Source organism: Notechis scutatus, chromosome 2, assembly GCF_049901735.1.
Source record: "Notechis scutatus isolate UNSWTSFEM ecotype Mainland chromosome 2, rNotScu1.2, whole genome shotgun sequence".
Taxonomy (NCBI): Eukaryota; Metazoa; Chordata; class Lepidosauria; order Squamata; family Elapidae; genus Notechis; species Notechis scutatus.
The window spans coordinates 126,870,169-126,941,369 of NC_142010.1; the positions used below are offsets into that span (position 1 = coordinate 126,870,169).

The following is a 71,201-nucleotide window of genomic DNA, read 5'->3' on the forward strand; positions in this document are numbered from 1 at the left end:
TGTTATCTTTAAGCTAAACAACTTTGTTCCTAAATCCTTATATTTCCAGCTTCTTATTATAGGATAATATTTCAGCCTTGGCTTTACTTTACAGTTTATGTTAAGATATTTTTGGCACTCAATGCAACTGCCACAAATAATTATGGAATTATAATTAAACTATTCCAGAATATATTGAAATACACATACATGTAAAGAGACCAAGACCACTTGATATTTAACAGACAAACCCATTTATCTGCTAGACAAAAAACTCTCTTTGTGTCCTGGGGGAAAGTTGATGAAGAAGGAATAACTTTGAATTCTCCCAGCAGAGGATCCAAAAGCTTGTGATCTTATCTTTATTCCTGTTTTTATCATTCATAGAGTCCGTTGCTTGCATTATATATTCCGAAACCCATAGGCTTAACATGCTGGTTGCATTCACACAACATGTTTGTTAAGCCATCTTGGAATTTGTTCATTTTGAGTTCATGGAAGATGTGTCCTAGGTTTCTACCTCAGGATTATATAATTTGATAAGTTCTGCTAACTCAGCCAAACCAACAGATCACAGATAGGAAACCATGGCCTGGTCAAACCAGTTCTTTACTTGTGTGAGTAATTCCTCAAGATACCCATGGTTTCAACTGTTCCTGAAATTTCTCTGTCGCTGATTATGAATTGTCATGTGGACATTTGTTCTCTTCTGCCTGCTCTGAGTTGACTGCTATTCCTCACAAACAAGATGTTCCAGTACTAAAGGCTTTGGGTTGTGTAGTTTTTGACTGCACAACAAAAACAATTGTTCCTTTGTTTTCTAGTTGCATGTTCCAGAAGAGGCAACTTTTGGGTGAACTGGGCTAAGACCTCCATAGGCAGGTAGTGACACACAGTAGGCATGACTATGCTACATGTGTTAGCAAAGTCAGGAGTGCGTGTGTTATTTCCCTGAATGACAGATAGTTCTCAACATACGACCACAATTGAGCCAAAAATTTCTGTTGCTAAGCAAGACAGTTGTTAAGCGAGTTTTGCCCCATTTTTACAACCTTTCTTGTCACTGTTGTTAAGTGAATCATTGCAGTTATTATATTAGTAACACAATTGTTAGGTGAATCTGGCTTCCCCATTGACTTTGCTTGTTAGAAGGTCACAAAAGGTGATCATGTGACACTGCAACCATCATAAATATAAGCCAGCTGTCAAGCATATGAATTGCAAAGCTGGCTGGGGAATTCTGGGAGTTGAAGTCCACCAGGCTTAAAGTGGCCAAGGTTGGAGTCCCCTCCTATAGAGAATCAAACCACACTTTCCTCTCTACTGGACTGGGACTGCTTCTCGGTAATCCCTAGAAAACAGGCTGAGTTCGTGCATTTTCTAGGGCCAATAGGAAGACTTCTCTATAAAAGTAACCACTTCAAGCAGTAATTTCCTGGAGACCTTCAATTGTTGTGACTATCTGTCTCCAATAAACTTCACCTTTGCTTCAAGCAACTGTTCTGTCGCCTCTGAAAAAACCGGCTTGGATCAGATCATGAATTTCTTCCAACAGGAGTTATAGGGATGGCAAACAGCTGGACAAAAAGCCAAATAGTTTATTTCCAGACCAACAATGACTTGCTTTATTTCTTTGGGACTACGCTTTCAAAGAGTAGTTGGTGTCATGGAACCACTGCCTCTTTATCTGAGGGCACCATATGCATATCTGAAGTCTTTACCAAATTAATCTTTCATTGTAACCTGATTGAAATTGTGATGTTCCCTCAATATGGTTCAGGGAATTTTTGTGTCAGTTGATCTGATTTTGCTTTTCTGGGCTTTCATAGTTGGGAAATTCCTTAGACATGAGACTCCATTCAGTTTATCTCAGAAGCCTGTAATAATCACACGGACAGACAGACAGACAGACAGACAGACAGACAGACAGACGCACACATACACACACACCACACATGCATACCTCCCCTGCTACATCTCTGCCTTCCTATGCAGCTACTATGGCACATAATCATTTATTTGGTCATTGATTAAGCTATGACTCAAGTTTCTAATTTCATAGCAAGATTTTGCATGATGGTGGACAAAGCTGGGCATGACTAAGCTAGGCCAACTACTTCCTGTTTCAAGGAAGAAGGCTAGTAGGAGTGGAAGCCACTGGGCAAGGAGGAAATAAGGGAAAAAATGTGCCACGAAATCATGGTGAAAACAGAGCAGATGGAGAATGGATGAATAGTTTTGTATGCTGAGTTTCAGATAGATCCTAGTTTGCAAGGTCCAGATTGATTCTTTGCTACTAGTTTGCTACTGTGATGAATAACACCATGTTTATCACCAGAGCAGCCATTTTTGAATGAACATCTTCCCATCTCTTGGAATAAGAATTACTTATGAGCTGTGGTGGCGCAGAGGATAGAATGCCATATTTCAGACTAACTCTGCATTCCACTGCCAGGAATTTGATCCTGATTGGCTTTTGAGGTAGTCTATCTCATTTATCGGTCTTCAGCAAAATACACAACACAGGAACACTTGCTTTTATTAATAACAAAAGCAATGGATTCTTGATTGATACAGGCTATAGATTTATATCCTGATCTCCTAGCCAATGACTTTGATTAGGTTAACATAAGGAGCTGCAGTGGTGCAGTGGTTAGAATGCAGCAACTGCAAGCTACTTCTGCTGCCTGCTGGCTGCCTGCAATTTGGCAGTTCAAATCTCACCAGGCTCAAGGTTGACTCAGCCTTCCATCCTTCTGAAGTGTGTAAAACGAGGACCCAAATTGTTGGGGGCAACAAGCTGATTCTGTAAACCGCTTAGAGAGAGCTGTAAAGCACTATGAAGTGCTATATAAGTCTTAAGTGCTATTGCTATTGCTATACTTTTGCAGAGTTCCAAATGCATCAGCAGGATCCAAAATTTGGGGAATTCCTGTTTGTGGGCATCATCTGCCAAATTTGTTCATGTTCCTCCTGGTAAACAGATTGTAGCTCTAGCCTCCCTTGGAACTGATATCACCTCTTTGTTTTCCTTCTCCTCTACTTGTCCCTGGAAAGTGTAAATAGTGTGAAAAAGGGGAGATTTCAACAGAACTGCTTTATCTCCCTCACAACAATTGTGAGGGATGAGTTCCTTTCTTCTTTACAGCTATTAAATACTGAAGTGTTTGCTCATGGATTGGAGGCTCTGTGATCAGGCGCATTTCGGTCTTTGGCATATCTATAGTTAGGGAGGAAGGTTTGGCTCCATAACTCTCTGCTATTCTGGCAAATGTACCAGTTAGATTGCCCACATCCTTCCTATTAAGTAAGGAAAGTATGACTGAATGAGAAATAAGATCTTAGCTGGGAATGTGAAGTTTCCCTTGATAACGTTATGCGATTTCCTCTCTAGCCTTGAGTGATTCACTCCCAGGATGTACATCTGTTTACGTTGGGAGAAATGAAATGAAAACAAAATATCTCTCTCTGCATGTGCTTCCATTCATCCCACATTTATGCATCAGAAGCATATTCACATATACATACACTAAGCTATAAATATGTCAGACATAATGTTTCCTAGAATGGTGTGTCTGTCATCTTTCCCTCTCTCAAATATATACCAGTGCTTTTAATTTATAGGTAGTCCTCGACTTACAACCATTCCCTTAGTGGCCACTCAGTTACAACGGCCCTGTGAAAAAGTGACTTATGACCATTTTCCCTACACTTCCAACCATTGCAGCATCTCCATGGTCACGTGATCAGAATTCAGCCATTTGGCAACTGCCATGTATTTTATGATGATTGCAATGCCCTGGGATCACATGATCACCTTTTGTGACCTTTTAATGAGCAAAGTCAATGGGGAAACCAGATTCGCTTAACAACCGTGTTACTAACTGAACAACTGCAGTGATTCACTTCAACTGTGTCAAGAAAGATCATAAAATAGGGTAAAACTCACCTAATGATTCTCTTGCTTAGTGTTAGAAATTTTGGGCTCAATTGTGCTTGTAAATTGAGGACTATCTGTTACTTACTTACTTACTTACTTACTTACTTACTTACTTACTACCTTTATCATTTTTACAAATAAGTCAAGCCGGGAATATATCCAACAGACCTTCCTCCTCCTATTTTCCCTTGCCTCATCTATCAAGCCAACTACTCATGCTAGAGAGGAAAAAGCCACTTTGGAAAGAGCCAGGAATATATCCAACAGACCTTCCTCCTCCTATTTTCCCTTGCCTCATCCATCAAGCCAACTACTCATGCTAGAGAGGAAAAAGCCACTTTGGAAAGAGACCTTAGTTTAATGAAGTCTTCCTCTTTGAAAACAGCTGGTGCTAGAATACAAACCTAGTGGAATGTTTTGAAGGAAAAGATGGTTGCCTGGCTTCACACGTTGAGGGATTGCCCACTGTGATGTATAGCATCTTCCAGCCACTGCTGTCATGACAAATTCCTAATGCAAGTTCCATTTTGCTGAGGGGATGGGTGGGCGGTATTATAAACTGAAGCTGAAATATAATATTGTGTGCTGAGTTGTAGTTTCCTGAGGTTTTGAAGCCAGCCATTGTTTTTTATGAACCATCTTTTATGATTTAGCATAATGTGGGAACTCAGCTCATTGTGGCACATTTGTTTAATAGTGGCTTAACAAGATGTGTCCGCCCAATTTAGCAAGGTCACATCCATCTTGAGAAGTTACACCACAATACCTTTTTTCTCAAATGGTTAGGACCTTCTTGGACTCTTAGCTCAATATTTGATCAATAGATCAACATTCCCTTTAAAGTCCTTATGGCACAGGACCAGGATACTTGAGGAACTGTCTTATCCCAATTACATCGATCTATCTCACCTGGTCAGGCAGGGAGGGCGTGCTGCATATCCTGTCAGTCAAGGAATTTTGACTGGCAAGATCTAGGAAGAAGGCCTTCTCAGCTGCTGCCCCTCCCCCGTGGAACATCTTACCCCCAAAGGTGGGGTGAACCCCATTCTTATGGTTTTCCGGGCGAATTTTAAGACCTGTGTTTGCCAATTATCATGAGGGAGGCTGAGGGTATGATGAAGACCGAGGAGGGGTGGCTGATGGCTTGAAGACATCCCGTTGCCTAGTTAACTTTTTAACTTTTTCATTTTTTTTAACTTCTACTTTTACTTTTAAGTTTTAACTTGTTCTTAATTCTGTTTTTAACCTATGATTTTATTAACCTGTTTATATTATAATGCTATAAAGAGCCTAGGGTCACTTAGGTGAGATGGGCAGTACAGGAATTTAATAAATAACAATAAAATACATTTCCCACAATATTTCGGCCCTCCTGAAACTTAAGACACAATGGCTTTCCCATCATCTGTTCAGGTGGTCCTTGACTTACAACCACAATGGAGCCCAACATTTCTAATGTTAAGTGAAACATTTGTTAAGTGAGTTGTGCCCCATTTTGTGACTTTTCTTGCCATAATTGTTAAGTGAATCACTGTTGTTGCTAAGTTAGTAACACAGTTTTTAATTTAACCTGGCTTCCCCATTGACTTTGCTTGTCAGAAGATTGCAAAAGGTGGCCACATCAACCCTGGGACACTGCAACCGTCAAAAATATGAACCAGTTGTCAAGCATCTGAATGTAAATCACGTGACCATGGGGATGCTACAATGGTTATAAGTGTGAAAAACGGTCACAAGTCCCCTTTTTCAATCCCGTTGCAACTTTGAACAGTCACTAAATGAACTGTTGTAAGTCAAGGAGTATCTGTACTTTGCTGCTCCCCTTTGTGAACTGGAGACTCCTTGCAAGCTGTGTTCTCTGCCTGGCACTCACTTAAGATCCTTGTCACATCGCTGTTCAAGGCCCAAAGGCTCTCCTTGAAAGACAGGCACCGATGTCAATGACAAGAGCAACTCTTCCCTTGGCAGGAAGAAAATTTAGATAAGATAAGGAGAACAGAAAATCTTCTGAGGAAGGGGGAATGTGATGATATGTCCTTCATTTGAGCTTCTGTGGAAGTTTTCTTGGGGAAAAGAGTCTAGAAAAAGCTGTTTGGATCTGATTGTTCCTTCAAGGTAAATAGAGGAAGAATAGATCAGCAAGATTTAATCAGCCCTTAATACTAGCCGTTGTTTTATTAACCCAAACCCTAACCCAATCAGGACAATTTGTGTGAACAGAAATCAGTCCTAGAAGCAAATTGATTTTGTTTTTGTTTGTTTATTTCCCCCCCCAATTGAGATAGCCACCCACCTCACAAGACAAGTGACCCCGGGTGCTGTACTACAAAGCTAAAAAACAATAATTAATAAATACCAATAATTATTCTTACTTTTAAGAAGCATTACAAGTATAAAACCGATGCTAAAAAGAAATAATAGCTGAATATAATAATGAAGCTAACTCATTTGTTCATTGGTTCCACCCAACAAAACACAAAACAAAAAGAAAAAAAAAAAAAAAAGCCCAGGAAAGAGGGGAAGAAACAAAACAAACCCCCCAACCCCCCCACCCCCCAAAACCCCCCCCCCCACCCCCCCACCCCCCCCCCCCCCCCCCCCCCCACCCCCCCCCCCCCCCCCCCCCCCTTCTTTTTCTTTTTTTTCTTAGGGTCCCCCAGGCCAGATGGCACAAGCGGGCCTGGAGGGTCCTTGAGAGAGTCAAGAGTCATGTTGCCGGGGGGGCCAGGGGTGTGTGAGGGAATATTTCACAGTCCAGGCACCACAACTGAAAAATCCTGTGACATGTATCTCCCTAAATGGCATAACTCATAGCACGTCTTAACTCCAGGTAGTCCTTGTCTTACAAGAGTTCATTTAGTGACCGTTTGAAGTTACAACAGCACCGGGGGTGGGTGGGAGTGACTTATGACTGTTTTTCACACTTAGAACCAATGCAGTAACTCCATGGGTCACGTGATTTACATTCAAACCCTTGACAACTGGTTTGTATTTATGATGGTTCCAGTGTCCTGGCCTCATGTGATCACTTTTTGTGACCTTCCGACAAGCAAAATCAATGGGGAATCCAGATTCACTTAACGACCGGGTTACTAATGTAACAACTGCAAGTTATTCACTTAACAAATGGGGCAAGAAAAGTCGTAAAATGGGGTAAAATTCACTTAACAAATTTCTCACTTATCAACAGAAATTTCGGGCTCAGTTGTGGCTGTAAGTCGAGGCTTACCTCTATTCAATATGGCTGGACAGGTAGGTGTAACTAGAGAGAGGCGGCCTCTCAGATAACCGATCTACGGTCCGTCAGCGAGGAGGCTCTGCCTTCTTCCTCGGACAGTCATGGCTTCTTGAGGAAGGGGTGAATGCAAGGCTTCCTTAAGAGATAAAGAAACCCACACTCACTTTCAACTGACTCTCTCACAGGAGATCTGACCCTGCTGCAGTGTGCATATCTGAACTCTTTCCTTAAGTGCCAAGTTTTTGTCATGAGCTAATTTTCAATTTCCAAATCCCTCTCTAATTACAGTAATCAGAAACTATGCATAGGTATAGCCAGTATCCATCAGTGTTTATATTTTAGAAACTTTCAAATAAAGAAAAACCTGATGAAACCCCACTTCCTGTTTCTAAAGAAAATGGATAAATTTTAGAATCATAGGCTCATAAAATTACAGAGTTGGATGGGACCTGTGGGCATGGCTTGGTGGGCGTGGTGTGGCTTGGTGGGCAGGGCAGGGGAAGGATACTGTAAAATCTCCATTCCCACCCCACTCCTGGGGGAAGGTTACTGCAAAATCCCATTCCCTCCCCACCCCACTAACCTGCTTTCCGGCTCCATTCTCCTGCACAGGGCAACAAAAGAAGACCCAGCCAATCAGCTGGGACTCGGGAGGTAGAGAATAGATGGGGGTGGGGCCATTTCAGAGGTGGTATTTGCCGGTTCTCTGAACTACTCAAAATTTCCGCTACCGGTTCTCCAGAACTGGTCAGAACCTGCTGAATACTACCCCTGTTTTGAATACTTCGGACTATCTGTGTTCAGAATGTTATGTTTTAATATTTATTCAGAATGTTATGTTATGTTTTAAGAAGGCAACCATTTGTCTGAAATAGTTTTCTGCCTGAGCAGGAGAGATTGTACTAGAAGACTTCCAAAGTCCCTTCCAACTCTGATTCTGTTATTCAGATGTGTGTGTCTTCTAATTCAAGACACTGGTTCCCAGCAGCTCTAAACATGGTCGGGTATCTTATATAATGCTTTTTTCACATCTCAGAGGAGAATGCCTGCTAAAGCCTCCCAGGAAGCCATGATGGAGGTTGACAATAATTATCATCTATGGGGGCTCTCCTCCTCTTGTGGAACAGTTTCTGAGGCAAAGATATCCCCTGACCAATGGCCTTCTCAAATTGATCTACACATAGCTCTTTCAGAGACTGGTTGTGAAGACATAAACACCAGAATTAGTTTAATTGAACTGCTTATTGTACTACATATTCTTATTACTTTCTTTTTTTTTCCTCTGGGGGGGGGTTAGTTACAGATACCTGTAAATCAGCTGGAGTTTGACCAGCCTAGGGCAGTAAATAAATCCATGAATATATAAATTATTGGCTAATATTTGAGGGAGAGTTGCAGTTACATGGTTTGATATTGTAATAAGATCCATTGTTTCTTATTGGCCCTTTCCAATCCATCATTTCTATAATTAGAAGATCCCTGGTTCCCTGCAGAAAATTCTATGCATCATTAATGTTCTAATCCAGCAGTGATAGAAGAAAGAGGCCTTCTTGAATAAAATACTTCTCTCCTGGGAGCCAAACGGTCATGAATGGTTGAAGTGGTATATTGTGATGGGTGATTTATCCAAGTGACAGTTCCAACTGCCCGGGGATATAAATAGTTCTTCTTTTTTCTTCTTCTTCTTGATGAAGTCAGCACATTTTGTACTTTCTTTTCCATGTCAGACCTCTGATTCACTTCTTTTTTGCTTAGCATAATGGTCTTGGAGTATTTCTGGATGGTTGGGCCACACACGGTTCCTGGCAGCACCTCCTCATCCTTTTGTCACCAGCCACCAAGAAACATGTGGGGTTCCTGCCACCGTCACCCATTTTGGAAAGAGGTTGAAAGCCACAAAGGAAGCATTTTTGATTAAATAGTGTGTCCTTTGTAGGGGAAGGTTAAACTTCTAAGTCAGTGGCAAAAATAGAGCCATCTTCCTTTACCCTGTCAGCCATTGGATATGCCTTCACTCTTTGCCTGCAATTTGGCCCAGCCTTGGCTTTTATTTGGTTTATTTATTTAATAATCATATTTATATGGCTGCCCATCTCACGGAACGTGACTGTTGGGCTGATTGCAAGGAATCAAGTGTGACCGAATAATTAAAAGATCATGTTTCCAGTGTGCAAAGCTACTGTGAAAAAGTTGCTACTGATTTTTTTAATTGTTTTTTGTCTGATAGGCAGGGTGGCAGAAGAAATTCTGACTCATACAAATCCCTGCAAGTGCCAAGTTCCCAGGGTTGTGCGCAAGCATCTCCCCAAGGGCTAATCTTCACATAAAACCAGACAATTTTAATGTTAAGGTGCACACATGGAATTAGAATCAGTTGTTTTCAATCCTCTCTACTTTGCTTCCTCACCCTGTAACCATATACTACTTCAAGCCATTATGTACAAAAGGTACACAAGTTTAAGGTTAAGTTAATTGGGGTACAGGAAATCAGACTAATATAAAGCTTGGGATACTTTGTCAATTCTGTCTCCCTGCTGAGCCATCCAATCACTGTTTATTTTATATCTGTTCAAACTGCAACATTCCCATGCTTCCAAATTGGGCTTTTACCCCACCCTGGGGAAGAGTCAATCATGTTTTTATTTTGGTCATAGACCAAATACAGAGGAGAAATACAGAAGAAGAAGAAGACCTAGGCTGGGGGCAGAGTCAAGAGAGGACTCAGCCTAGAATCTTTATGTGTTCACAAATACTCCAAGTCCAGCCCCCGCCCCCCTTGAATTCCATTGACTCTTCTCTAGCACCAATTTAATGCTGACTATTAGTTGGCTATATTCTTGTGTATAGGCTTGAGTAATAAACCTTCTGAACTGGAATTTACATGCGATCCTGATCCTTTGTGCCTGACACTAGCATAACCTTGGAGAAGAGTTGTATCTGGTTGGTCCCTCTTTTTAAAGCAGGAGCGATCAACCTGTGGTCTCTAGGCCTAATGTGGCCCTTTGGCTGCCTCTGGAGCATTCTGTGGTTGCACCATTGACCTTCAGCAGCAACACTGGCAGTTTTTGCTCTGTTTAGGTCTTTTATTCTTTACAGTTTAAATGGTGGAGCTCTCCATCCATTCCTACTCCACTCCTGCCTCTACTCCACTCCCAGCAGACCAAAGATCTCCCTGATAATAAAAGGCTCCCATCCTCATGCTTAGCCCTCCCAACTCCAAAATTGAGCAAAATATGGGACCAACCTTTTTCAGCTCCTCAATAACTCTTTGGAAGGCTTTTTGCAGCCCCTGACTTAAATGAAATTGCCCACCCCTGACCTAAGGCAAAGTGGTTTTCATATCCAAATGGCACCTGTCCACTTGGAAAGAACAAGAAAGGTCAGATTAAGTTCTTAAAATGTCATTTTTGGAGAGACCAGCAAAATTAGGGCACCTTCAGGAATGGAACCCTGCCAATGAATAGCCATAGTCATGCAGGTATGTGGAAATTCTTGGTATGAACACCTCATCTTTGCAACCAGAATGGGGCAAATTCCTAACTGAGGACTTGAAATCTGCCCATCATTCAGAGAGAGATATGGGACTTGACGTGGTTGAGAAAGAAGGAGAATGGTAATTTCTCTGTATTACTCAGGAATCTGGTATAAATTTCAGCTTCTACTTTCGTAACTTCCCACAAGTCACAGTTTGTTATTTCCTGCATCAGCACTGTTCAGTAATGTTCTGTCCCACTGCTATGATCCAGATTACACAGGGCGGAATAAAAGAATGTAAGGGTAGGAGGTGACCTTGAAAATTATCTGGTCAGCCCTCTGTCTAAACCCAGGAATCCTCTCTTCAGCATATGGCCATCCAGGCTGCCTTTAAAAATATTTCCAGTGACAGAGAATCCATCGCCTCCCAGGCAATTTGCTCTGTTGCTAAATACCTCTTACTACCAGGAAAAGGGAAAGAGGTATCAACTACTTTTCAGGGTGACTTTAAAAAATAGTTAAATGTAACAGTCTCTTTGCTTTATCTTGGGGCGGGGGAAGTTGTAATTTTTTTCAATGTTTGCTATTTATTTATTAAATTTGCTTGTTGCTCACCTGACTGCAAGATGACTCTGGGCCACTTACAACATCAAACGTTCATTTTAAACAATGCAGTGTAGGGATTATAAAACAGAATAGGAAAAGGAGGAGAATTAAAAGTTTAGTATTAAAATGAATGCTTTCCTGACATCCAATGGAAGTTTGCTTCCTTCTAATTTAAACCCATTGTGTCTTGTCTTCAAAAATGAAAACTGAATAGATTTACTTATCATTTATACTTCGGAAACTACAGGTTGTCCTCAGCTTATGACCACAACTGAGTCCACAATTTATACTGCTAAGTGAGAAATGTGTTGAGTGAGTTTTGCCCCATTTTATGACTTTTCTTGCCATACTTGTTAAGTGAACCATTGTAGTTGTTGAGTTAGTAACACAGGTGTTAAGTGAATCTGGTTTCCCCATTGACTTTGTTTATGACTTTGAAGGTCACTAAAATGTGATCACATGACCCAGGACATTGCAACCATCATAAATGTGAGTCAGTTGTCAAGCATCCGAGTGTAAATCATATAACCATGGGGATGCTACAATGGTCATAAGTGTGAAACCCGGTCATAAGTGACTTTTTTAAAGTGATGTTGTAACTTCGAGCGATCACTCAATTGTAAGTCAAGGACTACCAGTAAGAGGCCTTCCATCAAGTCTTTCTTCTCTTCTCTGGCTACCCCTACCAATGCCTCCATTCCTCATATTTTTTTCCACTCAAGTTTCTTCCAGTTGCTTTATCATCTTGGTTACTTTATTCTACAGAGGCGCCCACTTATCAGTGCTTTTCCTAAAATGCAGTGCTCAGAACTGGAGCTAGCATTCTGACCAGTGCAGGCATATTGGGACCAATGCAGAATAGAGAGAACCTATGACTTCTTTTGGTCTGGACACTCCACTTTGGATGCAGTTTAGGATTGCATTTGCTGTTTCTGCAGCTGTATCACCCTGTTTGCCCTCATATTCAGCTGCCCAGAATGGTCTCCCCTGTCCTGTACTTGTGCCTTTCATTTTTCTTACCCTCTTGAAAAACTGCATTTTTAACCTCTTGAAATTCATTGTGTTGCTTGAGCTTGTTGAGATCTTCCGGATGTTTCACCTATTTGTTACCTCTCATCTTTGTGCCATCTGCAAATGTGATAATCATATTTTTCATCTCCTCATCCAAGTCACTTGGAAATAGTTGTTGAGGTTTCCTACGACAGGCCCTGCTGCGTGCTAATCAACCTACCTTTCCTGTTGGTGCAGAGCTATTGCACATGCACTTGAAAGTTGATGGTTAAACCAGGTCTATATTAATCAAATAGCGGCATAGTCCAGCTCATCTTTTGCCTTCTTAATTCATTTTATATCTACTCAACAGTGGTGGGATTGAATTTTTTTTGCTATCGGTTCTGTGGGCATGGCGGAGTTTGGTGGGTGTGGCTTGGTGAGCATGGCAGGGGATGAATACTGTAAAATCTTCATTCCCACCCCACTCCAGGGGAAGGATACTGCAAAATCCCATTTCCTCCTCACCCCCACTAATCTGATTTCCAGCTCTGTTCTCCTGTGCAGGGCAATAAAAGAAAACCCAGCCGATCAGCTGGGACTCGGGAGGCAGAGTGTTATGAACTAAGTAAATGCATTTAATAAAGCTTGACAACCTTACTAGAAAAGCAGGCTCATAATCCTGCAATTCTGATTGGCCCATAAATAGCGAATCATGATTGGTCTCTTCTGGGCAATCTGATTGGCTAATAGCGGGTCGTCTCCCATTGGGCACAGTTTAAACGCTCCAACGCAATTCATTGGTTAATGGGGCAGCAGCCATCTCTATAAAAGAGCTGCTGCTGCCCAAGGGTTTTGCTCTGTTCCTGATTGTTAATAAAGAGTTGAAGTTCACCATTCACTGCCTCGTCTCCATTCCTTGCGCCCATGCCCAGAACATAACACAGAGAATAGATGGGGTTGGTGGGGCCAGTCAGAGGTGATATTTGCTGGTTCTCTGAACTACTCAAAATTTCCGCTACTGGTTCTCCAGAACTGTTCAAAACCTACTGAATACCATCTCTGCTACTCAAGCTTCAAAGCATAATTGAAAAGCCTGCACAAATAAGAAACTCACATACACAGCATCTTCACCGGTATAGTTATATCTGCTTCTCCATTATTCAGGTCTTTGGAAGGGTGTAAGGAACATAGTTCCCAGATATTGCTGACGTGCTGTGTCTAGTTTCTGCCAGCAAGGCCCTTAATGAGAGATTTTGCAGTTGGAATTCAGCCACCTTTAGAGGCTCCAGAAAGGGGGGAGGAGGATTAGAACAATCTTAGTTCAACAGCCAGATGTTCATTTGAAACAGGTTGCTAAGATTAGGGAAGAGATAAAGAAAATAAGACTAGGTGACATATTGATCTGCTGCTCGGTATTAAAATTCTACATACCGGTTTGCTGAGATAAGAGAAAACACTAAACGAATGGACCTCAGAATGTAGTGGAGCCTGTTTGGAAACTCTTCCGTGGATTTTAATCCTTCCCAGGCCCATGGACTATTTTTGTTGGAAACGTGTGGTAATGGCAATGGCAAGCCTGTGGCAGTGTGATGCATGCTGGGTTGCCCCACCCTCTTCCCACAGGTATCTGCCACAGTATCTTGATGCCATTCTCAGGATTTGCGATTCTGAAGAATATTTGATCCTACAATAAATAAAGTGGCATATAAAAAGGGAGAGGTGCGGGATGGTTACGCTGGCTCTGACGTCATCTGAGTTGCTTCCCTGAGGCAGGTAGCTCTTTCATACTTCCTTAGCTGTCTGTCCACTGTGTTATCGCGGTCATCCCCCATGTTCTGGAATGGTTGCTGGCCTGTGTTGGATGAAAGCTCTCAAACAGTTCTTGGTCTGCTGTGACACATATAACTGACCACAAGGGTTTGGACCAGTGTTGGCGGCTATTGATCTGAAGGCCAACTCTGACCAGTTCTGAAGTTCAAGCCAAATGTTAATTAAAGAACAGGAACTGCTCTTGCTAAATGTAAAATTCAGCACTCTGTCTCTATCCATCCACACAGTGGATGGGAAGAATTAGATATGCAGTAATATATATTCTCAAGCGACGATTGCAAGCACCTCTGTATTTATTGTTTGTAGTTGTCTTACACTCCTACATGGTGGCTCTAATTCTTCATTGCAAATAATAGTTATTTGTGTATCTAATTTGCCCATACTGTCCAGTTTCCAAAGCACTGGCTGCTCAATCCATTCATGTGGCACGCGGATGGAAATTGTGTACTTTACTTCATTAATGCATCTCAACTAGTTTCCTTTCCAAAATATGCTTTGCACAAACTCTTAAAAATTGCACCCAGTCTATGGGATGGCAAGTCAAGTTCTTTGCTGAAGTGCTGCACAAATGAAATAAGTGGAATCAACCCCTTTTCACTTCTTACCCATCTGACAAGCCTCAAAAAAGGGCCAACTCCATCCAGTTTCTCGGGGAAGAACAACTGCATTCCAAGTGTCCAGAAGCTGCTACAGTAGTTGTGTGGTCTAAGGTAGTTTGAGGTCACCTTTTAAAATTTCCAAAGACCAGAGAACAGCGCCCATGCAAAATAAAACAGCAAGAGAACAACTAGTATTTTCTTCTCTCCGTTGCAAATTACTCATATTTAGTGGTATGTTCTAAGAGCAAACTAGGTATTTATACAATTTGATGGTTTAGAGAGCAATCCTTGAGGCCAGCTGACTAAAAGTTCAAGTAGGCTGAGATGCACTGCAGCCTAGACCATGCCTGTCTTCCTTCCTTCTTTCCTTCCTTCCTTCTTTCCTTCCTTCCTTTTTTCCTCCCTCCCTCCCTCCCCTTCCCCTTCCTTCTGATTGCCCACTTATCATGGCAACTCTAAATGGCTAACAATGCCTTTAATTAATTTTCTGAAGAGAGTAATAATAGGTAAAAAATTGGATAAGTTAGATTTCCTTAAATACACATTGGGGGCTAACTAGCTGTGCCAGCAGATAACTTTTGATTAGTTAGGGACTGGGGAAAATTCTTGGATATGGGAAGCTAATTTGTAAAAAGAGTTTAACCTATATGAATAGCGAATTAGAATTTTTATTTATTTGGTTCAAATTGTCCAGGCTGCCCTTCAAAAGCTAGTGTTGAGACATAACGATACTGGCCAGAGAGCACTGTGCACCATCTAACGTCCTGTCTCTTCTAAGTTCACCTGTTAGATGCAATGGGCAACTCTGTCGAAAATACTACAGGAACACTTTTGCCAGTCAGATTGGTTTCTGTGGAGGGAATTAAGAGGACAAGCCACCTTATGATGGGAATAAATGGTTATAAATGGTTTATAAAATAGATGCCTAATATCCATGGTTCAAATTATTTTAATATTAATGTGAAGAGAGATGGAAGAGAGAAAGAGAATGATAAAAGAACATTTTATCACTGGTTTTTCCTTCACTGAAAATAAACAAAAAGATCATTGAACAATCCAATTCAGAGTTCTGACTTGAGATACAAATGACCAAGAATCAAATTCTATTCTGGACACATTATGCAATGATCCAGCTCTCTGGAAAAAAGTGTAATGCTGGGAAATGTGGAGGGAAAGAGAAGAAGAGGACAATCAGCAGAAAGATTCGGTTACAGCAGTGACGGGGATTTTGTAGTGAGTCTTGAAGGACCAGATTGTGTCCTTTTCCTGGAGAAAACCTATGTGATCTCAAAGAATTGACCATGACTTGATAGCACATAATTAATCATCAATCAAATTGGATATTTCCCCAGTTTTGAGAAGTTGAAGATAGGCTGCCTAGAACTGAAATAATGGTTTCACATATTGCTTTGCAACTTGAATGAAGGATGTCAACCTGCATGAAGGATGGGCTTGCATCATGAAAACCAAGCCCCACAAACACTTTGCACAGCAGTAGTTGAATCATTGCGCAAAATATGCATCCTTTGACTCATGATCAGTCACATTATCTGACAGCAATGAAACGTGTCCATTTGACATTCATTTGGTGTCCTGGTGTCCTGGAAGTTGATTCACAGATCTTCCTAAATACGTATGTCTGTAACAGTATGTTTGTAGAGGGGAAAAAAACCTCATGTAATCCTTAAGATAAAGTTAAATGTCAGTGATTTGGCATGAAGGATGGGAAGAACAGATAGGCCTCTGTTGATGCTTTATCCTGGATAGTGTTTTTCTTCTTTCTTGTAATCACTGGAAAAAAAAATGGAATCTGGGATTATTGCCTGTTCTTTTCTTTTCTTTTTTTTAAAGTTTTGCTGTGAAATATAAATAGAAACATACCCTTTTGGGACATCAGAGGGACAATCTGCTTCGAAATTAGAAAGGGACATTGAGTTGCATTACAAGAAACATTTGTTCACGATTGAATCAAATTATTTAGGGAGCCAGATTATTGTATCAATTGCCTTCACACTCCTGGAATCAAAAGAAAGTAATATTCAGCTCATGCTAGTTGCAGAGCTGTTTTACTTTCTTCTGTTCAATTGTGTCTAGTTCTCAAAGACTGCCTGGATAAGTCCCTGCATTAATTCCAAGGGACAGACCTATTGTATCTGTATGTATGGCTTTTAATTGTTTGATAATGTCCCACCAAAAAAAAAAAAATGCTGAGATCCTAGAAAGAGTTTAGAGAAGAGAAACAGATAAGGGTTCCAGAAGCCAAACCATACTATGGGTGATTGAGGAAACTTAGGTGTACCTAGTCTAATAAAGAGAAGGACTAACGGGTAACATGATAGCTGTTTTCCAGTACTTGTGGGACTGTCATGGAGAAAAGGGAGTTGACCTATTTTCCAGGGCGCCTGAGGGCAGGACAACAAGTAACAGATGGAAACTTATCAGAGATCCAACCTGGAACTAAGGAAAATTTTCCTGATAGTGAGAACAATTAATCAGACTTGCCTTCAGAAGTTGTTGGTGATCCATCACTGGAGGTTTTCAATAAGAGAGTAGAGAACTATTTGCTAGTATGATATAAGTTCTCCTGCTCGAGTTCAAGCTGAACTGGAAGGCCTCCAAGTTCCCTTCCAACCCTGTTCTATGTTTATGTTATTCTATGTTCTAAACACACACTCACATATGTATGCACACTGTCCAATGTCTATAGAAGAACTTGAGTTTGGAGCATTGAATGTGGAGTAAGACACCTTCTTCAACTCCCATCAGTCCTAATTAACATGTTCCCAGTAAAGATGCAGGGAATTGTGGTTCAGTAACATCTGGAGGCCACCGTTTCCCTGTGTCTGCTATTTCTGCTATTTCCCTATGTATGCTAAATCATGGTTGGTATGTAGGTGGCCCTAAGACCACAGACAGCACTGAAGTTTGTTTTGTATTATGTGTGTGAGATCCTCAAGACCATATAACTTAAACCTGACAGCAGTTTGCTATCATTTTGAGTTGGGAAACATACAGGAACTGTAGGCTAAACTTAAGATTTTGCTCATCACTGTTAAAAAATATCCCCAGAATGTCAAATCATTAATAGATTAATTGATGTATTGAATGGCCTTATTCGGCCACTTTGACTGCCAAAAGACTGCCTAACCCTGAATTAAATGCTACTTAAGACTTGGGTAACTCTTGATATTTGAGGCAAGCTAATATTTCTTAGCACTATGAGAACACGCACATTTTCCAGGTTAGAAGACAGCTGAAAGTTGATTAGCTTTGCTCTTCGTTTAGGGGAGATTCATAACAGGAGGAAGGAAGCAAGAATCAAGGCAAGGCTTGAATTGGCCTGCTATGCCTAGGCAGGCTTTCTGGTATTGCTATATTTCTCCAACTGAACAGAATTTCTGGATTTGATTAAAACAAGCTGCAAACCATACTATTAAAGCATACAATTAAAGCAATCCCCCACCCCCCCAGACTTTCTTTTATTTTAACTACTTAGGCTTGTGAGTGAAAACAACCTGGGCCTCATTCAGGCCTCTGAACCACACACTACAGACAATAGAACCTGAGGGTCGTCAGGCTAACCTGTTTGAAGAGGATCACCACACAAGGAGCTGTCGCTTTAAGAGAAAGTTTATTCTGCAAAGAGTTAATATTCAGCAAAAAAAAAAAAGTGGGGAGGTTATTGTGGTTGCAACATGTTTCTGTTAGAAGTGACTCACTCCACTGTTGGCCGATTTATAAACTTTGGAGAGGGGAGGGAAGATACCATGGATTGAGGGATCAAGGAGGGCAGAGCAAAATCTGGGCTGTAGAGGAAGAGAGACAGTGGAGAACGAGGTTCTGATTTGCTGGGCCTGAAATCCAGAGCGGGAAGCAGTTATTGAAGTGCTCTTTGGACCTTCTTGGGGAGCAGTGCTGAGGAGCTGCCTCTGGCTTGGTGTGTGAGGAAAGCAGACATGAAGCTCCTGTCGCTGACTCTGCTCTTCCAGCTCTTCGCCTGGGTCATCTTGGCCAAGGGGGCTGCTCTCAACAGCATGGAAGAGGAAGAAGCTCTGGTAGGTTGGGCCCAGAGACCCCCCACCCTTTGATGGGAGAGCAGAAGCCTCTGTATGGTGGACCATCAGGAGGAGACAAGAAGGGTGGGAAGAGCTCACTCTCTGGCCTGACCGGGCCTGACTTACCTGACCTGTATCTCCAAAGCTCAGGCTTTTCTTCCTTCTGCTCGGACTTCAATCCTCAATTCATCTTTTTTCCAAATTGAGTTGCTTTTATTCCAGAGTTTTTTAAAACTACAATGTTTACAAAATACGGGGAGTTGAACATTTTCTGGCAAAACAGCCAAGTCTAACTCTTGTGGGGGAGAGTGTATGTGTGCAAAGCTTGCTTGTGTTGTTAGCAATAAGTCAGCATGCTTTGTGTTATAGAAAACAAGATTAAGTGAATAAGCCATGATTGAATTACCCAATGTAGATGTTGTGCCAGCACGGCTGGTCAGAAATGTTTCTTCCTGGTCCTGCAGGAAAGATTGGGGAAAGGTTTTCCAAGTATTTGTCTGTCTCTTTCTCTCTCTCTCTCTTTCTTTCTCTGCCTATCTATCTATGATATCTCTATCTCTCTCTATCTCTCTCTGTCTATCTATCTATCTATCCATCCATCCATTCATCCATCTATCTATCTATCTATCTATCTATCTATCTATCTATCTATCTATCTATCTATCTATCTATCTATCTATCTATCTATCTATCTATCTATCTATCTATCTATCTATCTAATCCAGGGGTCTTCAAACTTGACAGCATTAAGACTTGTGGACTTCAACTCCCAGAATTCCTCCTCCAGTCATCTTAGCACAGAAATTCTGGGAGTTGAAGTCCACAAGTCTTAATGCTGTCAAGTTTGAAGACCCTTGATCTAATCATTGCCTAGACCTTGATCCAAGAACAAAAATTAATATATGAAACTGGGTGGATAAAGATGGCATTGATAGGGTTCATGTATTGTAATAAGCCATTACCTGGTTCATTTGTTTTGGCATCGAATAATGAGTGAATTCAGCCAGTCTTCACTTTTATTTTAGTCTATCTATCTTCACTTCTGACTCAGAGTTGCGTCTATCTTCCTGGCTTTTAATGAATCTCAGATTTCATCTTCCTGGTTTAATCCAGGTTGACTCAATTTATCACGGACTCTGTTCTTGTGGCAAAATGAATGGCTGACTCACTTGTGATGAGCTGAAATGGCAGATTGAGGAGTTTTGTGGTACTGTGCAACCAAGGCTGCAATTTTGGCTCACAGCAAAAGAATCTGGTCCGATCAGGGAGGGATCACAGCAAGCAGCAATATGCTATTTATAAAAATGTGTGCATGCCATTAAAAATGTAGCAACGGTTACACAAGTGTGAATGTATCTGTGAAAGAGAACATAATGCTTTGGAAGAACAAAGGGGCTATTATGGATTATCCTCTAAAATGTGCATCTGCATGAGAACTCCTAGCATTTGTGCTACTTTGCTATCTCAATTCACTTGAAGACAGCAGGGAGATCCAAATAGGTGCAGAAAAAGGAAGGTCTGTGGCCTGCAAAATCTAGCATTGATTAGCACAGAGAGAAATTACCACAGGACCTCATGGAGGTTACTCAATGTCAACCTCTTTAGATGGTCTGGATCCAAAAATTGCTCCAAAAGAAATTGAGATTGGTTACACTAACACAATCTCACAAGCCTGATTGTGTCCAGCTTCCTCCTCCTCTTTATAGTTTATTATTCTCTTTATAAAGGAGGTGTACACTTGAACTACTTCTATTATCTTGTTGTTCTGGCCTTTAAAAATGCTTTAGCCCTTTTGCCTTGACAATGGCTCCTGCCTATCTTCATCAAGGTCATCTTTATTAGCTTTTTATCCCACCTTTATTACTTTATTATCAGTAACTCAAGGCAAAGAACATACATATTACTCCTTCCTTCTATTTTCCCCACAACAACAACAACTCTGTGAGGTGGGCTAGGCTGAGAGAGAGGGACTGGCCCAAAGTCACCCAGCTGGCTTTCATGCCTAATGTGGGACTAGAACTCACAGTCTCCCGGTTTCTAAGTCAGCACCTTTGCCACTTCACCAAACTGACTCTGTATTTGTCTATGGAGATTCTCAGTCATCCAGGTCATGGTTGTCCCAGAGGTGCTTTTTCAAAAGGCAACTAGACTTTCTTTTTTTTTTTCCCCTTGTCTGACTGACTGAAGAACTGAAGAAGTTTCTTGGATGAGAAGTGAAACGTCTTCAGGGGAAGACAAGGAAAGTCCATTTGCCTTTTGAAAAAGCACCTTTGGCTCTGTATTTCTACACTCAGTTTGCTAGGACTGTCTGTGTTCCAGTTATGTTGGGGGTGAGTTTACCTTTAAATTTTATTTCTTTGTTTCAGGATTTCCTGCTGCAGTTTGGATACTTACAGCAGCCGCTAGAACAGTTCTCCCATAAATTCACAGAAGAGGAGATCGAGGTTGCTTTGAGGTAAAACAAAGACCCCAGAGACATTAAACCAGAAACATATTTCAGGAAAACATATAAAGACTTTGGGTTGTCCTGTCAGCAGTCACATTTGGGGGACCACAAGGGAACCGCAGACAAGCTCAGCACGACTTAGGCTACCGGGGTGGGGGGAGGGGAGGGCATGCAGCAAGTGTCCTGCAACCTGAGAAACTTGGGATCCACGTGTTGGACAATGCCAGTCACTGTGTGTATTCTTTTCTCCCTCCTGTTTCTGTTTCAACAGAGCTTTTCAGCTTGCTTCAGGACTGCCAACCACTGGGCAGGTGGACATGGCAACCCTCTCCCAGATGAGGCAGCCCCGCTGTGGTGTGGATGACCCCTTCAATGAAAGGACCTTCAAATATCTCCTCTTGGGTGAGCATCCCTCAAATTGCTTCCTGGAGGCCAGGTGGTTCCCGCAGAAGTCCTGTGTCTAGGGAAAGGGTGAAGGATTATTAAAAGTTGGAAGAAAGGGATTTCAATTGCCCTGAGATGCAGATCTCATCCTTGGGAATTCTGCTTCAGGGCCCTGTGTTTGAATCGAAAGCCTTTTTGGTGTTGGGATTCACATAAATAGAGTAATCACACCTTTTTTCAGATAGTAATAGCATTAGCACTTAGACTTATATACTGCTTTACAGTGTTCTACAGCCCTCTCAAAGGGGTTTACAGAGTTAGCATATTGCCCCCAACAATTTGGGTCCTCATTTTACCCACTTCGGAAGGATGGAAGGCTGAGTCAACCAACCTTGAGCCTGGTGGGATTCTTTCTGCCAAATTGCAGTGGGAGTAGCTTACAGTACTGCACTCTAACCACTGCACCACCGAGGCTCCATTAGATGCTCTTATGTAGCCCGAATGGCACATTCACACACAAAAGGGAACTATCACCCTTGTAGGAGTCACAAGGTCTGCTAAAGTGGGGGGGGGGGGAACTGAGCCAGGCACCCCCAAGTGAGGGAACATCTTCCTTTGTTGCTGTCCCTCTTCCTTGAAGGATGTTCCTACCAAGATTACATTGGCTCCCATCCCGCTGGTTTTTCAGAAAGTCATCAAAACGTGGTCCTTCCAAAGAATCTCATAGATTGGTGATAAGCGGCTCTCTTGCTATGGATTGTGTGTATGTGTGCGTGTGTGTGTGTGTGTGTGTGTGTGTGTGTATTCTTCAGGGCACTGTTGCTTTGTTTCTGTTTGGCTTATGATTGTTATTCAAGGGTATTGGGGTTTTCTTTTGCTAGCAGCTTTGAGTCTTGTTGGACTGAGCGGCATATAAATTGTAATACACGGAGAAATCCTGAAAGATAGAGCAGTGTAGACAGAGCATGCTCAGTGAACCTAGAATACTGGGTGGTTATTTGGGAGCTTGTCAAAAATTGCATAGAGGAAGGGTAGAAAAGAGTGTTGGAATCAAGGTTCTGTTCTACACTGCAAATTTTTGTTATTGGTGCTTTTAATGGATCATGACTTTCTATATTGTATACAAGTCAGCCTCGATTATGATCACAATTGAGCCCAAAATTTATGTTCCTAAGTGAGAAATTTGTTAAGTGAGTTTTGCACCATTTTACGATTTTTCTTCTCACAGTTGTTAAGTGAATCGCTGCGTTTGTTAAATTAGTAACACCGTTGTTAAGTGAACTGGCTTCCCCATTGACTTGGCTTGTCAGAAGGTCGCAAAAGGGGATCAAATGGGACACTGCAGTGGTCATAAGTCTGAAACAGTTGCCAAGCATTTAAATTTTGATCATGTGACCAAGAGGATGCTGCAAAAGTCATAACTGTCAAAAATAGTCATAAGTTACTTTTTTCAGTGCTGTTGTAACTTTGAATGGTCACTAAATGAACTGTTGTAAGCCAAGGACTACCTGTGCAATCTTGCCTGCAAAAGACCTATGAAGGAGGTGTACCTACATACCACAGGAAGTCTTCGACTTACAAACATTCAAAATTAAAATGGTGATGGAAAAAATAACTTACAAACCGCTTCTCTTGCTTACAACCATTGCAGCATCCCCACAGTCTCACAATCAAAGTTTAGGTATTTGGGAACTGTCAAATATTTACAAAAGTTGCAGGATCACATGACCCCCAGCTTTGGGCAAGCAAAGTGAGTGAGAGAAGCCAGATTCACTTAATGAACACCTGATTTACTTCACCATTGTTGTGATTCACTTAACAGCCGTGGCAGAAAAGGTTGTAAAATGACTCATTTAACAACTGTCTTGCTCCACAACAAAAATTCTGGTCCCAACTGGGGTTGCAAGTCAAAGGCTACCTATATATCCACGCTTAGCAGGGACAAACCAGTATTATATGAGTAAGGTAGGAACCTATGTGGTTTGCTAGGGAATTAAATCAACGCGCCCCTCCCCCCTTTTTTTTTCCTTGACAAGACACGATTCCATTTTTCAATTCAGTTCAAAAAAGGGTTTATCTCATTGGTAAGTCTTCCTGGTGCTGATAAGGTAAGATATGCGGGAGACTGCTACTATTTCTTATCTTATCAAGGGAGATAAGACTGAGCCTCTTTCCCAAGCCATCACTTGCCAGAGGATTCTGGTGGATGTAGAAGTTCTTTTTAGTTTGGAGAAAATAAGAATTAAGAGGCTTGTGGCGCTTCTGTAAGTTCTCTGAACATTATAATCATCAGCAAAGAGCTGGAAAGTGTCTTAAGAACAGGTGGCTATTCTCAAAGGCACCTGGTAAGCTGGTAAAATCTATAATTGATGGATTACAGCATTTTTCATGATGATGCCTTCCCTTCTCAATTAGAATGGCAGCTACATCTTCTCATCTTTCCTACTGTCTTCTCCTATTGGTATCTTATGATTTATCACTTGCTGTTTGTATCTTATGATTTATGATTGTACCTCATGATTTATGATCTATGACTTAGTTTGTTCTTTTTATGTGCACTAAATGCTTATGCACTGGAGACAAATTCCTTGTATGCCAAACCACACTTGGCCAACAAAGAATGTTCCTATTCTTACGAATATAGTTTCTCCCATTTTTCTTAAAAAATATTTGAGCCGAGTTCAAAAATATCAGAGCTACTGTAAGTTGGGAAAGACATTTTGCGATTTTTAAAAATTATTTTCATTTTAGAGATGAGATACGGAGACCAAAGTTTTTAAAAAATAAACAGTCTGATATGGGGCTGTTACCACAGATGAGGGGTCTTCAAACTTGACAGATTTAAGACTTGTGGACTTCAACTCCCAGAATTCCTCCTCCAGTCATGTTAGCTCAGGAATTCTGGGAGCTGAAGTCCACAAGTCTTAAACTTGCCAAGTTTGAAGACCCTTGCCATAGATTAACACAGCTTTTTTTCCAAGGTGAGGTTAAATACAAACTGAAAGTCTGTAACCTACTTTGTAGCTCCGCTCTGAAGCACTGATGATGTTACTTAGGGTAATGAAACATCTGCAAGAAAACAAGCAAACTCAGAGAGAACCAAGGACCCTTCACTCTGTAGCTTGTCCTGAAACTTCTACTTCTAACCCAAATTGAGATTTGCTATGTTAAGCTCAAACAAGTTTTGATATGAAGATATCAGTGCTAGAGTCAAGGACATGTTGCCAACCAAAATCTGACAATGTAAGCCATGTGCATTCATTTACGTTACTTTTATCTTGCTTTTCAGTGTTCAAAAAAACTAATCCCAAAGTAGTTTACTGTCAGATGTTAACTTCCTGCATGTGGGGAGCTGATCATAGAATTTATTCTGCTGTAGAAAAAGTTCCGGGAAATAATCTTAAAATAATAATTTTAAAATAATCTTAAAAATCTTTAAAAAGGGAGTACATGTAACAACATGCAAATGTGGATGGCTAATATTTTTCATATTTTGGGATGTTCTTGCTGCATCAGCGTGTCCAATTAAACGCATTCAATACAGATAGTCCTTGACTTACAACCATTTGTTTAGTGACTGTTCTAAGTTACAGTGGCACTGAAAAGTGACCTATGAGCATTTTTCAACACCATTGCAGCATCCCCATGGTCACGTGATCAAAATTTGGAGGCTTGACAACTGGCATATATTTATGATGGTTGTGGTGTCCTTTTGAAACCTTCTGACAAGCAAAGTCAATGGGGAAGCCAGATTCACTTAACAACCATGTTACTAGCTTAACTGCAGTGATTCACTTAACAACAGTGACAAGAAAAGTGATAAAATGTGACAAAACTCACTTAATAATCGTCTCAACAGCAGCAACAGAAATTTGGGCTCAATAATGGTTGTAAGTCGAGAATTAGCAGGCAATCGTTTCAACTGTAAGGCTTCCACTTGCTATGAATTTCCCCCATGTAAACCGATTTAAAAAAAACGATAAAGGAGAATATTTGTAGCTCAGGGATAACATGAGGGGTCCTTGGAACTCTCTGAGCTTAGTTCTTTTCTTGAAGAAGTTTATTTAATCAGAATAAGTGACATCATCAGTGACAAAGATCAAAAGCGGGTCATGCTGAGTTTGCAGAGACTTCATGGAGAAGTCTAGGTAATTTTCTGGCTGTAATACGGAGACAGTTTTTCCCCTGTCTTTTTCCATGAAGCCTTTCAATTTACCCAATTAGCTTATAGCCCAGGAATTTTTTGATAGTCTCCATCCTAACCAGGCCCGACTATTAACTCACCATGCAAATATAAAGCAGTTGCACATTGCAGTGAAAGATAATTGAACCTGGAGAAACTCTCCAGAATTTGGATGTCTTCCCTTTTAAAGATCCCCAGATGTAGAAGAATTTAAGAAGGGGAAGAAAAAACAGTTCCTCTGCCTCAGGAAAGTAGAAAGGTGAGAAAGAGATTCAGAAAAAGTCTATCTCGACTTTTCTTTTGTCCTTTTAGAAAGGAGCCGTGAAGGGTTTGGGCAGGCTTTCAAGATTTGTGTTAGTGTATCAAATAAAAATGAAGTTGCTTTTCTGGCATTCCTGCGGTGTCTGGTCTGTCTCAAAAGGCTGATTTTGGATTTGCCTGGGAGTATCTTTGAATCTGCTTTGAGCTGATATGTTTGAGCAAAGAGATGCACAAAGCCAAGATTAATGAATTAGTCTACTCACCCCACCCATGCTTAGTATGAAAGGAATGGACATGTAGCTCTGACCGAAAGTAGGAATTAGGACCAGCTTGTAGTGGTTGTGGTTGTAATGGCCTGGGAAGCCAGTTTTACTCATGCTGACTGAAAAAGTAAGTCCAATAAATTTCTTTAGATTAGGGTATATTTCCAAGTATCGTAACAGTTTCTTTGAGGTTCCATGTTGGTCTTTTGCACCAGAATAACGAAGTGATACCCTAAAGCAGGAGTGTCTATGGAGATTGTCAGTCATCCAGGAGAGGATTGGGGAGGGGGAGAGAGAGAGAGAGCTGGTAACCAAACTTTAAAAGTAGTGATGTCCCCTTTTTGTGTTTGTTTTTAGGATTCACACAAAGGCGGTGATTCTCCCAACTTTCCTCCTGCCTTATTTCTGTAGGGGAGCCAGTGCTCAGTTATTGATTCCTCTGATTCTGTGCCTCCTTCTACAGGTCGCTGGCACAAGAAACATCTAACTTACAGGATCTACAGTTACAGCAAAGACTTGGGGATTCCTGCCACACGCACTGCAATCCAGGCAGCATTCAAGTACTGGAGTGATGTGACCCAGCTCACTTTCCAGGAGGTGCGGACTGGCCGTGCTGACATCCGTCTGTCTTTCCATGGTGCTTCTCCTTGGATCTGCTCACGGTCCTTTGATGGACCCGGTATGGACCCACGCAGGGCTGGGGAAGGGGTAGGGGGAGTTGGCTGGAGTTTGGATGAGAATAATGTTAGCAGAAATGGGGTAGAGCAGCTGGCAAGGATATGACAGAGCGCAAGCCTGATTTTGCTTTATTGATAGAAGTAGGGTATTGTAAGCAAGTATGATTGGAAATTGGACTAGGATTGGGGACATCAAGGTTTGAATACCCCTCAACTATGGCACTCACTGGGTGTATTTGCAAATGTTTACCTCATAGAACAAAAGGGAAAATAATATAGTAGGGCGGTAAGAAACTGTTCGTACCATCTTCGCTATAAATGGAATGTACAATTAGTACCTGCCTTAGTGGGTCATGAAGATGGATTGATTTTAAATCAAGATAACTTAAACCGAGGTTTTTAAAGTCCCCTCCTGAATATAATGAATATGACAATAACATTGTTGAAAGAATGGAAGAACCTTAAAGAGGAGAACATCAATTCAGTCCTGGAAAATTGGGAAATATGAGAAAAATTTCTAAATAACCCTCTTGATTCTCTTAGTATATATACAGAGAAAACTTAATAGGATTTCAGTTTTCTGCAACTATGTCCTCCAACAGAAAAGTGATGTTCCAGTCATCTTTGTATGGTTTGTTTTTTGATGTGACCTAACTGAAGGGCTGATACTTTGAGAGAGATTTGGCCAAAATGTCTAAATTTCATCGACTGGTCATCTCATAATGTGTTAGATTTGAGAAGGATGTATTTTTCCACCTTGCTCAATCTGATAAGTTGCCCAGAGGGAACTCTGACAAGCAACTCTGCACTGGATTTCCATTTAAATTTCTCTAGATCACAAAAAAACTGCCTTGACCAAAATAATTTTAATAACACTTGTAACAAAAAAACCTCAGGAGTTTACATGCTTTACCTCCATTTTGTTCTTATGACAACTTTGTGAGGCAGAAGAGACAAGAGCAACAGTGAAAGTCTCAAGATGGTCCTAATAACATTCATGGTTGTAACGTGAAGTTGAGCAACTCTTAGTCGAGTTGTTACATTACAAGGAACCTCTTCAATAGTGTATAGAATCATTTTTTTCATAATTTTTTTATCCTATAATAGAATCATTTTTTATCCTATAAGCAAAGTAGTTGGAGCAATTATAGATTCTTCTTGAAAATACTACTCAACTTGTTTGTGTAGTTTTTAACCCAACTCTTTAAAAAATGCTGTGTTTTTATGAAAAAGAATAGATACTTGCCCTTTTCTGTTTTCTCTATAAAGATTTTAAACAATTATAATGTGCTTATTTTCACATTAAATCTGTATCATAAGTCTTACACTAATTTCAGTCTTAAACCATTTAGAAGGCAATGCATCAGATATGATGGTTAAGAAATGTGTAGGTCCCTCCTGCCACATTTGGTGGCATTCCTACTTGAAGCAGCAGAATGTGATAGGAAGACTGGTGCTGAGGAGGGGGAGGGAGGGGAGGAGGAGGAGGAGGAGGAGGAGGAGGAGGAGGAGGAGGAGGAGGAGGAGGAGGAGGAGGAGGAGGAGGAGGAGGGAGGGAGAAAGAAGAAAGAAGAAGAAGAAGAAAAAATGGGGCTCTGTGTTGTGCAGAGGAATTGGTAGGATAAGCCAGATCTTTACAACAAGGGTTCAGAAGGATATGCCAAAATTGCAAATTAGTAACATTCAATCCTTTCTCTCTCTCAGGTCATGTATTGGCCCATGCAGATATCCCAGAATTGGGAACAGTCCACTTTGATTCTGATGAGTACTGGACAGAAGGGACTTCCCGTGGGATTAACCTCCGCATCATAGCAGCCCACGAGATTGGCCACGCGCTGGGCCTGGGTCATTCTCGATACCCAACTGCACTCATGGCTCCTTCTTACAATGGCTATCGGCCCCACTTTCGCCTGCATCGGGATGACATCGAAGGCATCCAGGCCCTGTATGGTATGGAACTCAGCAGCCCAGAACACACCCCAGGTCCCTTGGGAATCTCTCCGCCCCGGTTTGCATGCAATTGGACAGGACTGTCGTCCTGGTCAATTTGGTCATTCTTAACATGCTCAGCTGCTCTGTCCTCTTTCTTTGTCTGTGATTGTGTGGCCACAGCAGCTGGAATTTCTATGTAAGGAAGGTGGGAACACTTCTGGGAACAGACAATTTGGGTTGTTTCTGGGTCGGCTTATGATAAGTTTGATGGAGTTGAAACGAAAGCAGGATGACTGAATCATGGGTATGGACATAATGGATTTATGTGCAGTGTGTGTGTGTAGTGGTGCAGTAGCCTAGAGGTGGAGCTCTCGCCTCACAATCAGGAGGCCGTGAGCTCGATCCTAGTGTGATGACCCGGGCATGGCACAAAAGCAACAAAGTCACAAAAATGGCTAAAGTCCCTTTAATACCTCCATCTTGGCCCCCAATGTCCAGTTATCCTTGGCTGGAGATCAAATTCTTCCAAAAACAGTCTACAAAGGGAAAAAATGCAGTCCAAACCCAAAGTACAGATAAATTAGAAATTTTTAAAAATAACAGAAACCATGCTGAAGTAATTAACGCTACAGGCCAGGATAATAAATTGCAGACTTCCAAAAGAGAACGAAGCACACACAGTTGGGAGGATGCCAAAACCCAGATAAGCCTCGACAAAGATAATGCACGCTTTGCTTCCAGCAAGGTGCTTTGTGCAAATGCCCTTCTTATATCCTGTTCTCCCGGCTGCAACTAGTGAAAGGGATCAAGGCCTTTTTCTCTCCGTAAGCCACATTGCTCCCTTTCCGTTCCTCCCTGCGTGCCCTAGGATGAAGAGGGGGTGACCCTGGGTCTTCCTCTGAATGCCCAGCCAGACTGTGCCCTTCCCTCATTTCTTCCACAGCCACACGCCCACTTCCTGTCAGCTCCTCAATCTCCCCCTCAGTCAGACTCCAACAAGGGCATGACACCTAGGTAGAGGCCGGTATTTCTCATTCTGGTACACCAAGAATAAATGCTGAACAAAATTCTGTATGGGTGACAGGAAGGGCATTTGACCATTAAAACCCTCTGCTTGCTCCATTCAGTTGCCCAGATTCCACCTCGCAAAGTGGTTAAAAGATGATGTGTGTGTGTGTGTACATATGCACACACACAGTATATACAGTATGTGTGCGTGTGTGTATCTATTTTGTTTGTTTGTTTGATAGTGCATTATTTCACTATGAGACCACTTTTAGGTTTTAACCACTATGAATTTTTAAAGAAGAGCATCTAGAAATAGTTGAAATAACTGCATTGAATCCCATGTTAATTTACTCTGGGAAGCATATGAGCTGTAGACTTATTATTCCCCTGTTACATCTAATATGTCCAAGCCAGTTTTTTGTAAAACAAAAAGTGCTGACTATATAGGGAAGAGAGATAACGACAAATAACGAGCTTTCACTTTATGTCTTCCAAAAGGAGGGTTCCTTCTGGAGGGTAAACTCCCTGTTTATTTTCCATTATGCTTGAATTCTGATGCTGTCTTTTTTCCCTTTCCTCTCACCCTCCCACTTGACCTCTTGGCTGTTCTCGTGTCTTCTCCGGTTAGTCCATCCCCTAGCAACAAGGAGATCTGTTTCCCACAATGACAGTCATGAAGGGATCTGATCCAGTGGTTTTGAAATCATGCGCAGAGGAAGCCAAGATTTTGTTGACAAAATTGGCCTGGACTTCTTCCTGATGCATTTCTAAACAAGCCTTTCAGTTTGGGAAAGCAAGTCTGGAATCAATATAATACGGTAGTTCTCAACTTAGGATGACATTTGGGTTTTGTCTCTAAGCAAAGTGGTTGTTAAGTGAGTCCCCCTGATTTTATTTCTTTTTTTGCTGAGGTTGTTAAGCAAATCTGGTTCCACCCCTACCCACCCCATTGACTTTGCCTATTGAAAGCAGGTTGGGAAGGTCGCAAATAGCAATCACACGACCATGCTGTGATAGTCATAAATGTGCGATAATTGACAAACGTGAATTATGACTGCGTGGACACTGCGCTGGTGATAAGTGCGAAGGATGGTCATAAGTCACTTTTTTCAATGCCATCATCACTTCGAACAGTCGCTAAATGAATGTTCGTAAGTTGAGACTATTTGTAGTAAGAGATCAGTAGTTAGCCAAACACGTTGACAAATTCCCCCTCCCCCCTTTTTTTCATCCCAATTATTTTCCCTGTTCTTTTAGGCTTGACTCACAATTCAAATTATTTTTTTACACAGGTAAAAAGACCCTGTCAACAACTGCACCTGAGACCACCCCTGCCCCCTCTACTTCCCCTGCAGGCACCCTGAAACCTAGCAAAGTCCCTGATCCCTGCAAAGATGAACTGGACGCTATCATGTTGGGTAAGCCACCTCTCTCATCCTGGTTTCTAGAGCCAAGCTTATTCTTCCACCACCTGCAAGAAAAGCCAAGCTTGAACTCAGCAGCAGAGCAAACTTGATAAAGAGTACACAACTTGGGAAGCCTGCCATCCCATTAAGATGCTGGGCAGGGGGGCGGGGACACAGAAGAAGCCCTGCAGAGTGCAGATTTATGCCCTGGTTAGACAGATAATTGCTGTGGATTACTAAAGGGAATCCTGAAAGTGTGTTGCAGCCATCCTACTCTAAATCACTCTGAATGATGTCATAGAATTCAATGAGGTCACAGAATTGAGAAACAACAACATGCGTACAAATGATACCATCCATGAAACAGCAGCTGTTCAAGTGATTAAAGCCATCTGTCTATAACTCAGATGACCTGTTCATCCATCTTAATCCAGGACCTGAAGAAGACCCAGGATTTTAAGGAATACTTAAAAAGGCACCTGGATCTCTGGATCTCTCTTCCTGCTTTACCTGTTGCAGCAGCAGGAGGAGGGGGAGGAGGGAGGAGGAGGAGGAGGAGATGGTGGTGGAGGAGGAGGAGGAGGAGAAGGAGAAGGAGAAGGAGAAGGAGAAGAAGATAATAATGCTCTGTGTCTTTTCAGAATTAAGAAAAGCCAACTACAGTCCAATTATTGATTTTTAATTCTTCTCTCCTACTGTTTAGGATCATATGATAAGACATATGCTTTCCATGGTGATTATGTGTGGATGGTGACCGATTTTGGTACCAACCCTCCATTGAAGATCTCAGCATTGTGGAAGGGTCTGCCTGGGAGGCTGGATGCCGCTGTGCACTCTCCCCGTACGGGGCGCACTTACTTCTTCAAAGGTCTGTGCATTGAGATGACCCCTCTCCTCTTCCTCAAATGCTCTAACTTGATCCCTTTTTATAAAGAAAGTGAAATATCTTTGCTGTAAGCTGCTCAAAGGTCACCTCTTGGCAAGATGGGCAGCACATTCATGTTCTACCTCCATTCTGATGATGATGCCTTTTTTTCTCTTCACAAGGCTTCCAAAGTGAGTATAAAATAATGTAGTTGCCTCCAGGATAGGACATTTTCATACTAGTGGCTTCCCTCAGCCATTGTTGAAATGATCCAAAGCTGTCCTTGCACATCAATGGGTAGATAATTTTAGAAGATAAAGTTGCTAGCAAGGATTTGACCAGAGATTCTGTAGTTGCTATTAATTATAAACTATATTTTATAGTTTTTAATCTGTATTCATTCCATCTTGGTTACCAGGCACTAAAGTATGGCGTTACCGGGGATTCAAGCTGGATTACGGTTACCCCAAACCCCTCACTCGTATCCCCGCCAAGATAGATGCTGCTTTCTATTGGCCAGTAAATAAGAAGATATTCTTATTTAAGGTAAAAATACAAACCATGAGGCTTTAAACTTCTGGGAAGCATTAAGCTAGAAGTCATTTTCAACCAAAAAGATTCCTAAAATGGAAAATACAAGTTTGGAGATACATGAGACAGAGATACGCCTGAATTATTAGGATATGAATTAGATATGCTAGGATGTGACATTGTTTTGGTAAAAACAACAACTGTTTTCTTCACTGTGGTTCAGATAGTAGTTTGTACAGATTCTCAGGCATACAGGTCATGGTTGTCCCAAAGGTGCTTTTTTTCTGGAAGCAACTGGACTTCTTGTTTTTTTCTTTGAAGGTTCTTTCTTTGTGGATCAGATAGTTTTTGTAGTTCATCCTTGCAACTTATGCTCCTTATTCTCTGGTATTTATGGAAGGAAAACAGAAGTTCTCTGAATCCAGGGCATACACAATCCTTGATGTACAATCGGTCACTTAGTAACCTGAATTTGAAGTTCCAACAGTTGGGCCCATAATCATGTGACTGAAGTTCAGGAACTTGGCAACATAGCTGTTTACGGCTGTTTGCAGTGGCCTGTGGTCATGGGACTGTGTTTGTGATGGTTCTTGCCAAACAATAGCACTTACTTCCAGGTTTTCTTGCAAAACAGCACCTATGGTTTGCTTAATGACATTTGCCTAATAACTACAGTGTTTGCTTAACGACCACAGAAAAGAAAATTCGGCAGGCTCCATTATTGGGCAGGCTCCAAACTATATGTTGTACTTAGGTTAGATAGCCCTTGGCATTCAGCTGAACTACCTCTCAGAGGTGGTATTCAGCAGGTCCTGACCAGTTCTGGAGAACCGGTAGCAGAAATTTTGAGCAGTTCGGAGAACCAACAAATCCCACCTCTGACTGGCCCCGCCCCCATCTCTTCTCTGCCTCCCATTGAGTCCCAGCTGATCAGCTGGGTCTTCTTTGGTTGCCCTACACAGGAGAACGGAGCTGGAAAGCAGGTTAGTGGGGTGGGGAGGGAATGGGATTTTGCAGTAACCTTCCCCTGCAATGCCCACCAAGCCATTCCCACCAAGCCATGCCCACAGAACCTGTAGTAAAAATTTTGAATCCCGCCACTGCTACCTGTCCTAAGCACAACACATATTTTCTTAAAATGGGGTTTGAGAGACTGAGGATAGGTTGAATATGTCACTAATAGGCATGAGAGGAGAAGGCACAGCTGATTTAAGCCTTGTAGGAAGGAAGCCATATGGAGAAGGGAAACCATTTGGTTTGTTAAGATATTTAAATTAGTAGCTGAAGCAGTAGGGTTGTGCAGTGTGCCAAAACACACAATTGTGGTTGATTGATTGGAGAGTGCACCCACTTGTTCCTGCATGAGGCAATCTATGTTGTGATTGGTTGCTGTGGTTGTGAAGGGGGAGTTTCCCTCTTTTCTCACCTTTTTCTTCTGCGTGCCCTGCATCCTCTGGCATTTACCTCATGATGCTCCTGTGTGCCTGACTATCTCGTTTGCTGAAAATATATATGTAAAATATATTTATTTCTATAAAACTGCAAGTTCATGTCAGCGTCCCCTCTGCACAATTCCCTGAACAGACTTTGCTTAGTGACAGGAAGGAAAGGCTGTACCCTTAACATATAATGGCAGAGCCATTGATGATGATAGAAAGTTGGCTTGTTGGGTTGCCATTATGTTCTTTTCTTAAGCATTTGAGGAACGCTAGACAAATGGACAAAGGAGCTGCGAATGCTAGGAAGGGCGTTAATTCCTTCTTAATCTCTTTTCACAGAATACAGAGTACTGGCAATGGGATGAACTGGGGAGCCATTTTGTTAATACCCCTAGAAAAATCTCCACCCTCTTCACCGGGGCTCCAACACATCTGAATGCTGCACTAACCTGGGAGAACGACAAAGTCTACTTTTTCAAGGGACAGAGATACTGGAGACTCAATGACCAGCTTCGAGTAGAGAGGGGCTACCCGCTAAGCACAGCTGAGCGCTGGATGAACTGCTGATGTTTAGGGCAATGCTCTGGCTTGCAACTTTCAGAGACAGGCCCTTCTCTGAGCAATGAGATGTGCTGTTGTTGTTTTTTTAAGAGACCCCACAGCGACACCTACAGGTGATGCACAAGAGCAAGTCTTCTGAATGGGACCAACTTGGGCAGAGGAGCAAAGAAAACCACTCATTTTCTGGAAACTCCGTTTCTGCTGAGCTTCTTCATTGCAGACATATCTACCTTTTTTTAAAAAAAAAAAAAAAATGCTGGATTTCAAAAAAAAATATCCAGATGATCTCAGAAGCAACATAGCTGCAGAAAGAACTAGCCCAGTTTCAGGATTCAGGAGACCTTGGAGACTGTACCTAAGAAGTCAGTCTGTAGAATAATAATATAACATGAGAGGGTGTTTTTTTTTTAAAGAGAACTTTAAGGGTATTTTAGATGTATCATTCCTTGTTCTATGGCTGTGTCTAGTCAAACAGAGCTGCAAAGTTTTAGAATATTGATGGTTCAGTTATTTGTATCTCTATCAGAAGAAGATTTAAAAAAAAATATTAAAGCTGAAATCACAAGGAAAGTGTAGGGAATATCCTGGGGTAGGGGAGTATATCTCTTGCAATGCATACACACATGCAGACACACAAACATCACTGTTAGGGCAAACTGCAGATTCCATGGTAATAGTTTAATCTCATATATATCCAACAGGATGACTTGAGGGCTAGAATGTTGTTTCCAGTTCGGCAAAGTCTACCGGATTCCCAATTTTAAAAAAAAGAATATTGTTATATATGTGTTTATGCTTTTTCCTTCTGACGGGGAAATTAATTTTCTTTCTGGTTTTGTTTAGGTGGGTACAACCAGGCCAAACATTTTGCTGCCTAAGGCAGAGCAGCACAAGCCATCCCTTCTTCTCCTTTGCACTAGTGTGGTTCAAAATTGTTATTTTAGTATCAGAAGCAGAAGATCCCAGGCGCACATTTCAAAACAGGGGGAAAAGTTACAGAAATTTAACAATGAACAATCCTTTCCTCTCCGTTTTACTTTGCAGATGAAGAGGGAGGAAATGTAGTCAGCTTATCTCAAAGAGGCTTGGCTACAAACAGGCCTGAACATAGTCATGGGCCGTTATTCCACTTTCATGATCCATTGCAATTGAAATTCTCCATTGAAAATAATTGGCTGGACAAGCATGAGCAACAGTCAATGCCAATCTGCCTTAAAACATTCACAATAGTCTTCTGTTACTCATGCAGAGGAAAACGCTAACCCTGCCAGAAAGTAGGTGGGATTCATTATTGGTTTTTCTCAGAAGGAAGTGAAGGTCAGCTTGCAATTTCTGTAATACAGTTCTGATCTCATTTTGCAAGAAGTCACAGTACAGAATTCCCCTTTAGTACCATGTTGGTCACAATGCCACTGTTTCTACCACCACCACCACTCCGCTGCCAGCTTTGAATCACTAAGAACAATGAACAACAGTCAGAACATTGTAGATTCTACAGCCACAAACTTCCATCCTGCCTACTCCCTCCTGCCAAGGCATCCTACATAAAGGGAAATAAAAGAAATGAAGCCAGATAGTCTGGTACTTTGACACTTCCATGTCATGCTGCCAAAGGGGAAAACTGACAGGACCTCCTCAGGTTTATCTCTGCAATTTTGGTTAACTATTGAGGGGAAGATGAGAAGCTGCCAAGCCAGCATTCCACTTGGAGGACCCGCTAGACCAGCTAAAACACGGGGATTAGGAGGAATGCTGAGGCAAGACAACCCTGTGGATCAATTCTCCTTTTATGGCCCATCCCCAATCTCCACATATTCAAGCGAAAAGCAGTTTCAGAGTAGTTATGTTTACATTATAGCAAGAAGTAATTGGGTTTCAGCTTCTGAAGAACAATGAGCAGGCAATCACAAACTTCAGAGCCAATCTACATTTACATTTTTTTTACATTTGATTTGATTTGTCAATCACTTACAAGATACAGGTATAAGAATAAATATAGTTTTGAATACATGAGATAGATACTTATAAGAAAACATAAAAACAATAGGACAGGGACGGTAGGCACGATTGGTGCGCTTATGCACGCCCCCTACAGGCCTCTTAGGAAGGGGGTGAGGTCAATAGTAGACAGTCTAAGGTTAAAGTTTTTGGAGTTTGGGGAAGAAACCACAGAGTCAGGTCGAGTATTCCAAACATTTGACCACTCTCTTGCTGAAGTCATATTTTCTGCAGTCAAGTTTGGTGCAGTTAACCTTGAGTTTGTATCTATTGTGTGCTCTTGTATTGTTATGATTAAATCTAGGAAGGGTACAAACATTGTGTGGAAGGGCCTTAGTCCAGAAGTGTCTATCTCGTTTACTGCTTCATTTTTCCTGTCATCTCATCCAGCTGGCTGGACTTGAAAAAAACCCGATAGGCACTCCAGTCAAGGAGCTGTGCTGAATGAATGCATCAGTTCTATTCCTACTTTCTAGGAATTTGAGAAGGCACCATATTGGGAGAGGAAGATACCAGCACATGGGCTGAGAGTGAGTGACTGGTCTAAAGTCAACCAGTCGGATTTCATGGCTAAGGTGGGAAAAGAATTCAGTCTCTTGGTTTCTAAGTCAGGACCTTAACTACTGTACCAAACTGGGTGTGTGATCCTTCCAACTCCATAATTTAATGATTCTTCACAAATCTTCATCAACTTAAATTGGCTCAATCACATCTCTATCACATAGACGTTGAAATTACTGATTGCCCTAGTCTGGAAGAAAGTCTAGTTTTATTAATAACTGTATTAAACAGGATAGCTTTTCTTTTTTGCACTTAAGTTGGTGCATTCCAAAAGTTTCTGAAACATTGAGCTTAGGGACATGCATGTAAAAACATTACAGATGTGTATCTGCTCCACATTGCAAACAGACATGAGGACTATAGCAAGGAATCCTCAAGCCTGCTTCAAATTTAACACATGATCAGAAACACACTTCTGCAAGGGTAAAGAACTGGCTGTTAACCAGATCCTGCAGCCTTCAAAGCAGAACACTTGGCAAGCTGGAGAGAAATCGAATGTCTAATCACCTTAAGTTTGGGGCTGGTGGATACTACTTTTTGTTTAGTTTTTGTAATCTAGTTTTATAAAGCGGTGAATCTATTTCACTAGTTTCATAATGAGCATTCCTGTCTCCTGCTCACATTCTGGATTTTCTGCATAAACATGTACAGGTAGTCCTTGACTTATGACCACAATTGAGCCCAAAATGTCTGTTTGTGAAGTGAGTTTTGCCCCGTTTCTTACCAGTTGTTAAGTGAATCACTGCAATTGATAAGTTGTTAAGTTAATCTGTCTTCCCCATTGACCTTGCTTATCAGAAGGTCACAAAAAGGTTGGGACACAGCAATGTAAACATGATCCAGTTGCCAAGCATCTGAATTTTGATCCAATGATTGAGGTCGTAACTGTGAAAAACAGTCCTAAGTCACATTTTTCAGAGCCATTGTAACTTTGAATGGTCCTTAAATGAACTGTTGTGAGTCAAGGACGACCTGTATACGTGCACACATACACGTGTTCTCTTAAGCAGCAATTCCCCAAAACAAGAAGGTGGTAAAACTCAGGATTGGGAAACTTAGAACCACCAATGTAAAATTGAGCATAGTTCCATATCACAATTCGGATTGGAGTCAAGACTGGAGTAGTTTCGGAGTAATTAAATCAAATTATGAGAAATGTTGTTTATCCCGAGGGCCTCTTATGAAAGCAGAAGGTAGCCATTTAAATATCCCACAGTGCTGCAATTAAACTAGCTCTTCTGTCTAATCAGGGGAATCCAAGGCCCAAGAGTCTTGTGGGTCCAGATGGCATTTTCATTCAGCACCCCTCCATATGATGACCTCTTTCAAGTTCCCTTGATTTCCTATTCTGCTTCCCCTGTCAATTGGTTTAAGACAGTCCAATTATTTACCTTCCTATGGAACAGCTTCTGTGCATGACAGTGATAAAGCTGCGTGGCACTGTGGAAATGGGGAACTACCAGGAAAAAACAGTTAATAATGTGTTTTTAATATAACAGTGCCAGTAGTAGCTGAATGAGGGATCAAAGAGAACTCCATATGGAGTATTGAGATTCAGTGTGGACCAAAGCCAGATGCTGCTTTAACTGGGATGCAGAACATAAGGCAGGTGTGATGAACTCCAGAGCGAACACTTTCTTTCATCCATTCACTTGAATATTAGTGGAGAAAGGCAGATGAAGTACAGAAGTTTAGCTACAGATTCCTATTTAATTCTGCAGAAGTAGCCACTTTGTCCTGCCCTTTTTATATTGTTTTTTTTTTTTAAATAAGAGAGTTGCCCCAGGGGACACCAGGATGATCAAAGCCTTAGCAGATTGTAGCAACACACTTTTTCCCTTCTGAAAACAAGAGATGGGTAGAAACAGTGATAACTTTTTGTCTGCATAGGGAACCCCCAAAACATGAGCTTAATTCACCCCCAAGAACTGATGTAAAGAAGACAAACTGAGAAACACAAGTGTATTTGTGTTAAGTTTTATAAACAGGAACAGTTATAAAACAGTAACAAACATTTCATAGGAAACAATCACAATAACAAAAAGATTTATCGAACAAGATTTGAACCTATGCACACAGAGTGAATTTGGGTAAAAAAAATAAAATCAGGATTTGAAAATCAGGTGAGTTAGCTTACCCAGTTAAGAGTTCAAGGGTTAGGACTTATTTTTTTTTATTTTTAATCCTTATGTACATGTTTGTAAAAGCACCATTGTCAAGTTAAACTTGGAATCATTCCAAAGCGTGTATGGCTCTATACATGCTAGAAAAGGCACTCCAAATAATAATAACAGTTTTATTTGGCATTCACTCCTTTGGGGGTTACAAGGGTGGAGGAAGTGCAATCACTTTCTTGCTACATCCCAGTTGGTTTCTAGTCATCTTCACCAACTTAATAATGGTGAACATTTCATGAAAGTAGCCTGTTCTGCAAATATAAGCTCCGCCCATAAATTTTATAACCTGCTGGTTAGATTTTACCACAACAGAGATTAAGAAACCTGTGGCTCTCCAGATGATGGACCACAACAACCGCCATGTTTTGATGGCGATTTAGATCAAAATCCAATAGCTGAAGGACCACAGAAGACCCATTCTATCCACAGACACAATCATGCCATTACCCTTCCATTCAATAAGGTAGACATTATGGCACGGTCACGTCTGTGGAGGGAATAGGGAAAGACTGGGCTAGTAAAAATGTTGCTACTCTTCCTGTTGGCTAGAGTTAGCAATCTTCAAGAGGTGATTTCTGACATACGATCTTGTGCAACAAGAGTGACCCAAATAGTTTCAATCATAACCTTAAGGTCAAATAGATTTCAGTGAGAAAGCTGACGTCTTGTGAATACTTTTTTTTTAAAAAAATGCAGTATTTCACTTTGAAATTGCTGGGGACCTTTATAGAATATTCTGGGCACCACAGGTGACCATAATTATGGCAAGGGTGAATGTCCGACTATGGCTTTGAAGGGTCCATCCTGGATCTCAGATTAAGGAGAGGATAGAAGAGCAGCTTTCCCTTCTTGAGACAAACAACCTTAACTAGAGAAAGGATAAACTAAATACAATAAATTTCTCGTACAGCATATGTACCAAAAAAAGGCAACATCTTGAAGGAGAAGCACCGCAAATCAGAACATGTATGCCATGCGTTTCTATTGCAACAAACCATCGTAAGCTACCTTGATGTGGTTGTATTGTACCCCTGAGTTAAGTTTCTACAAAGGCTGAAAGATGCTTGCTTCAGATTTGCTGCAAAGTAGAGCAAATTGCCTTCTCAATCCAGAGGAGGATCCAGCTATGGCTTAGCATTCAGACAGGGACAAAATCAGCTTCAAAGATGGTGACAGACATCCCAGACATTAATCCATTTGTTCCGGCAAAATTTGGAGGTAGCTGTCAAGATCTTCTAAAGAAAACTGCCTTCGTTGATAAAGTGGAAATACATTAATGTGTGTTCCTTAAATCCTTTCTCTTCTCCTTCTTTAAGTCATCCGTGGCCCTTCCCAAAGAGAGGAAAGGAGACGGACCCATCTGCTTTGGACACTTGAAAAAAATATATATAGCGGGCTACCCAAAGATGTTTGCAGACAGGAGGAAACATATTAAAGAACCCTGGGCCGGCTTGTGCTCTGGCTCTGCTAAAAGCAGAAGGGGAGGAAGACAACGCAGCAACATCCCAAGCACACACATATATACCTACGCATCCTTCAGAGGCAACCTTGTGGCGTGGTGAGGGGGACGGTAGAGCCCGAATCATAATCCAGATCCACCGTGGTGTGAGCACTTGTGCTGAGGTTGCTCAAGGAGGTGCCGGTTCCCAAGTGCTGACGGTCCCGCAGACTCTGGATGTAACTCTTTGGGGAGCAAGCGGAAAATGAAGATTATGAGATTACCTCAGGGAAATGGGAATCATGTATTCTCTTCAATGAGTGGGTACTGGCAGGGGTGTGGGGGTGTCGCATTAGGAACTCGCTCACATTTTTTAAAAGCACCTCACTCTAGCCCAGGGGCCTGCAACCTTAAACACTCAAAGAGCCATTTGGACCTGTTTCCCTCAGAAAAGTGGGAAAAAACACCAGGAGCCAATAATTTAACAACCGGTGTGACTAGGTGGGCGTGGCCAACTCGACGTCACTCACTCCCACCCAGTCACCTCCTGCTCTGGAATATGGAGCGAGTCTCCATCCCCCGCCATCCCCCTTACCTTCTTAGGCCAGGCAAGGAGTGGCGGGGAAGGGTGGGGTGGGACCAGTCGGTGGTGGGATCAGCCGACAGGGAGTCACAGCAGAGGGCCGAGAGAGCTGCATGTGGCTCCAAAGCCGCAGGTTGCAGATCCGTGCTCTAGCCACTTTTGATGTGAGGAAGGGCCTCCAAAGGCAGAACAATAGGATGGATGACGTGATTACAGGTAGTCCTCGACTTATGACCACAATTGTGCCCCAAAGTGAATTTTGCTCCATTTTACGACCTTTCTTGTAACAGTTGTTAAGTGAATCACGGCAGTTGTTAAGTTAGTAACATGGTTGTTATGTGAATTTGGCTTCCCTTTTGACTTTCCTTGTCAGATGGATACAAAAGGGGATTGTATGACTCCGGGACATTGCATTTTATAGGGTGTGTCAAATTTTTCGATGTTCACATTTCCAAATTTTAAGGGGTGCTCAAAAGTTGTGACATGCCTTGGGGATTGTAAAGATATTTTGGTTACTTTAATATAATTTAGATGTGGTTGGTAAGTAACTGCATAAATATCGTAACTTTTTAATATTTTGTTTGCTTTATTACTGCAACTGTCATAAATATGAACCAGTTGCCAAGCCTGTTGATCACATGGTCATAGGGATGCTGCAAAGGTTGTGACTTTTTTTCGGTGCTGCTGTAACTTCAGTCACTAAACGAATGGTTGTAAGTCGAGGGCGATCTTTATTATTTATTAGATTTTTATCCTGCCACTGTTAATTTATAAGTATTTGTGGTGGCAAACATATTGTACTTAATACTCCTTCCTCCTCCTATTTTTCCCATCCCTGTGAGGGAGTTTGGGCTGAGAGGGGCCGGGCCAAGGTTTCTTTGTATCAGATTCCTGGGATCTGTCCCAAACATTCAGTAGTCAAAAAACACTGTGGTGCTAAGTAAAGCAGGGAAGTGCAGTACGTCCTGAATTCAAAACAGAAAAGTCAGAATTCCTTCTTTCAATGCATTGCCGACTATGTGGCAGTCACCATCAATCTCAGACGGAGCTAAACGGAGATTAGACATGAGCGGCGGAATATGCTTCTAATATGACTATCTCATAGCAAATTGCCTGTTTATTTATTTCAAAATTCGATAGACTGGTTAGTCTAGGGGGCTCACATCTCCCAAAACATGAATGAGTGATAAAGATTTTGCAGTTTTAAGCAAACAAAGCCCTTTTGGCTCTTCTAACTCTTAAGGTTCCACTATGAGTCCAAATATTACTTTGTTTCCAATCAAGCAAGGAGAGAATTTAGTCAATCTGTTCAGAAGGTCCTCTGGGCATAACCAAGAACGCTTTGGTGCTCCTGGTGGCAATTTTCCCAGAATGGAGAGAACAGAGACCCTCCCATTCAAAGGCCCTTGGGTTAAAGAAGGAAAGAAATGTTTCCCTCCTGCGAAACACTTGGTGCTAAATAGCCACCTTGCACATTAACCCTCTTGACTGACGAAGTATTTAAGAGCTGATTTGCTGCTCTTCAAATCAGGAATACTTCCCAAGGGTCTTATATAATATTTGAAAGCCAGCCCCCATGTCTTATTATAGCAGCATACAATGAATGAAAATATGGAATGATTTTGATACATTTTATGCTGCTATAATAAAACATGGATGCAAGACAGTTATCAGTTAAATCAGCTTCTGCATAAAGCTAAGGTGTGCGTGTATATGCATACATGCAAGCATAGATGTACAGTACGAATATGTGAATCTGTATATATGGAAGGCACATTGCAGCACAAATGGAAAAAATGAAATAAAAATCTGGGCGAGAAAGTAGATCTTCTGGGGCTGCAAAGGCAATGAAGAAGGAGCCAAGCAACTCTTCATAGGAAAGGGATTCCCAAACAGGCCCAAAAGTTGATCACCGTTATCATTTTGGCACCCCAAAGCCATTCTGGAGAAAGCTTGGGAGGCTCCAATGGCTGAGATGATGGGATTGGCTTCCTAGAAGCTCAGCGATGAAGGGGCTGAACAGCCACTGGTCACAGCTACTCACTGGTGCGAGAACGTCTCCGGCACAGCGTTTGATGGCACTGGCCTTGTTCCGGTAGGAGCCTTCATGTGGAGCTTGGCACTGCCTCTTTTTGGCTTCCCGCTGTCGAATCCTTAAGAGTTGCAATTGCTTCTGGCGCCGATTCAGGACCACTGGGCCATAGAAAAGAGATGTGAGACTGGAGGATGGAGACTTAGCTTAAAATCCCGCATGGCACCAGCCTAGCCCAGCCCCATTCTGGGAGAAAAAGATAGCCTGAAAGAGAAGCTTTGATTCAGACACTATGGCCTCTGTCTGAAAAACTTCTGGAACAGGGCAGGGGAAAGATGCAGCGCTGAGAGTTTGTCTTGTCTCCTACTCCTTCCTTCCTCCATCTCCTTCAAGATCAGAAAGGCTAAAAATATATATATTCTGTGGTTATTATGCTACATAATGCCATATACATTCTTAAGATTCTAAAAATCTCAGCTTCCTTATAGGAGAAAAGGCAGAAGCAATTATCTTCCCACCCTCCTCCAATTAGCTACATATTAATTTCACCTCTCCCCCCCCCCCACAATACTGCAATGGTAACCTCAAAATCTTTACATAATCTTCCTTTATGCATGCACTTACAGGTAGTCCTTGACTTACGGCCACAATTGAGCTCAAAGGGTCAAGTGAGTTTTGTCCCATTTTACCACCTTTCTTGCCACACTTCAGTGAATCGTTGCAGTTGTTAAGCGGATAATGTGGTTGTTAAGTGAATCTGGCTGCTCCCATTGACTTTGCTTATCAGAAGCCATCAGGAAATGTTACTAATGGTGATCAGGTGACACTGCAACCGTCATAAATACATGCCAGTTGCCAAGCATCTGAATTTTGATTACATGTCCATGGGGATGTTGCAACAGTCGTAAGCATGAAAAATAGTCACAAGTCTTTTTTTTTTCCAGTGCCTTTGTAACTTTGAATGGTCACTAAATGAATGGTTGTAATTTGAAGACTATCTGTACTTATTTCACTTTTGTTATATCATGGGTAAGGGCCAGATAACAAACTATCAGTCCATTATAGCATATCATGTTTGCATAATGTGACCAAAGAGCTGCATGTACTCTAGGTGTGTTATGACAAGCCATAAATATACTGTATGTATACATACAATATAAAAATATATACATACAAATGTACAGGTAGTCCTCGACTTACAACAGTTCATTTAGTGACCATTCAAAGTTGCAACAGCATTGAAAAAGTGACTTCTGACTGTTTTTCACACTTATGACCGTTGCAGCATTCCATCGGTCAGGTGGCCAAAATTCAGACACTTGGCAACTGACTCATTATGAAATGACTGTAGTCTCCTGGGGTCACGTGATCTCCTTTTGTGACCCTCTGACAAGCCAAGTCAATGGGGAAGCCAGATTCACTTAATGACTGGGTTATTAATTTAACCACTGCAATGATTCACTTAACAACGGTGGCAAGGAAGCTCGTAAAATGGGGCAAAACTCACTTCACAAATGTCTCGCTTAGCAACCGAAATTTGGGGTTCAATTGTGCAAATTGTGCCTGCAAAGGCGGAGGGATGTATTGAGGGAAACAAATAAAGAGGGAAAGGACAGCAAGACAGAAGCAAGACTTTCTGTCACTCCCTAAGAGCTCCATAGTCAGCTCGGCCTACTCCTTCAGGCAGGGGCAGGATTTCCACTCACCGTCTGTGTGGGAGAAGCCTTCGGCGGTCACTTTCCACTGCAGCAGGATGCCCATCAGGGCAAGGGCAGGCCACATAGCCAGCACTGCCCAGCCGCACCAGCAGAGCAGGGAGGAAGGGGCCAGACGCAGGCGGTCGTAGACATGGTGGCCCAAAGCCAGGTTCTCCACCGCGTAGTCCAAGCAGAGAGTCAGAACGGCAGCCCCAAACACGGCTGTGGAGATCACCGTGAGGACCTTCTGCCAGCGCAGTGCCAAGACGGCACCTAAGAGGGACAAACCCAGCAGGGACCCGGCAGGGACCCATCCGTTGGGCAGTTCGTAAAAAGGCTCGGTGGCTACCAGCCCAGCGGTGGCCACCAGCAAGCCAAGCAGAAGCCCCGTCAGAAACAACCCCACAGAGTGCACCAGCATCGTAACCAAGCCGCACAAGACTCCGATGCCCAGGGCAATGCCAGCGCTGACCTCCAAGCTGAGCTGGGTGTCCAAGATACGCTCCTTGTAGCAAAGCAGAAAGATCACAGCGGAGCCGAAGAGGAGGCCGGAGAGAAACATGATGGCCTTGAAACACCGATACCCTATTGACAGGAAAGAGAGAAATAAGCACGACCAAGGCAAGTGAACGCAGGCAAACCGTTTTATGAATAGGAGGGCAGGTTAAGAGGGCAACTGAAGAAACATTATGTCCAAAAACTCCTGAAGGATCAGTTAATCCTCAATAGTACGAAAGATGACCAAAGAAACCCTTTTGTCATAATTATTTAGAACAAGGGTTTCACGCAATTTGTAATGTGGGCTTGCTTGCTATCATTATTATTACAAAGCAATTTTTGGAACTTGGTGTTATTTGAAAGATATGGAGGACACTGCGCTCACTGGTGCTTGGTTATTTAGCTCAATGGAAGCATGTGTTGAAAAGGGGAAAATGTAATTGATGACTTTGAAACTACAGCCTTTTTTAGTGATTCTTTTCTGGGCTATGGGTCAAGAGAATAAGAATAAAAGATAATCTTTTACTCTCACTGTGCACTCCAAATGAACCACTAGCACTCAGAATGGATAATTTAAAAAGAAAGATGGTTTTGTTTTTCTTCAAGATGAGAATACCTCCAATCCTCACAGTGGAAGATAGGATGGAAAAACTGGTGGAGCCTGCAGAGGTGGTCAAATTTACTGCTTTAATCAAAGAAAACATCTAGTTTTGTTTCTACTATCCTTGGAAACTCCTTCACAACTTGGGTGCTTGGGACAGAAAAAAATAAAAGATTTTTGGGATTTGCTGATCAGGAAAATTTGTTGTTATAGAAATGGCTAGTAAACTAAGTATGTGAAAGTAAAAAGTTGAAGCTGAACCCTATTATTTTTATTCTATTGCACGGAAAAAAGTTGGACCCTTTGTTCTTCTTTTTCCCCAAACCCATACTTCTCTTTTCCCCCTTTTCCCTTCTCCATTTCCCCACTATCTTCATTTTCATTTATTATAAAATTTAACAAAAATTGATGAAAAACCAAATAAAGACTATCTATTCTACCCCAGCCCATTCTGTGTCTTTCTTGCTTCATTTTGGTTTGCTATATTAACTAATCTGCATCCATTCCCACGTACTTGTATCTAGCTAAAACTCTTATTATTTTCTGAGAGGTAAAGAAATAGTTGTTCCCACTCTTCTTCTGGTTCCTTTCAAGGTGGATATGAAGCACACTAAAAGGCAAGTCTTCCACTCCAACAGAAGAAAATATTTGTAGCTCAGAGTTGAACTGTGGGGCCCTTGGTGCTCTCAAGAGCTTGATTTTTTTTTTCTTGCAAATGTTTCATGACCCAACTAAGTAACATCATCAGTGCTAGAAGGAAACGGGGTTTGTTCTAGCACTGATGATGTTACTTAGTTGGGTTATAAAACAACTGCAAGAAAACAACCAAGGTCACAGAGCACCAGCAACCCCACACTATTACTATCAATTCAACAAACTTTTCAGAAAGTGCAAGACAGTCTCCAGCTGACTAAATTTTGGCCCTAAAGCAGGGGTGACAAAACTTGCGGCCAATGGACCAGATGTATCATGCACTGGCTATGCCTACCACCATTTTAGCAAAGGAGGGGAAAGTGGCGATATCCCTTTGACATCCCTGGCCTAAAGCTTCCCTTCCTTATGAGAGGAAGGCATGAAATCATGGAGAAAGCACAACCTTAGACTCCTTCCCCAGCTGTTAGTGATGCTTGCTGGGAATTCTGGGAGTTGTTTTCCTAACGTGTCAGGCAGCAACTCTGCTAACATAGATTCACAGGTTCACTGGCAGGCCAGGGAAGAATAATTTCAGTGATTGGAAAAATAATACATGAACACTGGAATCAAAAGTTTTGCTTTGTCATCTTCTAAGCTGTGGTAATATATCTGATGCCCAACACAGGGAGATCTATCTGATAAGCTAGTTAAAATATTTTGCCAATTACTTGTAAATAATGTGTGCATCTCAAGAATATGCGTATAATGCTGCAAAAACTGTAATTCTGAAATTGTTTTGGACCTGGAGCAGCACAACACATCAAGCTGGAGCTTCTACATATATATAAAAAAAGTTTCAGTCAACAGGAAAATGTACATCTTGCCTTTCGGAAGTGCCATGCAAACTTTCTGCCTTCCTGCTCTATAGAAAGGCATGTGTTCGAATCATGCAATCCTTATTACCCAACAAAAATGTCCCCTTCCCCTTTACTCACCGAAACAGCAGTAAGCCACTCCAAAAATGCAGCAGAGGGCACAAACCACACAGGGCACCACTTCATAGTGCCTTTCTGAAAGGAGACTGCAAGGGTCCAAGGCGGGCTCAGTGGGCTCTGCTGCCCCTTGATTAAAACCCCGGGGATCAAGAGTAACAGCAACCGGTAGCAGCAAGGTCGGATCCATGCTCAGGAGCCAGGAAAAAAATGCTTAGCTTGCCAGAGCCATCCAAATGGGAAAAGCTACCTAGAGAGAGAATTTGGTTAGAGGGAAGAGAATCCTAGAGGGCTCAAATCCACCAAACCCCTCTTCCCAAAGTTGCACAATTAGGACCAAGGCCTGGCTGACATATTGCACCACATTGTAAATTCAATTTGTAACGTAGTCCTCAACTTATAACCGTTTATTCAGAGACTGTTCAAAGTTACAACGGCAGTGAAACAACTAATTTATGACCATTTTCAACATGACCATTGCAGCAACCTTGTGGCCACAGAACTACGATTTGGACACTTGGCAGCTGGCTCCTGTTTATAATGGTTGCAGTATCCCAGGGTTATGGGATCGCCTTTTGCGACCTACAAACAATGCCAGTGGGGAAGCCAGATTCGCTTAACCACAGTGTTACTGCAGCGATTTGCTCAATTGCGGCAAGAGAGGTTGTAAAATGGAGCAAAACTCACTTAACAACTGTCTTGCTTAGCAACATAAACTTGGGGCTTAATTGCGGTCGCAAGTCAAGGAGTACCCGTATTAACTTAGCTTGGTGTGAGAACCCAGCCCCAAATTTTCTTTAGTTTGTTCAGGTCAAGCATTCAAGAAAAACTGAATGTGAAGCTGAGGCTTATCTGCAAAGATGCCCCTAAGCCCTGTCCTGCTTGCTCCATCACTGTCTCCCTTTCTCCTCTGGTGTCCTGCAACCCTTACCTTAAAATATTGGTGGGTTTTTTCACCTCATCCATCATTTGACAGTAATCCCAGGAAGTGGACCCTTTTTCTGAATTTTGGTGAGGTCTTTGGTCTAGGACAGGGGTCCCCAAACTTGGCAACTTTTAAGACTTGTGGACTTCAACTCCCAGAATTTTCTGGGAGTTGAAGTCCACAAGTCTTAAAGTTGCCAAGTTTGGAGACCTCTGCCCCGGGAGGTATTTCCTATTGTGCGCATCATTCTTTCTACCCAATGCCTCTGACAGTCCTAGAAGTACTCAGGGGAAGCAAAGATGCTGGATGCATCTGCAATTTCCACGGTAGGGATTTTGCTATGAACCGCATTTAGCTGACAAAATGTCAAAAAGGTGAAATGAATATGATGAAGTCACAAGCAATTGCCTTGGCATGAGGCACTTGATATTATTCCTAATGCTGGTTCTTCCCATCACTCATATTAAACTCAAGGCAGCTGCATTTTGTGTTTCTTTGCCACTTTCATCTCCCTGTCACCGGCCCGGGTATTGGACACCAGCCCTACAAACCTGGGATATCTGGGGCAGAGAGAAGAGTATGGCTTCTTTACATCCCTAATTCAGTTCCACTTGGGATAGCTAGTTTTTTTTTTTTTTTAAATGAGAGGATAACATTGAAAACAACAGAGGAAAAACAGAAATGTCAAAATGTCCAGAACTGGAAGCTGCCTAGAGTGATTTGAAAGACATTTATATAAATATTTTAAACTAACAAATAAAATGACACCAAAACTTTTATGATGAGGTTTAGCTAAAATGTCAATTCTCCAGCCAAAATCAATGACAAATTATCTAATTTTCTTCAGACTGTTGCCCAAATGCAGCAGTCATTCGTGCTTGTGTTTCTGGAATTCCCAAGCACTGCAGCTCATAGTTAGTCCTCGATTTACAACAGTTTGTTTAATGCTGTTCAAAGTTAAAACGGTGATAAAAAAGTGACATGTTTTTCACACTTACAACCATTGCAGTATCCCTGTGGTCACATGATCAAGATCCAGATGCTTGACATATGAACATAACATATGAATATAAATATGACTGACTCATATTCATGATGGATGCAGTTTCCTGAGGCCTTTTGATCCTCTTTTGTGACCTTCTGACAAGCAAAGTCAATGGGGAAGCCAGATTCACTTAACAACCAGGTTACTAACTTTACAACTCAATGATTCACTTAATAACTATGGCAAGAAAGTTTGTAAAGTGGGGACAAAACTCTCTTAACAGCTGTCTTGCTTAGCAATGGTAATTTTGGACTCACTTGTGATCTTGAGGACTACCTGCAGCAAAAAAGTGGCTGGGAATCCAAGGCCCTATGTCCTAAAGCATGAAAGACACAAGATGGGAGATGGCTCCTGTCACCAAAGAAAAGTGCTGGGCTAGAGGGGCCATTTGGCTCCTCCTGGGTTCAGATGGGCCCAACTGCCTTATGTCTTCACCCCCAATTCCCAAATCCTTCCCTTCTTATTCTCATTGCCCAAGAGTTAAATGGTCCCCACGAAGCAAGCATGAATAATCTCACCACCCCAGCTAGTATTGACAAAACGCCTCACTCTGCGGCCCTCTAACCAAACCTGGCAACGATCGCAGCAAATCTGAGCCAACGTTTATGCATTCAAACTGGAATCTCTCCTCTCATCCCCGTGGAAGTTTATAAGGACATTTAAATTCAACGGCTATTGAAATCTGGTCATCAGCCAGGAGTTTGGAGTCCTATTCCCAGCTCTGTCAGGAAAAGGGGAAGCTTTGTTAATTGGAGCAGAAGGTAAAAGTGGGAGCCAGAACTTCTGGGCTCCCTTCCCAGCTTCAGGGGGGAGGGGGACGGTGTCCACCATTGTTCAGATGGGTCTTACTTAGAGAGGGGAGGAAGGCAAGGAAATGTAGGCAATTTAAAACACTCTGTAATTAAGATGTCCATAATCCAGCATACTACAGCCTCACGGGACCCTTATACCTTATCTTATTTTCCTGCAGAATCATCTCTACTTCTACTCAGCTTTTTCAGCTGACAACTTCACTTTTACTTAACTATTTACTATCCATGTTTAGCATTTCTGTCACTGCTCAAACAATCAGTGCAGACAAACATCGGATCTTCAGCACAGGAGTTCAGGGAACTTTTGAGGGGGCTATATAAAGATACCCTAATCCTACTTCAGCTGCACTTTTGCAAATTAAAATACTCTGTAAAATATGGCATCAGACTTTTTTTGGGGGGGGGGGTCAATCCGGGAAAAACAAATTTTTTTTATTTCTTTTTCAATTTTTAAAACAACCCTCTCCCTCAGAAATGCATTTGCACAGAAGCTCTTAGACTTATAGTAACTTCTTCTGTGCAAGAGAATCAAATAGCTATGGCTAGTTCTGAAGTCTTAGAGCTTACATATTTCATATATAACGATAGCAGATTATTCCTGTCTTAAAATTACTTTTTTTTTCTCCACAAATATCTATCCATAATCATGCAAGGAAAGAATTTCTAAAGTCTACAAGATTACCCCCAAGCCTGGCAAGATGGCATAAAATAAGGGTTTTGTTTTTTTTAAGCGATTGGCCCCACAAATCACACATTTTTCCTTCCAGGAAAGCAAGCACCTCAGAATCCATGTGAGGACAGCAAAAGATTAAAGTTCACTGAATGAGCAAAAAGACAGTATGAAAGTATAGGAAGCATGAGATTATTTGAAATTAAGCTGTGATTCTTACCTAGGAGCCTCAGTTAATTAAGTCAGTACTTAAAACTTCTTTGAGCTGGAAGGCACTGTCTCACACCCATACATCCTCCTTTTGGGGGAACTTTTAGGAGGAGGTCTGGGAAACACATATGTGCCACGTTTCGACCTGCAGCTTCTCCCTACTTTGGCTGCGGGCTTCATGTGCTTGTAAACAAAAAACATCTGCCGAGGTCTCCTTTCCTCCAACCGCGGCTCCTATCCCAGATAGGCGCTGACTTTTAACGGCATGGAATCAAGAGTCCTTGCATCCCTTTAAAATGCCACTCGGCTCCCTTAACGCGCAGCCAGGGAGGAAAAGAAACAGCTGGGGAGGCTGGGAAGGGATGGATTGTTAGTAAACTAGTTAAGGATTAACTAGTAGTAAGGATTGTTAGTTAGTAATTCTCAACTGGTTTTTAGGGTGTGCAGCGAAGTTTTGCTGAACAAAACGCAGAGGTTTTTTTTTGTTTTTTTAACAAAGCAACCGTTACCGTAGCCACGTTACAAACGGGATTATTTATTCGTAAGAGAACGTTTCTTACTGTTGGTTTAAAAAAACGCCTTTGGTTCCTTTTAAAAGTTTAACTCGAAGAGCGCTTTTCCGCGGAGTCCAAGAGAAGCTCCTTCCACCACTGGCAGGCTCCAAATCCGAGCCCTCCACCTCTTGTAAAAGACACCCCCCCCACACACTCTTTCCTCCAGTCACGTGTCCAAGCCCGACTTGGCAAAAGACACCCTACACACGTTACCCGGGAGGAGGATGCAAAAAAACCCTCTTCCCCCGAACTCCTTCTGTCCTCCGAACAAGGAGAAGCCCGGGTCCCTGGCAGGGACAGCGAAGAGGGGAAGGGATCGCCGCTCTTAGGAAGAGCTATTAGGGGTTGATCAACGGCCGTCAGAACTCGCATCCACATCGACGGAAACCCAAGTATAACAAGGTTGGGGTGGGATGGGACGGGGAGGGAGAGAGGTAGGGGAAAGTCCACGCTAAGACTTACCAGTCTGGGGAAAAGTTCCCACCGCCGCGCACAGCCGCGATCGCTCTGCAAAAGCAACATTCCTCCCCTCCACCCCGGTCAGACTCCACCCCTGCCGGAGACTCCCAAGATCGGCCGCAAAGAAAAGAACGAGCCCTTCCCCGGAGGGTCGAAAATGTCCCCCACCCCCTCTTATAGTCGCTGCCCCTCCCGTGGCAAACTCGGCGAAAGAAGTCTTCGCCGCGACAGCTGAAAAGTGACCTCAGGAGGCGGGAAGGAGGGGCTAGCGGAAAAGTTGGCGGGGGGGGTGGGTGTTGGAAAGTGGCTTTTGTGTGTGTGTGTGTGGAAGCGAGGGGTTCGGCGCCTCCTCCTGATTCCTGGGGAGGAAAAGAGACGGAGAAGGAGCCAGGCCAGCTTTTCTCTGCTCTTGAGGGGCGGGGGGAGCCGCTTCTTGGGAGCGATCCGGGGAAGCAGCGTCGGTTGGGAAAGGGCGCCCCGAAGCCAGCCGGGCACACACACACACCCCTCGGCGACCGAGGTGGTTCCTTCCAGCCGGAGAGAATCGCTCGATTGTTTTGCAAAAAAGAAAGGCGCGATTTAAAAGCCGGGCGAGATTTGCGTGCGAAGGAGGGGGAGGCTTTCTGTGCCGGCGGACCGAGCCGTTGCAAGAACGCTGGGAAAGCGGGGCTTGTTCACTTTCCACCCCACCCCGCCCCGCCCCCGTCCCCGCGGCGCTCGCCGTCCATTCTGGCTTTCCTGGAGTTTGGGGGCGGCGTGGGGTGGGCGCGCAAAAGGATGCTTGGCCGCCCACCTCAGCTGCGGGCTTCCCTCGGCACTCCAGCCAGAGTCCTATATAGAAGAACCTCGAACGGGAGAGCGCTCAGCCCGACGGGCTCCGCATCCGGTCTCGGTTTCAGGAATGCGGCCGGGGGAGCTGGCCAGCTGTCGGAGCAGGTGCCTCAAGCCAAGACAGCCTCCGACGCAGGACAAGGGGGTGGGCTAGGCCTGGAAAGGCCGGAGATGGAGGATGCGGGGATTGCTGGGAGGCTGAACCCCAATAATGCCGATGGCCTGATGTTTAAAGGGGATATTGGGCCCCTTTAGATTAGGTCTCCCCACCTTGGCAACTTTAAGCCTGGCGGACTTCAACTCCCAGAATTCCCCAGCCAGCTTGCTGGCTGGGGAATTCTGGGAGTTGAAGTCCGCCAGGCTTAAAGTTGCCAAGGTGGGAGACCCCTGCTTTAGATGAACCTCCCACACATGCTTCATCAGCTGGAACTTCTTCAGAGGTGGTAAACAATGGTCTCCTTTATCTGTTCATCAAAGGTGGCCACAGTGACTATAGGTAGTCCTTGACTTACAACCATTCGTTTAATGACTGTTCGAAGTCAACGGTGATACTGAAAAAAGTGTCTTGGGACCATTTTCACACTTACAACCATTGCAGCATCTCCATGGCCATGTGATCAAAATTGGGATGCCTGGCAACTGGCATGTATTTATGACGGTGGCACTGTCCCGGGGGTCATGCGACCACCATTTGTCAGCTTCTGACAAGCAAAGTCAATTGAGGGGGAGCCTGATTCGCTTAATGACCAAGTGATTCACTTAACAACAGTGGCAAGAAAGGTTATAAAATAGGGCAAAACTTGCTTCGCAACTGTCATGCTCAGCAATGGAGATTTTGGACTTGGCTGTGGTCGTAAGCCGAGGACTACATGTACGTGATTCAAAAAAGAACTCCTTTTCCAATTCCGCCATAGGTTTTTCACAAGGACGTACAAATAGAACAGAGGTGGCTGTTCAGTGGCTGCTGGACCAGTGTAAGAAAATATTCAAGGTCCTTTCTAGTAAATCTATCCCACTGAGTTCCATAGTAACTCAGAGTTCCATAGTAACTCAGAGAGAGAAGGTGTAGAGAAAGCGAGACACTAACTAACTCCTGGGCATGATCTTGGGATTGTGGGAAGCCCATGCGTGCTCTATGTCATAGGGCCTTTAACAGAATAAAGAGCCGTGCCATTAAACAATAAAGGGAGAGTACAAGAGCAGGTGGTCCCAGCCACCCCTGAGCCCAAGGAAACTCCTCTCACTGCAGGAGAGCCTAAACAGATCATTCTGGCTCAGCTGCTCACAGCACAAGCCTGCTGAGAGGTATCACTTTTGTCTCCACATTTCCCCTTTGTACAGTTGATTCCCTGCTCTGATTTTCACCTTCCATGCCTAACACAAGTTGATAATGTTGCTGCCGCTTCCGAGACTTGACCAGGCTGTTCTGCCAGTGACATTTTCTCACCCTTTTCTGAGTTAAGTTTTATGGCCACATTTCACCGCTCAATTCTTGCCAACACAAAATACTTTATCTATGTATCGATTGCCGAAGTTTGGGAAATTTTGATTCATGTTTCTGTGACAAGCAATGCATAGCTAGAGATTTTAGGAAAAGAACAATGACCGACACGGAGGAGTAAAAGTTTCTCTGCAGTCTTTGGAATGCTATGAAAACCAAATGTGTGCCGAAAGGAAATACTGCTCTGTTAATTGAAGGAAAGGGGAACAATGGCTTAACTATTATTTATGTAGGAGATGACCAGGCTGAGCTGGAAGGTGGGGTCAAATGCGTCATCAGTCTGGAATCTTTCCACTCCTGCAAGAGACCTAAATCCAGTCCACCTTGAAGTCCATTGACTGTATCTAGCAGCAATTTGCCTCAACCATTAGTAGGTCAGGTTCTTGTGTATAGATAGCATGGAATAAACTTGAAGAATTTTGAACTAAACTCCTGTTCCTGGTTACTTGCGCCTGACAAATTACTAAATAAGTCACAGTTGGCTGGGTCCATGTAACACCAATGTTTACACACTTCACTGGAAGAGATTTTGTGTCATGTAGAGCCACTAACAAGCACGGCACATTTTGACTTAGCCTGTTGTTAAAACTTAGCCAAAGCTTTGCTAAATAAAGTACAATGGTTGGGTTTACTTATTTATAAAATTTATATGCCATCCACTCATCAAGTGCTTGAGTGAAGTGTTCGTACAACATGCTAAGAGGTAAAACCAAACCAATTCTACTGGCTGAATTCACGTGATGTGCTAAGTCATAATTTAAGGGCTTTGCTTGTTCCTACATCTTGTAGTTTGCAAATATTTGTTTATAGCTTATTTTTTATGCAAATCCGCCAAATTGGATTAACATGATGAAATGTGAAGCAATGTCAAGCAAAATATGGCTTAGGATAATTTGTGAATACTAGCGTGATGTCTTAGTGCAATGTGCCAACCCAATAATGTTTACAGATTGTTTCTGGAAATTCAGACAGAAGTGCAATGAAATTTATCTAGGATGAAGCCTTGGGCAGCTAGCCATAGGCTTTTTGGGGGTCTGATGCCAGATCACTACTTTTGCAGATCTCTCTGTCTGGATTGGTAGTCTTTGCTCCATAAAAGGAGCAACCACAAATTGCTTTGTTTCAAACTTCCTTAGAAGCTCTTTTATTGGTTTTACCTCTGGGCTTCTCATTACTGGCTCCACTACAGCCAAGGCAAGACTTATCATTTCCCACAGCCTCCCTTGTGAGAGAGTTAAAATGTCCAAACGCTAAAAGCTTCTGCAATTCTCCTCTACCCTTGCCTTCCTCTGAAGCAAATTGGATTCTTTCCAGCATGAGCTTTAGAAACAGAGAAGGCTTTGTGTTGGAAGCAACTCTCACCCAAGGCTCAGAGTTTTAACACTGGCACATGATCCTTGGAGGAGAGTTTGTCCCACAGGAGCTGGATCATCCATGATCAGCTCGCTGCTGCCACTCTTATTTCCTTCTGGTGCAGCTGATCAGACAGACTATTGTGGTTCTGAATTCTCTCTACAAGAAGGAGGAGAACCATGTGAGATTTGTGTTTCCATAAAAAGTTCAGGTGGGCATCCTGCTTAAAGCATCAGTGAATGGTACCTTGATTTTATCTGTGACAGCTTCTTCAGCCTTGATCTTCTAGTTTTTTGGGGACAATTCCCAGAATTCTCGCCCAATATGGAGGAAGAGTCTTGCTGGCTAGGAATTTTGGAAATTGCACTGATCAATGTGAGCCATTCAACTACAATATATTGGGACGGAATCGTGGGCTATTTGGTTCCAGAAGGGAAGAGCATCCACTGAAGCAAGTGTCACCATAGTATACAATTCCTTCAGGCGATTATCTGATCCCAGGGACTGGCAAGAATACTGAGTTCTAATTGGTCGGTCCATTAAACTAATGCGATTAGTTGTTGGAAGGTCTCATTTTACATCTTTGATAGCAAAATCAAACATTTTGCTGGGGCCAGAATCAGGTGGTGTAAGTTGTATACTGGTTGAAAGATGCTTTCCTCTTTGTTGACCAGGAACCTGAGGTTCTGCACTGTGATCCATATATCCTTCCCTTTTTCAATGGGCATTAGATAAAGAGGTCATTCAAATAGGACTATACATGTATTCCCAGGGATATGAGATGGGCTATGATGGTTGTAATAGCTTCTTATGAATTCTCTGGATGGTGATGACAGACCATATGAAAGGGCCTTGTCCTAGTAGTGAGCACCGTGGTGTGTGGATCTTAAGAACTTCCTGTGTGTTACATCAAATAGGACCTAAAGATAGTTTTGTAAGTCCAACAAGATCAGAGTATCCTCTTTCTGAATACAGTTATGAAAGATCTCAGAGTTTTCCCTTGAAACTTGTAATAATTGATGCAGCAATGCATTATTTAGAATCCAGGATGGTGTCCCAGTTTGTGTACTTCTTGAGAATAATGAAAAAGTATAGTGTGTGAAAACTGACACCACCATTCAATCACCTAGATACTTAAGATGTGATTTATAGCTTTCAGGACTACCGTGTTTCTCATATAATAAGGCCGGGTCTTTTTTTTTTTTTTTTTTTGAGCCCTGAAAAAAATGGCTAGGCTGTCTTTTCGGGGGTGACTTAATTCCCCCCCTTGCATTTTTGGGTGGGCGGGCAGCGACGGCTTGGATATTGACCTTGGCGTTGGTGGGGCACTTCGTATCAGGGTCAATGCAGGCAGCACCATATCCGGGTATGCAACAAAAGTACTTCCTTAATGGCAAGCCCCCCCACCATTCCCCCCATTTCACATGTTTTAATATAGGCCTTAATTTGGGAGGAGGGGCTTAATTTCATTTCATGCCTATAAAACATGCTGGGACTTCCTATTGGGGGAGGCCGTATTGTTGGAGAAACAGGGTATTAAGTATCTGACCAATCTGCATGACCAAAGAGATATGTGAAGATGGAAGGGGTGAAGTGTGTTGTTGATGATCTACTCTTGTAAGACAGACTTTGGCTTCCATTTGTCTGATATGGGTCCATAGGTGGATAAATATAAATTTAATTACTTTCTTGCTCATTCAGAAACTTAGTCATTGTTGTGTCCTCTCCTTTTGTGAGTAGGGACAACCATTCCCTCAGACTGGGATTGAAGTGGTATGGCAAGTTCAAAGGTCTCTTCTCTATCCTTCCCTAGGTGTTCCATTGTCTTCCAAAGATTTGTTTTGAGTGCAACAGGAACAAAAATAATAAATGGAATAGCATGATGTCTTCTGCCCTCCCAATTTTAATTTCATTGATTAAATACAGGACTTTCTTCTGATATTTTGTCTCTTACTAGTAAGAGAAACTGTCTCTTACTCTAAAGTCTCTCTAAACAGCTTTTTCACCTTTGAACAGCTCAGGTTTTGACTTCAAATAACAATTTAGAACCCTCCATTGAGTTACAGACTAGTCCCTAAAATTAAACTTGTGAATGTCATTATTTATCTCCACTTAATTTGAAGTTGGAACCTTGGGTGTGTCTTGTTGGATGATCTTGTGACATTCAAGTGCACAGTTTGTAGAAATTGCCAACAAGCTGCTATAACAGGTTAATATTTTGGTCTTTTATAAGGATGATCAATATTCTCTATCAAATTTAAGGACACTGTACAGTAACACGGCAAATGTTCTGAATATACAATACATTGAAACAAATTTAATGTTCTACCAATAGGCAACAACAATTCTAAGGACATGGGTTAAAAGTTGGGTTTTGTCTAGATTCTATTAAAATTGCTCCATGTCTTCATCCAGAGTTGGTCACCATGCCTCTAGCTTAGAGGTGGACACTATCTAGGCTAGCCAAGAAGGTGGTAGCTTTGATCAGTTTGTTTGTCTTATCTGAATGTATTATGATTATGGGTCTTTTAGCCATAGACTAGAAGCCCAGGCAAAGACAGATATAGTGTGATGGCTAAGCTATGGCTGTGTAAGCTCTGCAGTGTAGTAAATATCTATCCTATCCTCTGAGTGCTTGGGGGATTTTCCCCATCCTTGTATACTATGTCCCTGTGACTAGTCCGGCTCCATGAACATCCAATGGAGTGAGTTGAAAAGCTCTAAGATTAACAATGAAGAGTTGGTGGTACTGCATTTGGAGACCTGCCTTAGACTCAAGGGCCAGTTTTGGATTTTTTAAAATTATATCTAAATTGTAAAAATATCTCAATGATTGAAATTATGTTCCAACTGAACTCAGCTAGCTTTACCTCTGAGCATGTATAAGACTGAACAGTTCAACAATGGTTGTGATGATAAGAAAAGTATTTTTATCAATGTTTATAGCAGCACATATGTGAACAAAGTATGTGGCAAACATTTTCACAAAATAGTGACAGGGCAGTCTAAATGCTACATTAACAGATGTCAAGACCAATTAGTGCAGTAGGAACCAATCTGACATGGTCACTGGGACCAGAGGTTTAGTCTTCCAAGCTTTCAAATTTCTACTGGAGCCCATCCTCCAGAATGTGTTTGGCGAGAGAGAAGTTCCCTGAGGATGGGTTCCAGCATGAGTCCAAAGGCTCAGAAGACTAAACCTCTGATCTCAGTGAGCGACCCAGATTGGATCTGTAATATATCCTGGGACACATATATTTGCCTTCATTTGTCAGTGCAGCAGGAAACTAAAAGGAAAAAAGGTGTTTTGGGTCATTTTTAATTTCTGGTGCAGTAAAGCATTTCCCCCCCCCAACCTGATGGCCTTCAAACATGTTGAATTATAATTTCTCTCATTCCCACCTTGAAAAATTATACTGAATGAGAAGAGATAGGGATTATAGTCTACAATCCGCAATGTCCCAAACTGAGAAAATCTGTCCTAAAATTGATGCTATCCATTTGCAGGCTCTCGGTCAGTTAGGAAATCCTGTTTTTTCAAAGTTGTGGAAAATTTTAAAACAACTGTTTGATATACTCTTCAATATGTGCATTATTTAAAGGGTAAGCATTGAATTGTATATTCACTGCTTACCCTTTAAATAATGTGCATAGTGTGCATATTGAAGAGTATTGTATATTGAGTGTAATGATTAATCCACCGGTATCCATGATTCAGCTACATCCAAAATGAGGGATTGAGGAAACCTGTCTGGCAGAATTGAATGAAGTTCCCTCAGGAACTTCCAGGTAGAGTAGCCGGAGGCAAAATGTGTGTCCAAAATGTTATGCCTCATTCCTCACATGCAGCTGTATTTCTCATTTGCTCTAGTAGACTCCCAAATCTCTGACTGTACATTCCCAGGGAGTTTACACTTCCTCAAATTACAGGACGTACCACTGACCCTGAAAAACAACTCATTCTCCAGATGCCACCATACCAAGCCAGAACATGCCCACGCTAATTTCCTTTGCAATAATGCCCTCTACCAACTGTTGTCTCTCTTGGGTATGAACTGAAGGGGAATTAAAAGGCATGAATTGTCCTCTGCTGGTGAAAATTGGAAATTGGTCTGAAGGCCTTTATTTTAGCATTTGCAGCTTGGAATGTGATGTTTCCTCCTAAGCAACCTTTTGCCTTTCATGATAGTGGCGTTCTCTTTTTAAGACATGGGTTAATTCAAAACCAACCCAAATTAGAAGATCCTAAACTTTTCAACTGATGGCAAACCGCTAGGCAAGTATCCAAAGGATGTCCCCAGCTGCTTGAATATTTCATGAGAATTATGCTTGTGTGCCTTAGTCAGGAGACAACTTTTAATAGGAAAAGAACCTGCCTTGTGAGGCATCTCCTACTAGGTCAAAGCCTCAGGCAGCCACTGAGTAATGATTCAAGAAAACTTCAGTTATCATTGTGTCTCTCAACTGGGGTCCAGCAAAAGATTAATCAATTAAAGGTGACAATTAGCAATAGGAAAAATGCTATAGAAGTTTGAGAAAAATCAGTGAAGTTATTCTGAATGTACTGGATTTAGGAATTATACAATAGGTACATTAATGTATGTGCCTAAATGACCTTGGACCAGTTACTCTCTCAGCCCAAACTTCACAAGGTTATTGTTGTGGGAAAAATATGAGGAGAAAAAGACATTAAGGTATGTTTGTTGCCTTGAGTTATTTATAAATAATAAAGAGATAAAAATCTAATAAATAAAATAAAATTGATGCTTAATATGTTTCCTGTTTCCTCCTTCCCTTGAAGCAAAATGTCATGAATTTCAGTCCAAAGTTCTTCTTTATCTTCACTGTATAACTGAATATCAGATCATATCTATCTGATAATTTCGGTGGGTACCTATTCCTTTCAAGATGTAATTTTGTGAGTGATCTGAAACTCATCATCTACTTTTGCTAATTGAATAGAGGACTTCTTTCTTTTCTTGCAGTTATAATCAATTTTGCCTGTGGAGATTCTTAGTCACCCAAGTCATGGTTGTCCCAAAGGTGCTTTTTCAAGAGGCAACTGGACTTTCTGTTTTTTCTTTGAAGATGTTTCACTTCTCCTCCAAGAGAAGCGAAAAACCAGAAAATCCAGTTGCCTCTTGAAAAAGCACCTTTGGGTATAATCAATTTTATTTCTTTGGTATCCATCCAGTGATGTCCATTTGTCTGCCCATCTTTTAGGTTGTTGAAAAATACTATTTGCTATCTAAATTTCATCAGAACTTTATTAAATAGTCTAGCTTCATTTGGGCAGCAAAGCCAAACTTACCCATTGTTCCAGATTTTATTTTAGTTTCACTTTAAACACCCTACTCTTCCATAATCAACATAACATCTTTTGTGATGCTTGGGGGGAAAATTTTGGATATGGGATAGACTTAGAAAAATGGCAGAAATTATGGTCTTGAAACTGTAAAATGACTATGTTAACAGCATATAAAGATAATTTGTATAAGATGCTTTACAGGCGGCATTTACCCTGGCAAGAATAGCAAGGATGTTTAAGAATAAATTGGAGAAATTTTGGAAATGTCATCAGATACCTGGATCATACTATCACATGTGGTGGACGTGTGTGGAAGCCAAGAGATACTGGACTAAAATTCATACATGACTGGAAAAAATGACAAAACAGCATATAGACTTGAAACCAGAGATATTTTTATTGGGTATCTTACCTGAAGGATACAGTAAAGAATTGACATATTTGATTATAAATGTTTATAAATGTTTATAATTGATTATAAATGATTATAACAGCAGCTAGAATTGTATTTGCTAAAAATTGGAAAAGTGAAAAAATTCCGAAGAGGAAGTGATTAAGAAAATAATGGAATGTGCAGAAATGAGTAAATTGACATTAGAAATTAGAGAGCAAGAAGATAAACAATATTATAAAATATGGGATTTATTTTATCAATGGCTGGATAAGAAAATAGGGAAATAAAATACATTACAATAAAAATACAATAGTAAAGATAAGACAATTTAATATATATTATTGAATATAATGATTATAAGGGAATGTATATATAGATTTTGTAAAAGTTGAGTTTTGCTCAAAAAGGATGACGTGAATGTATAATTATAGTCTAATAAGGAGATAATATAGTATGCATAGCTGATTTATATAATATGAAGTTTAATCTAAACTAGAAGAGATAGACTGTTGATATTGTGCACAAGAGATATGTACCAACCGACACACTGTATATAATGGAAAGATGGTTTTATTTGATGTTTTATGTTTGTATTTGTTAGTTGTCAAAATAAATAAAAAATATGGAAAAAAAACCATCTGTTGTGGTGTTGTGTTGGCAAGGTGTGACAAGTTGCATAGAGCTTTCTTGATTTCTGCTTCCTCTGCAGCTATAGTTAGAGCATGGATAAAATAGAAAACATTCTGGTTGTACATCAGTTGCCCCTATTCCTGGATTAGGATGGCTTGCCCTCAGTCAGTCATGCCCTCCTGAGCACAAGGCTGGATTATTGTAATGAATTCGACATGGGGCTGCCCTTGAAGATACACACATAGAATGCAGTGGTGTGGGATATTAATCGTGCTACTTATTCAGCACACCTCTGCTCCACATTGGCTTCAACCTCTGCTCCGCATTGGCTTCAACTGTGCTTCCAGGTGCAATTCAATGGTAGCCACCTTTAAAGTCTTTCACAGCTTGGGACCAAGTTATTTATGGGATCATCTCTTCCTGGTTGTTCCTAGCTGTCCTAAATTAGGACAGCTGTCACATCCATCTGGCAGGAGGAGAATTGGTTGATTGTCAGCTGGCAGGGTCCAGAAGGAAAGTCTTTTCTGCTGTGGTGCCTACCTTTTGGAGTATCGTATCTCTGAGATCAGGTTAGTCCCAACAATGCTCGCCTTTCTCAAGGCCTTGAAAACCAAGGACCCCACGATTCAACCCTGAACTAGAAATATTCTCCTTTATTGGGATCGCGAAATTGCCCGAGTCGAGCTCGGTTCAAAGGGAAGGCGTGTTACCCCTCTGATCAACCCCCTCGGTATCAAAGCGACGCAAGTGACTTTCCGACAAGTCTTATTCCCACTGCAGCCTCCCGTCCGATTCCCTCCAGGACTACAGCTCCCATTATCCTACTCCATGCACTGATCAAGGAGGATTAAAGGCAAAAGCTAGCCAGCTCCAGGAGGAAAAGACCCCGTGACCTGCGGGCGGCAACTAGCGCTTGACACCCGGGCACGCGAGAGGAGAACCCCCCCCCCCCACCCCCCCGTTTCCGCACCCATTTCATGATTACTATTATTCTTATTATCTTGAAAAATCCAAAATGAAGACTGGGGCTCGCGTGGGAGGGAGCGGGGGGGCGCTGAAAAAGAGCGGAATGGAAAGCGGATTCGGAGCAGGCACCACCAGCCGTGACGCGCCATTCGCGTAACTTCGAAACTTCCCTTGACCCGGAAGTGGAAAGTGGAGGGCGGCGTTTCGCGAGGCGGACGGAAGGCGGAAGCGGAGGCTTGCCCGAGAGGGAGTGAGGGGGCAGTCAGATGGAGGAAGAGGAGTGGCGGCGGAACCCCCCTTTTTGTTGCTAGGTAACAGGACCAGGTAACGTTCCCCTCTCGGCTTCTTCCTGGTGGCTCTTGCGCCCCTGGTTGGGAGATTCACCCTCCCTCTTCGCCGCCGCCGCCACCTCAGCTTTCCACTTGTTTCCTTTCCCCACTTCCAGCCCTGAAAGTGGATCTCGGGGTTCTGTTTCCGTGATCGGTTAATATCGGGGTGGCGGGCTGAGAAAGAAACGACCTTCCAGCCAGGGGCAAGTAGTCCGTTGTATTTGAGGTGTTTTTCACTCTCTCGGGTTGTCTTTGCAGGATGGCTACAAGATGGCTATAACTTAACCTTCATCGAAGCCCCAGTAATTCCGGAGCACGAAAACACCATGGAACACCTCAGGCCTGGGACTGGAGCTTTGGGTAATCCCCAGCTAGAGTTTCCTGATTTGGGCAAGACTCTTCTGAGCCCTTGCAGCCTTTGTGATACAGGATGCAGGAAGCAAAATGTTCACTCCAAAAAAGTATTGCTGTTGCAAAGCATCTCCTGGCTAAGAAGAGCGCTTGAGTCTTCGGAGGGCTGAGGGTTTTAAGTCAGGAGAAAGGTGCGATGGAGACAAAAATGCTTTGGAATGGCAGTTGCGATCGCGAGAATGGCAACTTGCACTTTACTGACTATAAAAGTCCCAGTAACGAAACTGGCTCCTGTAACTGTCCGAGAGAGATGTCCAATCTCTCTGCAGCTTATTCGGAGGAAGGGAATGACTTATGTGGCTTCAGTTGTCAGCACTGGCATTCAGGATTCAAGGAGAAGGACCCGTCTACGCTGCTGTTAGGCCAAGAAGCAGATGTTGAAGATGGCCTGGCTACAAAAATCAAGGAAGAAATCCCTGATTGCACTCGGGCTCCTGGCGGAAGAAAAGTTGCCCGGCAACAAAGACAACGCTCTACTCCTAAAGACAAAGGAGATGGTCACTTTGTACCCTCTGGGGGGAAACACAGACAGACTAGGAAGAGGAGTGATGGTGGGCATCATCACATGCAAGCTGAGTTGCTGAAGCACCTGGAAAGTCTGGCCTCGTTCTGCGTTTCTTGTTTCAGACTGTTCATCGGTGTAATTGTACAGGTCACCCTCCGGTGTGGTGAGGGGGTGGAAGCTGGTGGGAAGATGCTGTACTCTTGCTGCTGCTTCAGCCTGCATGATTTAAACACCATTCAAACTGACATGCAGGCTTGGATCCAGCGTGGAAGGATAGGGTGTCGAAAATTGACCCGACAACTAGCCTCATGGTTGTCGCTAACTTACCGCCTGCTTAAGATGCTCTGTGCTATTCTCTTCCTGGTGCTTATGCTTCTCCTGGGTAGTATACGACTCTGCTGGAAGGTTTCCAAATCAGTCCTACTCAATATTCTAAGTAGAATGACTCATACTAGCTATGGAGCCTGGCTTCTTGCATCTATTGATTTTCCTCAAATTGGGGTCCTCTTCAGAGAATGCAGGATTTGCAAATGGATGGCAAGTCTGCTGCTTAAGTGGCATGCTGTCCTTTGGATGCCCAAAGGATTAAGGACCACCCAGTCAGGGAGCACTGCTCAGAATGACTCCCCTGGTGGATCTGGACCATTCCAGCCTAGCGAAGAGGTGGCACGTTTGCTAGCTATGGCACATACCCCTGAAGAAGAGCTCAATCCTTTTCAGGTATTGGGCTTAGATGCAACAGCGTCCGATGTTGAATTGAAGAGAGCCTATCGGCACTTGGCAGTACTGGTGAGCATGTCTTTTGAACCAAACAGGTGGACTGGTGATTGGAAGTATGTGTGTTTTTGATGAGAGAGCCTCTGTTTAAAAAAGGTGGCATTCCTTTCCCCCTCCTCTCCTTGTATTACCGTAGCAAATAATTGTGACAAGAATTCAGCTCTTCAAGGATTGAGAATATTCAGCCTCCAAGGATTGAGAATATTGGTGGGGATGGTTAAAGACAGTAGTAGGAGAGAACTCCTCTCTTGTCTGGTTGACATAGTCCAACATTTTCAGGGTGGGGGGGAAGAGATGTGGAATATCATGCAGTCTTTCATAGTACAATTGATTAATCTTCACTTATCACTTGCATATTGACTTACTGTATACTACTTGAGGGAACACAGACTTGTTAATTTCAACAAGTAAAAGAATCGACAAATACAATTATCTGTAGCAGCAAGGTTGATCAAGATAACTGTGACAAATAGTTTTTCTCCTTGTTTGCCTTCTTGGCTATTAAGGGAACAGGATGTGTGGAAACTTGGTTCAACTTATCTTCCTGTCTGGAGATGCTGAGGATTGCAGTTCATTTCTTGGCTTGTAAAATTCCACCCTGAATCTTCAAGGTGTATTGAATGAAAATCCCATTTTTGTTTTTCTCCATCTTTCCCGGAATGAGGAAAGAGAAGGATGAATGAGCTGCTATACTACACCAAGGAGGATTGCAGACTCTGCTTCTGGAATTTGCTAATCTCTCCCTACTGAAAAGCTGCTTTTGCCAAAAAAAAAAAAGCTGTCATTTTTTGTTGCTGGTTGTTGCAAGGGAAGAGCTCAATTGACAAAGAACCTTTCTACTTGAACTTCTGAGTAGAAATGTCCCTGTACAAGGGAATCTGTAAATGAAGCCTACTTGTTTTATTTTGGCTTTGTGGCCTGTATGTCACATGAGAGTGAAAGTGCCAGCTTTACTTTCTAGGATGACAGTAAGGATTATTGGCAATACATTGCGTATATTTGTCTCAGATGTTTTTAAAAGGGTGTGTCTAACTTCTTTGGGGGTTTGGGATGGGGTGTTACACAGGTTCACCCAGACAAGAATGAGCACCCTCAGGCAGAGGAGGCATTCAAGGTACTGCGAGCAGCCTGGGATATTGTCAGCAATCCAGAGAAGAGGAAAGAATATGAAATGTGAGTCAGCTGAAACCTATTTGAGCTTCTTTCACTCCTAGTCAGAACCGTATAGCTATATGAAGTTTGATCTGCAGACCGGGACAATGTGAAGAGGCCTGTTTTCAAAGAGATTCCTAAATTTAAAGGGACAGAATAAATTTAAAAACTTGAGCATCAGTGTTGTCAGGTAGCAACACTTATTGAAAGTACTGGATGTTTTTCATTACTTCCCTGAGGTTTTTTTTTGTCTTCAATGGAAATGCTGCCTATAATCCCTGAAAATATATTTACCACAAGCATCCTACATATCACCCAGGCAAACCTAAGTCTTCCTGTGAAATTTAATCGAGCTTGAGTCCCTTGGCTCTGTTTATTATCTTTATTATTCATTATTCAAGAACAACAATAAAATTGATTAGGGAACATGAGGATTGGACAAGAGTTGCTTGTCCTGTTCTCTAGTCCTTGTTTCATTTCTACATTTGAACTCATTTCAATTTGATGTAAAAACAAGATTTTGGTAATGGCTCTTCCCATATCCCACCCCCTAGAAAAATCAGATCATTCCCTTGCTTGTATGACCAATAAGTATCTGAGCCATAGAAGAAAAAATATTACAGAAATGATAATAAGGTACTAGAAATCATAGCTTCCAAATTATCTTCTTTGGTTAAAGGCCTTGTAGGAAAGAAAACCCAGGAGATAAGAGAGCCCACAAATTTAAAGATCAGATACTAGGTAATATTCTGCCCTGACTCTCAGAACTACTAAATTACTTTAGTTATCCGCCTGACTTTTTCCTTTTCTTAAATACTTTCCTTGGGAGCTGATTTTTAAAACCTTTTTATTCAAGATAAAAATACAACATGAAACAGAAGTTAGAAAGCCAAGAAGGAGAAAAAGAGAAGTGCCAAGAGCAAGAAAAAAGTTTGACTTCCCACTTTCTTTAGTGCAATAGAATACAGGAAAAAAAATACTTAAAACTTTTGTTCTGCATTTCTCAACCTTTCAAGCCATTTCTAAAACAGCAAAATCATTCTAATCAATGCTAGCCAGAGGACCTTTGTCCCCTACAGCTTGAAGCTAATCATAAGCTGAAGTCTCCTTCGAGTTAAGCTTGATTACTTGTCAGCATAGAGACATGTAGTTTTCATGGTCCAAGTGCAGAAGTGGTGTCCCATTGCTATAAATGGTTTTCCCCCCCAATTTTCCAGTTTAGTTTTTATTCCAGGTGCCCCCTGATGGTCTCCAGACCAAGGAATAATTACGCCAAGATCAGCCTAGAACTATTTAGAAATTACTCTTGGCCATCTTTAGGTCATACAAGGGTTCTGTTCAGGAACTCTTGCATAAGTCACTTTTGGGGCACATCCAAATGTGTAGTGCATGCCTGCATTAAAAAAAAAAAAATCCTGTTGTTTTGGGACTCCTTGTTTGAGGTCAGGCTAATGTAAATCAGGGTTTGTGTAACCTGGGTGCTCTCTGAAATGGCTTTGATTTGATTTCAAAGCTTGAAATGGCTTTGATTTCCAGTACATGTGCACACTGCTCCAACCATAGTCAAGCTTGGTGTAACTGATGCTCCCTTTTAAATTCACTTTTTCTTTCAGAAAGCGCATGGCAGAGACAGAGCTGACGAAGTCCATGAATGATTTCCTTTCCAAGCTTCAGGATGATCTGAAGGAAGTCATGAACACAATGAAGTGTAACAAGTGCCAAGGGAAGCACAAGTAAGTGCCCAGCTATCATTATCTCTTCACTGGTGCAACAGGAGGATGTCAGCCAGGCTGCATAAGCAGCAGGATCCTGACTTTGCAGAGTCTCCATTCTTTTCTTTAATCTGTGTACGGGAGAAACTACAATCAAGCCTGCTTCCTTCTGAGAGGAGTGACAAGACCAAAGTTTCTGTTCCCTTGAAGGATAGTAGTGTGGAATATTTTTTCCTGAGCTGGCTTAAATCAATAGTCTAGTTTTTAGTTGAGGTGTCAAAGACTCTGAAAGACTGAGAGACGGATAATCCTTGACTTACAAGTTACAACCATTTGTTGAGTGACAGTTCAAAATTACAATGGCACTACAAAAAGTGACTTGCAACTGGTTCTCACACTTACAACTGTTGCAGTATCCCCATGGTCAAGTGATTAAAGGTTTTGGAGAACACCAGAATGTTTTCTCCAAAATCTTCACATGAAAGATTCCCCTGCAAGCAAAAATCTAATATCTCGAGACTTAAACTTTCCTTTGCTTATTTTTTTTTTAAAGACCACAGGACTAGCTGGATAAGTTAATGGGCAGAAGTCTATAATATATTTATGATAGTATATATATTTGATAGCTAGACGAATATATACTGCAAGTTCAAAATTGGGAAATGCTTGATTATCAGTACCCAACTGTTATATGCAACAAGTGTTCAGTTATAACTCAGCTACTTACTAATTTTGTTGACCATAGGATTCAATTCCCATATTTTCATTTCCTACTGGTCCTGTGTCCATTTCTAAAATATTTGGTTTAGAAAAGCTTCAGTGTTTATAAATCTTTATAATCCATGCATAGATATTATTTGGACAACCAGGGCGTTGGACTAGAAGTCCTCCAAGATCGCTTGCAACTCTGTTACTCTGTTATTTGCATTTCTCCTGAAATTAAATGCACGTGCGTGAGTGCATGTGTGTCCATGCACGCGCACGCATACACTGAAAACCACGGGACGCTATAATATAATGAACATACTTGGTATTTTCTAACCTCTGAAATTCTTTGCTGCAGGAGATTTGAGATGGATCGTGACCCATTGGAAGGCCGATACTGTGCAGAATGTAGTAAATTTCATACAGCTGAGGAAGGTGACTTCTGGGCAGAATCCAGCATGCTGGGATTGAAGATCACATACTTTGCCATGATGGATGGGAAAGTTTATGACATCACGGGTAATTGAATTAACAGTCTATGACAATGGAAAGTGGAAACACAAAGTGAAATCCAATGCGGTTCTTGTCCTTATTTTTTTCTAGTAGTCTGTTGTCTGTGTGTATGTGAATACATATACTCAGAGAGCAGGGTAAATTAGGGTAACTTCACATTTGTGCAGACTGTGAATAGTATGCATATATATTTGTGTTCTTTCCAGTAACCACATCCATGTACCAGGCAGTAGTGATCCAATAAAGGATTACAGAGCAATGAGAAAGGAGAATGGCATCTGTTAGGAAACCTAGCCGAACAGAAAAGTCTGCTTGTAAAAAAAATGTATACATTTTTTGTATAAGCAGTATACAAATATATACTGCATACACAATGAAGCCTTAACAAGAGGCTTCTTTGGGAAGGGGAGAGAGAGATTAGGTTGATGAAGAACATCTTGACCCAATAAAAAACAGAAATACCTTGGTATGAAAACTGTCAGGCAGATGGGAGCTGGAGGGGGGGAGGAATTACTGATCAGTAAAGGGATGTTGGGTTATAATGGCATAGCTTGATAAAAATATTAAACCTGTATGTGGCTGCTATGGAAAAGGCAAATGTGATGCTGTGGGCATCGGGAAATTAGCCAAGTAGTACCTTTGTGCCTTCATACAAATCAATGGTGCAATTACACTCAAAAGTACATTGTGCTATATTTCAACTCGTGACTAGTTTTAACCAGTGAACTTGGCTTCCAAAGATGTAGCGATGGCCACCAACATGGAAGCTTCAAAGAAGTGAAGTAATAGGAGAGTATCATTGAGGAGAAGGAAAGGGGAGGACTGTGTTTACCTGGGAGATGAGAGAAGATAGCAGGGAGAGAGTAATTGCACTAAAGAGAGTGAGCAGCTAGCAGGAGAAGTGAGGTGAAGTGGAAACACTGAGGACTCTAGCTTTTGTTTTTGTTTTGTTTCCCTATGAGCTTAATTCTACAGCTGTTTTTCTGTTTCCCAGTCCACCCAAAAATATTTTGATCCCACTAACAGCAGAACATATGCAACTGAAGTCTTTTGAGAAATAGCCAAGATAGAAGTTGTTATTTAGATAGAACCCACATTGGCATTGAAAATACTTTTAGAAAATAGTCTCTTTCAGAGGATCAGGCAAATGAATGGAAGATGGAAGACTGTCAATGGCCAATGTCCTATCTGTGAACTTCTCTCTGTTAACCGATTGGCCCCTTTGGAAACAGAAGATGGAATTCAGATCTGAGCCAGAATGCTGTTCTTTTTCCCACTTAAACACCCAGAAAACCTATGCTATGAAAACAGAAGAGATTGCATTATGTTTTATTCTAAGAAGGGAATCCTATTTTTAATATCAAAACTAAAATATTAGCCCTTAAGAGTGCTATGTGAGTGATAAAACATCCTACTGCAAAAGCTGAGAAATGTCTAGGAAGAAAAATGATATTTTTAAGGACATTCCTGTCTGTTTTGTGCAGTAGATCCGGGTCAGGAACTGATAGCTGATTTTTTTCTTCTTCTGATGTACAGAATGGGCTGGCTGCCAGCGAGTA

At 42.0% G+C, this 71,201-nt stretch overlaps 3 protein-coding genes across 5 annotated transcripts in view; 2 read left to right on the top strand and 1 right to left on the bottom strand.

Annotated features, from left to right (window-relative positions):
- The first annotated feature begins 18,366 nt into the window (after positions 1–18,366).
- Positions 18,367–35,451, top strand: MMP19 (matrix metallopeptidase 19). The gene is made up of 9 exons (XM_026678727.2): positions 18,367–18,714; positions 21,081–21,169; positions 21,432–21,562; positions 26,715–26,930; positions 28,633–28,878; positions 31,161–31,286; positions 31,978–32,142; positions 32,558–32,685; positions 34,449–35,451. The coding sequence occupies exons 1-9, from the start codon at positions 18,616–18,618 to the stop codon at positions 34,674–34,676; spliced, it is 1,428 nt and encodes a 475-aa protein (XP_026534512.2). The 5' UTR covers positions 18,367–18,615; the 3' UTR covers positions 34,677–35,451.
- Positions 35,452–40,095: 4,644 nt separating this feature from the next.
- Positions 40,096–52,795, bottom strand: LOC113419388 (transmembrane protein 198-like). Of its 3 annotated transcripts, none has more exons than XM_026678725.2 (5): positions 52,559–52,795; positions 47,884–48,130; positions 45,166–45,741; positions 43,472–43,620; positions 40,096–41,089 (listed from the first exon to the last, which is right to left on the bottom strand). In XM_026678725.2, the coding sequence occupies exons 2-5, from the start codon at positions 48,068–48,070 to the stop codon at positions 40,943–40,945; spliced, it is 1,059 nt and encodes a 352-aa protein (XP_026534510.2). In that variant the 5' UTR covers positions 48,071–48,130; positions 52,559–52,795; the 3' UTR covers positions 40,096–40,942. The 3 variants fall into 3 exon arrangements, with proteins under 3 accessions (XP_026534510.2, XP_087812252.1, XP_087812253.1); XM_087956126.1 differs by lacking the exon at positions 52,559–52,795 and adding an exon at positions 52,103–52,204; XM_087956127.1 differs by lacking the exon at positions 52,559–52,795 and adding an exon at positions 51,553–51,644.
- Positions 52,796–64,125: 11,330 nt separating this feature from the next.
- The window catches only part of DNAJC14 (DnaJ heat shock protein family (Hsp40) member C14), an 11,256-nt gene continuing 4,180 nt past the window's right edge, over positions 64,126–71,201 (top strand). The window contains exons 1-5 of the mRNA XM_026678722.2: positions 64,126–65,572; positions 66,627–66,733; positions 68,326–68,445; positions 69,488–69,648; positions 71,179–71,201. The exon at positions 71,179–71,201 is cut by the window's right edge and continues 74 nt beyond it. Coding sequence (XP_026534507.1) covers positions 64,415–65,572; positions 66,627–66,733; positions 68,326–68,445; positions 69,488–69,648; positions 71,179–71,201 — 1,569 coding nt within the window. The 5' untranslated portion in view covers positions 64,126–64,414. The remainder of the gene's footprint in view (positions 65,573–66,626; positions 66,734–68,325; positions 68,446–69,487; positions 69,649–71,178) is intronic.

Excerpts from the sequence above, each read along its gene's own strand:
- LOC113419388 (XM_026678725.2), bottom strand. The coding sequence starts at position 48,070 with ATGGATCCGACCTTGCTGCTACCGGTTGCTGTTACTCTTGATCCCCGG. Across the intron at positions 45,742-47,883 it reads AGTGGCTTACTGCTGTTTCG|GGTATCGGTGTTTCAAGGCC; the intron begins GTGAGTAAAGGG and ends TCCTGTCAATAG. Across the intron at positions 43,621-45,165 it reads AGGCTTCTCCCACACAGACG|TGGTCCTGAATCGGCGCCAG; the intron begins GTGAGTGGAAAT and ends TCTATGGCCCAG.
- MMP19 (XM_026678727.2), top strand. The coding sequence starts at position 18,616 with ATGAAGCTCCTGTCGCTGACTCTGCTCTTCCAGCTCTTCGCCTGGGTC. Across the intron at positions 21,170-21,431 it reads GAGATCGAGGTTGCTTTGAG|AGCTTTTCAGCTTGCTTCAG; the intron begins GTAAAACAAAGA and ends CTGTTTCAACAG. Across the intron at positions 28,879-31,160 it reads AGGCATCCAGGCCCTGTATG|GTAAAAAGACCCTGTCAACA; the intron begins GTATGGAACTCA and ends TTTTTTACACAG.